The sequence below is a fragment of the Danio aesculapii genome, chromosome 21 (genome assembly GCF_903798145.1).
Source record: "Danio aesculapii chromosome 21, fDanAes4.1, whole genome shotgun sequence".
Taxonomy (NCBI): domain Eukaryota; kingdom Metazoa; phylum Chordata; class Actinopteri; order Cypriniformes; family Danionidae; genus Danio; species Danio aesculapii.
The window spans coordinates 26,333,448-26,405,536 of record NC_079455.1 but is presented as its reverse complement, the minus strand read 5'-3'; the positions used below and the strand labels follow the sequence as shown (position 1 = coordinate 26,405,536).

Here is a 72,089-nt window from a genome sequence, read left to right as displayed (position 1 = left end):
CGTAAACAATAGCCTCTGGTGGATTTGCGAAAACCAAACTGCAAAAAAACTTACCTCCTTGGATGTATTTGGCGCTCTCCAGAAATGTATATAAAGGTACGTAATCAGAATGAGCCTGGGTTGTGAAATCCTATAGTGCGGCGCTGTGAAAAGGGGCAGGATTAAACCAAGCGGCAACCTCCCGCTCTCCCTCGGGAGGCCAATACGGAAGTAACTAAAACTGCAATTCATCAAAATTCCGCTAGTCCTGGCTCCATAATAGAGCAAAGTGCAATTGAGCCCTCTGTTAGAATGGCCAACTTTACAGCAGAAAAAAAGGTGTTTACAGCCTGGTACAAAGAACGATGTTGGTTCATATAGCTATTATTACCCTCCATGACAACTGTGAGGGGGGTGAATTTTTTTATAACTCATCCATTTCCTTTATATCAAGTTATATTAAGTTTGCATAATTAAGGGCGTGGCCACTTGAGTGACAGCTAGGTCTCGCTGGTCGCCGTCACTTCACCTCAGCTGAATCCGGCAGATTAGCCACTGATCTCAGCATATTCATCATATTTTTGTGTTGTTTTATGTGGCTTTACACAGTCAGCTGCCTTTTGGACTTATTTCTTACAATTATCAGATGATATGGGATGCTGTGTGCACTTAATTGTGCTCACAAACCATTCACGTAGCCTCGTTTCCCATGTGAGTAAAGTTATATATGTATACACCATCTCTATAAATGTGTGTGTTTTATTTAAGATCATTTATCATTAATATTTTTCTTTAGACCCGTAAAGCACTCCAGAATGTGACAGATTGATTAGCTGTAGGCTCTAGAACAGTCATCTGAAGCGTTGTCATACAGTGTTATGCTGGATTTTATCAATAGTCTTGCATTTACTAACACACACTATATCTGAAGTGTTTGGAAGTAATTCGCGTTTTCCTCCTGTAGAAAAACGGCATAAGACCAATGTTTAGTGACTCAATGTATTACTACAGTGTTTTTGAAAGTCTAATCACTTTATTGATATAGTGTACAGCCAAGCACATGTGGTCAGAACACAAACGAGTCGCAGGTAATAAAGTATCAAGCGTTTCTCCCAAAGTTAAGTCTGTCTGCTAGGTCTAAGCAAAGTGCCAGCAGGTGTCTGTAGCTCCGCCCACTCTCCGCCTCTTTGCCCTTGTTTGGTATCCCGCCGTGGGTGCGATGACGCGCGAACAAAATGGCGACGGTTGGCCGCGCCTACTTGTGGCTTCTTTTGCGCTCTTCAGAAACCTATGGGTGACGTCACGGATACTCCGTCCATATATTTTACAGTCTATGGATTAAACAAGATGATTAGACATAAAAAAAGTGAGCCATTGGTCCATATTTTAAATTTCTGCACACTGAGATCACGTTTTGATCTTTGATTATGTGACGCAGTCACGTGATGCGATTTCGCAGTGAGAGTTGACCAAGCTTGAACTTTGCAATGCAGCAAACTGCGAAACTTGTTGAACGAGCATACATTTCCAGTCTGTAGCATTCTGTTGCATATGAATGGAAGTCTATAGGCAAAAATTGCAATGTGACCCTGGCTTCACAATGGATGTCAGAGCAAATGAGAATCATGAGGTCAAAGGAACTGCCTGAAGAGCTCAGAGACAGAAATTTGGCAAAGCACAGATCTGACCAATGTATCACTGTATTATAAATATCAAGTTTGTCTCTTTAAATGCAAATAGCTTCTCCCCGCACCCTATCCAGAAGAGGGCCGAGCCTTCACATCTGGTGCACTGTATACTTTGGTAATAATAAACAATGTGTTTTTTAAAGCCTCGTCAGTTTAATTTGCAATATGTGGTTTTTTTGAGCACATAAACACAAAATGGTCAGACAGGAAGATGTACCACACATGGATGTCATTAAGCTAATTTCTCTTTTGCATAAGATGTAAAATACACAGAATGCTATTGTCAAAAGCACATAAAAGACAAGTTCACATAATGCTAGCCATGTTTGTGAATGTAAACAGTTGGAAATTGCATGTGTATCAGTAAATTAGATTTGGGAATCAATAATCCTTGGCAATCCTATACTTAGGGTTATTTGGGAACTGTTTTCATTTATTATCAGGACTTCATTTATTTGATTATAAATACATTAATATTGTGAGATATTATTATGATTTTAATTGACTGTTTTCAGTAGCTTTGTTGCTCTAGTTTTCATGTCACATGATCTGTAATCTTTGCTTTTTCATATTCACAACATTTGTTAGGATTAAGAAAATGGATAAGTCAAGAATATATATTTTTCTTTTTTGCAGTATATTTGCTATAGTTTTTCTTTAATATTATACATAACTACAGCACAAATGCTTAGCCTTGGCTTAGCCTCACGTTGTTTCCATATCACTTCTCACATGTGTTTGGCTGTGAGACGTAGTTTGCAGACCAAGACAACATTGTCGGCGATTCTCCTATTGCAAAGTCACAGCAGCAACGATGGAACGCTGTCCCAGATAGTCATGCAGTCTGAAAACATCCGTGATGCAACTTCTTTGAAAATCGTGCAGTCTGAACTTGGCATAAGGTTGCCTTTGTTTGATCAAACATACAGTAAAAAAACAGTAGTCATTTAGAAAATTGGTAACACTTTAATTAAAATGGACGTTTAAGACATAAAACCTATAAATAAGTTTATAACTTTATAATCATGACGTGACACGTCATGAATGCGAAGGAGATTCTATACATGCTTATGACAACTGTTATTAAGCATCATTTGCTCAGTTATGAGATTCTAAATGCAAACAAGACATTGTTTGTTATGACAACTTGACAAAGAAATACATCACAGCTTGTCTTTATTTTTGTCATGACAACATGACATTAGCAAAAAACAACATAACTTGTCATGAACCGGTCATAAACATGATTGTCATGAGGTCATTATAATTGTATCATGAATAATTTTTGATCACGTTTTCAGTGGATAATATTTGTCATTAAAATATCTGATTAAAAATATCTTTACTCTGTCAAATTTTAAGAGCGTCATTAATATTTAATGACATTTTAATGACAAATTCAGTTTGTATCACTGTAGTTGAGGTTGGTATAAAATTCATGACATATTTACAATGGCTTTATGACTAATGGCTTTATTTATAACTGGTTTTGTTGTCTTGGTAATGTCAAGTTGTCATGACAAAAGCAAAAACAGGTTGTGATGTATCTGTTTATGTCAAGTTGTCATAACAAGCAATGTCATCTTTGTATTTAAAGTGACTTAACTGACCAAATGACACTTGTTATAAGCATACATAAAATCTCCTTCACATTCATATGAAGGTTTTATGACTTCTTTTTTTTTATGAACATCCCCTTCAAATAAAGTGTTTACCTAAATGTTACAAATGTAATAGGACAATGCCTGAATTTTTAGCTATGATTACTCTAGTCTTCAGTGCCATATTTGTTTCTCATATTCACATCGTATTACTTTAGTACTTTTAAATGAGAAAGTAGAGATAGGATGTGATTGTTCTAGGGTTGCCAGATCTTACAGAGACAAGCGCAGGCGTGATTCTCTAAGCTGAGTCACATCTCCCTCACGAGCCCTCATCAGGTTGGAGGACGTGATGTGATGATGTCATCCAGAAACCGTGTGGTGTGTGTGTGGATTGGAAAGGGAGGGGTTGCCCAGCATACGCAGTTTATCTGCAATGCATCAGCAGCTTCCTCATGCATTGCCTTACTCCCCTTCGTCTTTTTCTAATAATCATACTTCACATATTGATAATGCAAAAATACCAGTTAATGTTTCTGTCAAATCTTCTGCAATTAATGCATCAAATCTAAAAGAGCTTTTAATATATTATTTTTGACCCAAAGTTAGCCCTAGGGGTGGAGCCCTCCATCATGTGATCATCCTCTGACCAATCCAAACTTGAGTCCTTCATCAGGTGAGAGGATTTCACTGATGTCTGTGTCAACAAATTGTGTCTCTCAGGGGACAGAAAGGAGTCCGTTTACCCTTCATAGATTAGATTAGCCAACAAAAGATGACTTTCAGCAAAAAAAAAACAAAAAACCAAGAAACATGCATGCACACACACTTTCATGCACCAGCGCGCTCGTGCTCATGGGTCTATCTTATCCTTGTGATTTATGTGCAATGGTCTAAATCATGTTTATGATTGCATCTAGTTTTTATTGCTTCTCTAAACATGACTGCGGTTTATGTGGCTAAACACATGCCTACTGATCAGTCATCGTGTCATAGGACTGTGGAAGGCCTGACTTTATCCAGCAGACTAAAACAAATGACAGCAATAAAGCATTGATAAATGAGAGGGAGAATGTGTTTCTCTGAGACGTCTAGGCTGGTAATCACATTCTGCCACATGCTGCCATTGCTGGGCTTGAGAGTAGTTATTCCTACTGGGACTATGTGTTCTTTTGGGTGTTTTATCACGCAGTTGCAGTACTTAGTTATATGGATCTGAAAGATAGATTTATTTGCTTTGTATTTTTGTTTTTGAAGGTGAAACATGATTTACATGAGACAATTGTAACAAAACATCGGGTTTTGACCATTTATTTAGCAACAGCAGCATTAAGGGAGGGTGGCATGGTGGCTCAGTGGTCACTGGTTCGAGTCCTGGTTGGACCAGTTGGCATTTCTGTATGTAGTTTGCATGTTCTGCCCATGTTTGCATGGGTTTCCTCCGGGTGTTTGGGTTTGAACAGACTAAAGACGTGTTATAAGTGAATTGGATGAACTAAATTGACCGTATGAGTGTGTGTGAATGGGAGAGTTCCAAGTACTGGAAGGGCATCCGCTGTGTAAAACATATGCCGGAATAGTAGGCAGTTCATTCAGCTGTGGCGACTCCTGATAAATAAGGGACTAAGCCGAAGGAAAATGAATGAATACTTTTGAAAGCAGGTTTCTGATAACAGTAACATCTTATCTCTAACATCTCATCTCTAAAATTGTAACGTCATGCACTAGTAATGTTATTACTAATCTTCGATGTCACATGATCCTTCAGAAGTTTTTCTAAAATTCTGATTTAGTGCTAAAACGTTTCTCCTTATTATTGATTATGTCTAGAATATCAAAATTGACTATAGGCTGTAGATCCTGTATCATGTCTGGTGCCTAAATTCTAGAACACCCAACTTCGTACAGTTCAAGAAGCACACAGACTCTCTCAGTTTAAATCTAGACTAAAGACTAATCTCTTTACACTAACATTCACATAAAACACAACACATAACTTTGAAATCCAACTCCTCTAAAGGATTGTTAGGCTCCATTAATCGGGCCAACTAGAGATGGTAACACTTCCAAAAAAAAACCACAGGCATCTACACTCACGTTAGTTTGTTAGTCTCCTTATCTCAAAGTTCACATAATCTTGGATCCGGCACATATCCTGAGCAGATGGTTGTCATTGTCATTAATGAGTCAAGAGTGCAAGACAATTCCTGCAAAGACAAAGTCTTACTGAGACAACAGTTTTAAAAATACAGTGTTTCAATATCCATTTTAATAATAACATTAGTAAAATCAATAAATTAATATACTTAAACTAATCAAAAGATATTTGCATATAATAAAATAAAAAGTTTATATCTCAGTTTTATTATCAATTATCATATTGTCACGTGTGAAATAAGAGTACAGAGATAGATCCAAATGCAAGTGATATATTTAATGGTAACCGTGAAAAATAAGCCAACAAGGCTACAAAAAGGGTGAGGACACTGGAACTCTGGAGCAGGGACAGAGGGACGAAACCAATCTCAGCAGTCACTCTTCTAGTCCTGAGCACAACACAGATACACATAAGCAAACACAACGAACTGACATCGAGACATTGAAACGTAGCCCAAATATAGGCTCAGTAATGAACCTCAGCTGGTGATCAATCAAACAGCTGAGTGCCGTCATGACACGTGACCAAACAAATACACGTGGAAAAACAAACAACACAAACCCATGTGACAAAACAGATACTCCGGAAAGCGCACAAACCTGCAACCGTGACAATACCCCTCCTCTTAAGAGCACCTCCTGGTGCTCCCAGAAGAGCTTACCTGGCGATTGAATTCATCGATAAGAGAGTGATCCAATATGTCCCTAGCCGGAACCCAACTTCTCTCCTCTGGACCGTAACCTTCCCAGTCCACCAAGTACTGAAATCCTCGCCCCCTCCGTCTAGAATCCAGAATGCGCTTAACCGAATAAACGGTCTCCCCATCTACGAGACGCGGCGGGGGAGGGACCGGACTGGGCGGGTTAATGGCCGTATGAAAAACGGGCTTTAATTTGGAAACATGAAACACGGGATGTATTCTCCTGTACGCTGGAGGAAGTTTGAGGCGGACTGCCACCGGACTAATGATTTTGGTGACAGTGAATGGGCCAATAAATTTAGGTGCAAGTTTATTACATACGGAACGCAAGGGAATATTCTTGGTTGAAAGCCACACTTTTTGACCGACGACGTAAACGGGAGGCTTAGACCGGTGGCGATCGGCTTTAGCCTTGGTGCGCGCACCCACTTGGAGGAGGGTCTGTCTGGCCCTGTTCCAAGTGCGTCGGCACCTCTGGACAAAGGCGTGAGCGGAGGGGACCGCGACTTCGGATTCCAGACTGGGAAAAACTGGTGGCTGGTAACCTAAACTACACTGAAACGGAGAAAGGCCCGTGGCAGACACTGGTAATGAGTTGTGTGCGTACTCCACCCATGGGAGCTGCTGACTCCAAGAGGTGGGATTCTGGGAAACCAAACAACGTAACATACGCTCGAGATCTTGGTTGGCCCTTTCAGTCTGTCCGTTACTCTGAGGATGGAAACCAGAAGAAAGACTTACAGACGCCCCCAATAAGCGACAAAATTCTCTCCAAAATTTAGAGACAAACTGAGGCCCCCTGTCAGAAACCACGTCCGTCGGGAGGCCATGAATGCGAAAGACGTGATTTATGACAGCATCCGCTGTCTCTCTGGCTGAGGGTAATTTGGGCAGAGGGATAAAGTGAGTAGCCTTCGAGAACCGGTCCACCACGGTCAAAACAGCCGTATTGCCACCAGATGGCGGGAGACCTGTGACAAAATCTAGCGAAATGTGCGACCAGGGTCTCGAAGGCACTGACAGAGGATGAAGGAGTCCAGCGGGAGGTCGATTAGAAGTCTTAGAAACAGCACAAACGGAACAGGCCAAAACAAACTCACGTATATCCCGTGCCATAGCTGGCCACCAGAATCGCTGTTTAACCAAAAATATAGTACGACTCACCCCAGGATGACAAGCCACTTTGGAGGAATGTCCCCATCGAATGACGTCAGACCGAATCTCCTCCGGCACAAACAAGCGGCTGGGTGGGCATCCGGCCGGGGGCGTTACCCCATCTAGGGCTGTGCGAACCCTGCTCTCGATCTCCCAAGTCACCGCAGAAATACAAATCCTCTGAGGAACGATGGGCTCAAGAGACGTATTGCGCTCGGAAAAATCGAAAAGACGGGATAACGCATCGGGTTTGATGTTCTTAGAACCCGGTCGATAAGAGATGGTAAAGTCGAATCGTCCGAAAAATAATGCCCACCGAGCCTGCCTGGAACTAAGTCGTTTGGCAGACTTGATGTATTCAAGGTTCTTATGGTCGGTCCAAACGATAAAGGGAACCCCCGAACCCTCCAACCAATGACGCCACTCCTCCAAAGCGAGTTTGACAGCCAACAACTCCCTATTACCAATGTCGTAATTACGTTCTGCGGGAGATAATCGGTGTGAAAAAAACGCGCAAGGATGAATTCTGTCATCCGAGGATGCACGCTGGGACAGGATAGCGCCCACCCCCACCTCTGACGCGTCAACCTCCACCACAAACTGCCGGGAGGGATCAGGAGTCACCAGAATGGGGGCTGAAACAAAGCGGCCCTTTAATTTTGTGAATGCAGCCTGTGCTGCACTCGACCACCTGAAGGAAGTCTTGGAGGAGGTTAAGGACGTCAGAGGGGCGGCGAGCTGGCTGAAATTGCGAATAAAACGCCGGTAAAAATTGGCGAAACCCAGAAATCTCTGCAGGGCCTTACGAGACTCCGGAATTGGCCAATTCACCACAGCCTGAATCTTCCCTTGAACCATGCGCACCCCCTCGACTGACACAATGTGTCCTAAAAAAGGAACAGACTGTGCATGAAACACGCATTTCTCCGCCTTGACAAAAAGCCCATTCTCTAGCAGCCTCTGAAGCACTCGCCTGACGTGCTGCACATGTTCCTGGAGAGAACGGGAAAAAATCAGAATGTCATCCAGGTAGACATAAATAAACTGATCTATCATATCTCGCAACACATCATTAACGAGTGCTTGGAAAACTGCGGGGGCGTTGGAAAGCCCAAAAGGGAGAACACAATATTCAAAATGACCCCTGGGGGTATTAAATGCAGTTTTCCATTCATGACCCTGCTTAATGCGAACCAAATGATATGCGTTGCGGAGATCTAATTTCGTGAAAAAAGATGCCCCCTGCAGCCGCTCGAACGCTGAAGACATCAGCGGCAAAGGATAAGTATTCTTCACCGTGATGTTGTTCAACCCTCGATAATCTATGCAAGGACGAAGAGACCCATCTTTCTTTTTCACGAAAAAGAACCCCGCCCCCGCCGGTGAAGAAGAAGGGCGAATGATCTTAGCCGCTAGAGAATCAGAAATGTATTTCTCCATGGCCTCCCTCTCAGGAATAGAAAGAGAGTATAGTTTGCCTTTAGGCGGAGATGTACCTGGCAATAAATCTATAGCACAGTCATAGGGACGATGAGGAGGCAGAGAAGCAGCCCGAGACTTACTGAACACTCTCTTCAGGTCAAGGTACTCACTGGGCACGTTTGACAGGTCCATGCGCTCCTCCTGAAACACAGAACAAGACACAGCAGAACGAGCAGACGAAAGACAAGACTCATGACAGTTCTCACTCCATGAAAATATAGTATTAAGACCCCAGTTAATGTGAGGCTTATGGAGGATCAGCCAAGGATGACCTAAAACCACTGGTGTGTTAGCACAGTCTGTTAAAAAGAAAGATATATTTTCAACATGATTTCCGGACGTGATCATCTTTATGGGTTTAGTGGAGTGAGTGATATTGGGAAGGGAAAGTCCGCTGAGGGCGCGTACTGCAATGGGTTGTGAAAGGGTGTTAACCGGAAGTTTAAAACTGAAAGCGAAACTGGAATCAATGAAATTCCCCTCTGCCCCGGAATCAACAAGGGCATGGGTGTTCTGGCTTCCGGAACCCCATGATAAAGTGACGGGCAACAAGGTAGCCGCCGCAGAGGGTTTATCCAGATTAATTTCACCCATCAGTAACCTCTTACCTACTGATGGGTGTTGTCTTTTACTGGACAGGAAACCACACGATGTCCCGTGCCACCACAGTAAAGGCAGAGTCCCTCCTCTCTCCGTCGGCACTTCTCCTGCACGGACAAGCGGGACCTGCCCACCTGCATCGGTTCCGGGTCAGCGCTTCCCACTTCCGGCGCCGCAGCCAAAACCGGAGGACCAGAGACCGGCTCCAAAAACCTGACCTGCTGCCTGCGATTCTCTCGGCGGAGCAATCGGTTGTCCACCCGAACTGCCAGATCCACTAATTCGTCCAAGGTCTTTGGAAGATCTGCAGTATAGATCTCGTCCTGAAGACGCTCGGATAGTCCATGCAGGAACATGTCCCACTGCGCCTCCTCGTTCCAGCCGCACTCAGCCGCCAAAGTCCGAAACTCAATAGAGTAGTCCGCCACGCTCCGATTTCCCTGACGGAGTTCAGCGAGGATTCGGGCGGCCTCTCTCCCGGAAGCGGCCCGATCAAACACCTTCTTAAGCTCTTTGGAGAACAGCTCGAAGGTAGAACAGCATGGCAGTTTCTGTTCCCAGGCTGTAGTTCCCCATTGAGCCGCCTTACCCGAAAGGAGAGTGATGACAAAGGCAACCTTAGCCTGCTCCGTGGCGAACAACGACGGTTGCAACGTGATGTACAAGGAACACTTGGAGAGAAAGGACCGGCATAGGTGAGGCTCTCCGGAATAGCAGGTTGGAGGAGGAAGGCGAGGTTCAACAAGGCTATTAGTAGTCGTTGGTGCTGGCAACACTACAGGGGGTGGTGCGGTCTCAGCTTGTGCCGCTCCTGTAACCAGCTGTTGGACCTGCGTGGTGAGCAAGGAGACCTGGCCGACCAGAGCCTGAATCGCCTGAGCGGTGGTAGCTAATGCCTCATCCTGCCGGTCAATCCTGGCATTACTGATTGAGACGAACTCAGAGATCTGGGATGCACTCGCTGGATCCATGACAAGGTCAGTTCGTTCTGTCACGTGTGAAATAAGAGTACAGAGATAGATCCAAATGCAAGTGATATATTTAATGGTAACCGTGAAAAATAAGCCAACAAGGCTACAAAAAGGGTGAGGACACTGGAACTCTGGAGCAGGGACAGAGGGACGAAACCAATCTCAGCAGTCACTCTTCTAGTCCTGAGCACAACACAGATACACATAAGCAAACACAACGAACTGACATCGAGACATTGAAACGTAGCCCAAATATAGGCTCAGTAATGAACCTCAGCTGGTGATCAATCAAACAGCTGAGTGCCGTCATGACACGTGACCAAACAAATACACGTGGAAAAACAAACAACACAAACCCATGTGACAAAACAGATACTCCGGAAAGCGCACAAACCTGCAACCGTGACACATATTTATTCAGTTTTTAAGTGAAATTAAATGAATTGAATAGATGTTCAGGTCCCAGTATTGATTCAACAACCTATTAGTACAACTACATCTATGCTATAAAAAGGCAAAAAATAATTGAACATGTTTCTGATGTTCGCAATACTGTAACTGCAATATGAGGCCTTGTTTTTATTTATTTTGCCAAGTAACCCCAAAAATAGTGCAACATCGAGGAAGTTCAAAGATATGAAGTATACTTTCCCTATATGTCAGAGCTGATATATTTGGCAGGGACTAAACTCTCTGTCATAGCTTGTATAACTAATAAGATTAATAATTAATTATACTAAACAGAGGGAAAAACTATTGATTATACAATATAGTCAATTTGTTTAACTCATTAGTAAACCACAAATGAAGGCATAATAAAATAAGAAGAATGGGGTTCATAAATCTTTCACCATCTGCCTTTAAACGGTGGCAGGTCCAATGCATTTAGAGACTATATGGGAGGCTAAATCAGATGATCATCTAAACAATAAAGCATAATACAATCAATCCTGGCCTTACACCACATGCATATAAATGCATATAAAACATTTACAATGTCGGTAGATAAAGAGTGTGCAGTACATACTTAATATATTCATAAAATAAAGCTACTTCTCCTGGGCAGTTTTGGAATTCAGCCCAAAACAATACTCTGATTTGTTCTCTAATTCAATTACAACTAATCCACATGCAGCATAAGATTTTACCTGTATTTTACATTATGATGCTAGAAGATGCACCACGTTTTTATGGATGGAGTAAAATAAGATCCATTTATGCTTTTTTGCATTTTCTTACTCAAGTGCATAGTGATGCATTATAAAGATAGAACATGCATCATGTTTTTAAAGTTAAATATGGTATTTTTATGCTTACTTAAGTACATAACCTTGGTGCTTTAGCATAAAAAAAGATCTGTACATTTACAAAACAATGTCACTGATGAGTTAACCTCCAAGTAAAAGCAGTTTCTGAACTCCCTCAAATGCCTTGGTTGTATTCTAGAGTTTTCTTCAGGGAATAAACACATCACAATATCCTAAATCCAAGAGATGCTGTTTCATAGATCTAACATACTGATATGCAGGCAGTTTCTTCATCAATTGCTTACATTAACTGACATAATAAACCATGTGACCTTTTAAAGACTTTTTAAAGATATCTTTTAGAGGAATTTGCTTAGGCTGGTAAACATCTTTGATTTAAACTATAGAGATTGCATAAGGTATGGGCGTAGCTTTGGCACTCCACCTTTTATAATGTAAAAGTCCTCTCCATTTAAAAATATAAACATACAATCTGCTTTATAGTGGAAATTAAAGTGTAATTTTAATTTAAAGCAATACTGACACTGTTTTTATGTTTGTCACGAATTATGTAACCAGAGGTATGTATTGCTGCATTTCATCTTTAAAATGAACGCTACAGGGCGGTATGACGCCGTTCCTTTTCACGCTTATCAGCTGACTGGTTACCTCATATGGAAGGCTCAATCTGTGCTTTTGAAAACACTGTTGGTCTGACAGAAAGTCAGTCAGTCAGTCAACAGCGGCATCTGGAGGATTAACGCGAGACGGGCAGGTATGAATGGCACTCACGAGAGAAATTTGAGATCTTAAAAAGCATACACAGGGCCTCTGATGGATTTACGAAAACAAAAACTGCAAAAAAAACGTACCTCCTAATGCTGTGTTCACACCAGACATGGCACATGCAGATAAACTGTGCTATTCGCGTGTAAATCGACGCGTAAACATTTTGAGTTTACTCGCTTCATTCGCACGTCAAATTCACTTCACAATCCATAGATTTGTGTCATGGGCAGGGCTTCTGTCTGTCCAGTGAGTCTAACTTCATTGATAAATGGCTAACATGGATTTTATTGAGAAAATAACTGGGTTTATGTGCTTTATGAAGGCGTTTTAAACAACGTTGATTAGTTTGGAGCCGTGTCTGAGTCCAATAGATCCTTTCAGAGGTGCACCCAGCTCTGTGAGTTTACAATCTCCTCCAAAAACTTAATCTGTATGATGGAAGCTTTCAGCGGTGCTTCCGACTGAGCCGAGCCCAGTTTGATCAACCGGTGTCTGGTGTCGGCAGGTGGATTTTCCCCGGGACACCAACAACAGGTGTTGTATCATAAGCACGCCCCTACAAGAGAAAGCTCCTGATTGGTTAACGCGGCGCGAATGTCCGCTGAGGTTCAGATTTTCCAACTTGAGCGATTTGCACGAAACGAACGTTAAGTGAAATGTTGCGTCAATCGCGCAAAACGCTCAACTCGCGCCACTTCAATCCCGCAAATTGCGTCAAACGTGCCGCAGGATGTCTATTCGCATCTTTTCGTTATTTAACATGCAAATCACTTGTGTTTGATGCTTCTTACGCGCCTGGTGTGAACGCAGCATAAGACTCTCCACAAATATATATAGGGGTACGTATTCAGAATGAGCCCGGGTTTACTTTATTTATACAGCCCAATACAATAGTCATTGACCATTGTGCTCTACACAAACTGTATATAAGTCATTACATTCTTCTAACTTCTGCTTTCCAACTTCTGTAAACTTGGTTGTGTTTCTATTATTATTTTTGTATTGTTTCTTATATTTACATATTCATCTCTCAGCCAAGTTGGCATTGTATGGGTGTTCACCGCTGCTTAGGTTTGGAACACTTATTTTTACCCTAAGAAAAGAGCAACAAAAGAGCTTATAAAACCCTTTTGTGGCCACTGTACTGTGCTGTGTTTTATGGCACTGCATTTCTTCTTCTATAGTGCTGCAGTTTTATGATGTCCTGGATTGTATTGAGCTGTGTTGCACTTTCTGTATGTATTATATTGTGCTGTGCTGTACTATACTGTGCTTAGCCCTGCTGTGCTGGCCTGTCTGATAATTGTTAAAGAGCTGGCCTTATATGTATATCCCCATTGCGTCTGTATGCATTGTAAAGACTCGGCCTGCCTGCAGCATCTAACAGTAGGTTACAGAACAGGCAGTTTCCCCCACTTTCCTCTGTCATTTGCTTTTGTCTCTGCTAGAGCCAATTAGATAATGAATGTTTACACAGACGAGCTCAACGTGCCAAGAGTTTCTCAAATGCTCTTGGACTGTTTTCTCAACTGCAGGATCACTGTATCCTTTCTTGTCTACCTCTATTAAAAAACAAAAACTGTATTAAATATAGTTTTGCAGTATTTTCTGAGTGTGTGTGAATGAGATTAGAATCAAAGGTTGAATTTACTATAGATGCCACCGGACTGACTTTAGATATTTACATTCTCTGTCTCCTTCCTGCAGGCGCAGTATCTGATATTTAATCAAAAGCTGTAATGCAATGCTGTCTCACCTTGTGGGGTGAGGGAGATATATGGATGTGATTAGTTTTATGGAGAAAGGGGCAGACAGCCTGTCTCACTGCAGCCCTGAGTCGCACCCAGAAACCCTGATCAGCCCACGACAACACCCAGCTGGAGAACAAACAGAAACAGAGAAATATAATTTGATTTAATGACACCTGAGTCATGCTGAAACAGTGAAACACTTCAACACGATTATCTATCTATCTATCTATCTATCTATCTATCTATCTATCTATCTATCTATCTATCTATCTATCTATCTATCTATCTATCTATCTATCTATCTATCTATCTATCTATCTATCTATCTATCTATCTAGCCTGATCTCACGAGAAAACGTAAGTATTTTACGTTTTGTCAGTTTAGTGGCTAATTCATACGAATTCGTACAAGTTCAGTCGTACGAAATTGTACGATTTTAAAAAGGAGGCGTGGCACCCAACCCCGCCCCTAAACCCAACCGTCATTGAGGGATGAGCAAATCGTACTAAATTGTACGAATTAGATCGTACGAATTTGTACGAATTAGCCACTAAATCAAAAAGTTACGAATTGCCGTGAGATTGTGTTGATCTATCTATCTATCTATCTATCTATCTATCTATCTATCTATCTATCTATCTATCTATCTATCTATCTATCTATCTATCTATCTATCTATCTATCTATCTATCTATCTATCTATCTATCTATCTATCTATCTGTTTGTCTGTCTGTCTGTCTGTCTGTCTGTCTGTCTGTCTGTCTGTCTGTCTGTCTATCTATCTATCTATCTGTCTCTCTGTCCTTCTGTCCGTTTGTCCGTCTGTCCATCCATCTATCCTCAATATGTTTTCACTCAATATATCTACACAAATATTTTTGCTGCTTGTTCAAACAACTTATCTCAAATGAGCTTTTTTTTGGAGACGACTTAATTGTTTTATGTTCAATCCACTTACATTTTTGAGGACAATTAAGATCACTTACAGTTTCAGTTACAATCGCTTTGGTGCATTTCGATTTGGTGCATTTGGTGCAAATCAACTCTATTTACATTTGCACAAGAGTTAATGCATCTCTCAAAACAATTAGTACAAACTGCAAAACATAGTTGATAGTCTGCAAAACCGTGTTACTTGCTCAAAATGAATATCTCATTCCTCAAAATCAAGTATTTATGTCAATGAAAGTGTCAGTGTCATCAAGATGACAAGTCCTGACGCCATTGTTTATGAACAAGATAGTTAAATGGCTTTGTCATGTTTTCATTATGACAGTTTACTCTGTACATTATTTCCAATACAAAAAAGTCAGATTTCGGTGACACGTCCTAAAAATGCTCAAGACAGCACTATATACTATTTGCACAGCCATTTGAAAACTACAGTAAAGTTAGACATCACTGCATTTAATGCCGTATCTGAGTACAAGACACTGAATATGTATGTTTCACATTTTTACTTGATATGCTCTTTACAATTCTAATTTATTCACAGCATTGTGCAAAAGAATAAATACACCTTTATTAACAACAAACATAATCTTCCTTTGAGTAGAACTGTGCAAAACTGTAAACAATATTACAGTACATACTGGAACTAAACCTTCAGCATATATTTATTCTTTTGCACAATGCTATGAATTAGAATTGCAAAGAGCATATGTAGTAAGAATGTGAAACATACATATTTAGTGTCTTGTACTCAGATAACGCACTAAACGCAGTGATGTCTAATTTTACTGTAGTTTTCAAAGTACACTTGAAAGTACTTTTTCATCTCCCAATTGAGACTTTAATCTCACCATTGCAATATTTATAGGCTCAGTTCCACAAAGGGGGCTTAGTCTTTGTTAAGTGAACAGCGGGATTTTAAAGGACAGTACACCTAAAAAAGAATTAATCCACTTGATTTAAAATGGTTTCTTTCTTATATTGAACACAAAAGAGGATGTTTTGAAGAATGATGGAAAGCAGCAGCCATTGATTCTGTGGGATTTTTACTATGCATCTAGAAACAAAACAGCACTTCTGGCATCATTTACTTATCCTTCACTTAACCTGTTTGACTTTCATCTGCCAAACACAAAAGAAGGTATTTTAAAGAAAGCTGGACACATTGACTTCTAAATTATTTGCTTTTCTTACCATGGATGTTAGTGGTGACAGGTTTGCTTTCTTCAAAATATCTCCTTTTGTGTTTAGCAGAATGAAGAAATTCGTAAAGGTTTGAAACCACTCAAGGGGATGTAAACATTTTAATTTGTGGGTGAACTATCCCTTTAGGCCATGTCTGTGAAACTAGGGGATAATGTTGGAATTCATTTGAAATAAAGACTTTTTTATTATAAAGTGAACTGAGGTACTGCAGAAATGCCCAATGAGTGGTCTGCAGCTCTAGTTTTTTTGGCTCTGGATAGGCCGGTCTGGGCTGGAGGAAATGTGCTGCGTCCGCAGGGCAGCTCACTGATATCCGAAGTGAGATGGAGGTGTAATTGATAATGGTGCAGCCTCTTTTCTGCACTGCAGAGCTGCTTTCCTTCCTGTGTGTTGTTAATCTGAGCGCCTGTTTGTTTTGGTGGTGCTGTGTTACATTAAGCCGCAGTTAATGCTGCCCTCTGTCGGCCAAACACGAGAACACGCGACTCAAAAATGCTGACTTGCAGACTCGAGTGATTTTGCTGAGGCAGCGGGAGATACAGGCTTCATCTCCAAAATTGTTTCTCAATACATAACTGCATTTTTTTCTGCCCTAAGAGCATTGGTTATAGAGGTGTCCGTGGACTGTGAGCTGATTTGAAGTGACCTTGGGGAAAAGGCATGTTGTTGTGTAGGAATGCAAAGAAAAAGAGTGGAAAAGGGGGAGAGGAGAAAAGGAGGGGATGGGATGAAGGAGGTATTGACTAACTGATTATTAAGAGTTGTTGTTTGTGTTGTTCTGTTTCATAGGTGTTGAGGTAAATGCTTTTTGTTTATGCAGAGTGAAAAAGCAATGGGAAAACAGTAAAAACACACCTGTTTTCATTATTAGGAATTTTATTTTCCCTGATTTTATTTCTTATTTGTGTGTCTATTTTGTCTTTTACAAGTAAACTTGTAAAAAATACTAACACTAAAACAGTAATGATATTTAGGAGCTTTTACTACTAATAAAAGTTATGATTATAATTGTGAATATGTTGTTATATTATTTAATTATTAGACATTATATTATATTATATTATATTATATTATATTATATTATATTATATTATATTATATTATATTATATTATATTATATTATATTATTCATTCATTCATTTTCTTTTCGGCTTAGTCTGCTATGTTTTACACAGCGGATGCCCTTCCAGCTGCACCCCATCACAGGGAAACATCCATACACACTCATTCACACACATACACTATGGACAATTTAGCCTACCAAATTCACCTGTACCACATGTCTTTGGATTTGTTGGGGGAAACCGGAGCATCCGGAGGAAACCCACGTGAACACTGTGAGAACATCCACACAGAAATGCCAACTGGAACCGAGGCTGGAACCAGCGACCTTCTTGCTGTGAGGCGAATGTGCTACCCACTGCGCCACCATTATGTTATCTTATGTTATGTTATTATATAATCCAGCAGCTAGCTCTCTGCAACTCTCACATGGTCAACTATTGAAGCAAAGCAGGGCTGCGCCTGCTCAGTACTTGGATGGGGGCCCACATGGGAAAGCTAGGTTGCTGTCTTAAGTGGTGTAAGTGAGGCCAGCAGGGGCCGCTCAACCTGCAGTCTGCGTGGATCCTAATGCCCCAATATAGTGAAGGGGACACTATACTGTCAGTGAGCACCATCTTTCGAATGAGATGTTAAACCGAGGTCCTGACTCTCTGTGGTCAAATCCCAGGATGTCCTTAAAAAAGAGTAGAGGTGCCCACTGACCTCTGTCCATCATGGCCTCCAAACCAACCCCATATCATAATTCAATTCATTCATTCATTTATCTTTTAACTTAGTCCATTTATTCATCAGGGGTTGACAGAAGAATGAACCACCAGATGTTATGTTATAATAATTGTTTTGTGTTATTATATAACATATTTATGTATATTATATTTATGTGTTATATAACACTGTCACTCTCTTTCCATCAGCACAAACCACCAATTACTTGTAAACACCAATAACAATGTATTTTAATAATTGTAATTAATATAATATTGGTAGCCAGTTAAAGATTTTAATTTGCAACAATACAGAATTTATTATTATATATTATTTATATAATAATAATAATAATCATAATAATAATAATAATAATAATAATAATAATAAATTAGAACAAAAAGACAACATTCAATTATTAAATTGTGTAGTGTATATAATAATACATTTATTATTTGTGTTGTCGGTTTTGAGCTAAGAATAGGCATTTCTTAAAAAGTAATTATTTTAGATTTTTATTGAGCTGTATTTTGACTTTAATTTGAATTTATATAATTCTATCATCAATAATGTGTTATGAAAAGTGTAAAAAATTAAACAGGTAATTTATCAATCTGCATGAACTTGTGTATTTTCTGCAAACTCTAATGATCCAACATGAAAAATGAATCACAAACAGCACTTGCAAAAACATCTGAATGTCTGTACAAATTAGTTTACTAATGTTACTGTTTAGACTAATGAACAGTGCAGAATATTATAATATTTCTTCTCATTTATTTGCAAGTTTATTATCTGCAAGTTTTCAGTGTCCTCTCAGTCAGTTTGCTTTGCCTCTATTGCATCACCAAAGAGAAGCGTCAGAGTTCTGGAGCATAGCGATGTATAAATAGAGTCTAAGCAGGAGCTCTTTCTCTTTCATCCCACACAGTTTGCCTGCTGTTTAATTCACTCTGCGCTGCTTTGAGATCAGAAGCACGCCGGTATCACAGAGCCCTTTTCTTTTTCTCTGGGGAGATATGAGCTTTTGTGCTGCTCGTCTGAATGCCTTTCACACTTGCTGTAGTCTTGAAGAGCCGGCTGAAGCTCCGAGCGGCTCCTGCAGTATCTAATGAATGCAGGCTTCTGCTCTGGACTTTGCTGATTCTTCTCATTAAATATTCAAAACTTTAAATGCTGCTATTAGTAATTGAGATACACAATGCTTCCTGTTTCCCCTGTGCTGGTAAAATGCCTCTAGATCTGCGGGAACTTTCTCAGTTTCGTGCTGCATAGTGAAGAAGCAATACTGCATTGACACGTAATTGAAATAAAAATCATATATTTTGGTGGAGAGCTTTTTATTTTTAATTGTGATCATTTCTTAGCGTTAATACAGTGCTCAGCATAATTGAGTACACCCCATATATTCAATTTCTCAGTGAATATAGGCAATGTATTTTGGTGCATTTAAACAAAGCAGATTTATTAAACAGATATATTTATTCAAATAATATTTTAGTCACCAAATATATTTAGAAATTGAAAGATATTACTATTTAATTCAAGCAAAATATTCCAAAAATAAATTACAACCCACAAAATTAAAAAAAAAAAAAATTCTTCTCTTGATTTTTCTACTTTTTAAAATTTGTATTTCATATTTTTCTATAACATATAAATTTGGGTGAACTGACTAATCCAATGTATATGCACAAATATAATATTGTATAGCTTCCTATTAAAAACATAAATTTAAAATATAGATTTGTGAGGGGTGTACTTATATAAGCTGAGAACTGTACATTCAGTTAAGGTGATTGTCTTTTTTTTGTTTAACTTTACCCAGATTTTTCTGAGGTAATGTCTTAATTCTAACCATTAAGTTAATGCTTTTGGAAACTCTTAAACTTATTTAAAAATCTTAAACTCAAACATTTCTTTATAAGAATTTTGTAGCAGATTTTTTCCTATCTAAAGTTCTGTTTATAAATGCAATTTTCTAAATTGTTCAGTAAAGTAAAAAAATATATACATATTTAATTATTTCAATATTCAATAAATGTATGAAATGGTGTTCATCTAAGACAGTTTCCTGTTGTAAATTGTAAAAATTGTAAAGTTTAGGATAATATGGGAAAAAGATTTGGGATGCACATTTGAAGATGAAAACTGGGGAAAAATTGCAATAGTATCTTGTTGCAGCCTTTATGATGCAAGCTGAAATCGCATCACTCAGAGATGCAATGTCAGACACAATGCACTCAAATGGAGCGAGTGACACTGTGAGGGGTAGGGTTAGGGGTGGGTTAGGTGAGCCTATTAAAAAGCATTGGATGCAGCACAGATTACACTGCAACTAGTCTGCATCCAGACCCCTCTCAAAAAATTGCTGGGAATATAAAATTAATGTCTAAAGATGTTAGAACATTTTGTTAGAAAAATTTACATCTTCAAAATTTACATAGATTTTACTGGACTCCCATGAGACTGTTCAGAGCAGGTTTCAAAAACAATCCAGAATGCTGGCGATGCCAAGAAGAAGCAGGTGACCTATTTCATGTATTATGGCAAGAGGTGGAGAGAGGTGCATGAATACCTTGTTAAGATATTGCAGACCCCGTATGACTTTTGCCCAAGCTTATACATACTTGGATCACAGTGGATACAGAGCTGTATCATGCTAGGCAGACGGGTGACAGAAAATCTTCCAGTAGATCTCCAATCTTCGAGTGTATCTCAGAGTTAGGACGAGTTGCAGCTTTTGAAAAACTCTGCAGTATACATGAAGGATTGAAATTTATTTTGATAAATGGGGAACATTTCTAAATAGCTGCGACCCACAATGTTAACAAACATATAACGAGACAAAATAATAATTAAGGCTATGATATGAGGCTCCCATTTTTTTCAATTATTTTTTAATTAATTAATTAATTAATTTATTTATTTATTTATTTATTTATTTTCCCTTGTATTTGCTTTGGTTTGGTTTACTTACTCAATTTAGATGATGTTATTTATTTAATGTAGTTATTTCTTTTTGTATTGTTCTGCTTTTATGTTAATGCTCTGTATTTGATATTCATCTGCATTATTTGAAATGAGAAAAAAATTTAAAATCATAAAAAAATTGTAAAGATTTTTTTTTAATCAAATTTGTATTAATTAAAGAATTATCATTTGTTTATAATTTATTATTCTTTAATATTTATTCATTCATTTGTTGAGATTATACTTTTTTATTTATTGTTTAATATTCCATTGATATGTCTAAACAAATTTGCTCTATCTATTGTTTTAAATTAGTATTGGTATTCATTTCTCTTCATTAATTTATTATTCTTTTAAATTTTATTTTCTTATTGTTTTGTAATTTGTTATTTTCCATTTTTCTTTTCATTATTTTTTTTTATTAAACTTTATTGTGTAATTCGTTCATATCCTTTATTTATTAGTATGCTAAGAATTTTGTAATTGCTTCATATTTTTTTAACACATGCACCCTGTCCCATCCAAATGAGTTACTGATTCCACAAAGGTGAAAAAGGTCAGCGAAAATCATCAATAAGCAATTAAATCGGTGACTTAAAGATGTCAGTTGCAGTCTTTTCACAGCAGCTCTGAAGTGTTAATGCAGCCTCTCTCTCTCTCTCTTTAAATCCCTCTCGTCTGATCTGCTCTTTTACATTCAGTTGCTCCACAGGGCCTCATTTGTTGATGGTCTTGCATTCATCGCTCTCCTCATATTCACAGGCAACGCCCTGCTTCTGCAGCACTGCAGTCTCTCCGTGTCTTCCAAACTCTCACCCCTCCTCTGGATCCCTCTGTGTTCATCTGCAGTCAAGAAGAGCAAACCTCACCTCCTCCATCACTGCTCTCGTCCCACTGACGGCCACCAGACTCTTAATCATAACCCACTGATCTCTCACTGGAAGAGTGCCATTCATACCTTGCCTGTCACAAAACAAAAAGCTGTCACAAAATTTGTTCTTAGGTGTTTGGGCTTTTAGCAGTGACATTTACATTACACTTAACAGAACTAAACTGAATTTCAACTATGAAAACTGGACTAAAGCAGTCTCAGTTCACTAGAATTTCATCTACAGTATGTTAAGCTGCTTTGACCCAATCTACATTGTAAATAAGCTATGGGAACAAAGACTAAATTAACTTGGATAACTTAAAGGGCAGTTGAAAAATCGACCAAAATGAAAACACTGTTATTAATTACCAATCCTCATGTTATTACAATCCTCTGAGACCTTCGTTTATCTTCAGAAAACAAATAAAGATATTTAGATGAAATCCAGGAGCTCTCTCATCCTCCATGGACAGCAACAATCTTCAGTGGTTCAATCGTAGTCATATAAAGCTCCAAGAACACTGTTATGCACCAAAAACTGTAGGAATGCTTTGTTCACCAATGTCTTCTGTATCAGATGAGGGTGTGCTTTTACTATAGGCAATTTGATATTTGTGTGTTGCGCTGCTGACATTTAAGGCCCCGATGTACTCTAAACTAAATTATTTGCATTCTTCATTTGAAGGACAGAAGTTTGAAAAGGCTGAGTGATGTGGATTTCGAACACCTCAACACCTCTGCATTGTAGTAGGAGAGGTAAAAAATTATAGGCTATACCGCGGTGCACCACATCTTTACATTGTCTTCTATTTGCTGTGGACAGACACCCAATGGAACTGTAGGTTTTACTAAATCTCTCCACATGCAATCGTATAGGTGCGGATACATCACGTAGTGTGTAATGTAGTGTACATAACCTTCAATGTATTTGCATTGCTAACTTGGTGTTGTTTTGAATGTTGATTTTCTGTCTGACCATCTGTAGATATGAGTGATGAAGCATTTCAAAGAAGGTGGAGTTCAAGTACACACCGACAGATTGTGTAATCTTCACAGACCAATCAAAGCTCAAAGGGGTTTAGGAGCCAAAACAAACAGGAGGACTTAACAGTTTGTTAAGGATGATGTAAACAGATGAGGTCAAACAGGTAAAGTCTTTGTCTTGCAGAAAGAGAGCAGTGAAGCCATGATGGAGTGAACTGGGGACTGATGACAAAGATGAAGATCAGGAGACACACAACCAGGAGGGATTCACATTAGGGAGAGACACAGAGTCACTATGGGTATACAAGGAGCAGACAAGGTAAGTATAACTCTGAAAACTGAAATAGACTGACCGCGTATTGTCCTTCTCGATGCGGCAAGGCCGGACACTGAGTGAGTGTGCATGCAGGTATTTATGGGTGGATGTGATGAGCAGGGATGACGTGCAGGTACACTTGGTGATTAGTACTCAGGGATCTTGCTGATTGCCGGAGAACAGGGTGAAGCTGCGTTCACACTAGAGTTTGTGCATGCAAAATTCTGTCGTATGGTGTCGCGGAAAGGGACAGGATTAAACAAGATGATTAGACATTAAAAAAGCGAGTGTTTTGGTCCAGGTTTTAAATTCCTGTCCAGAGAGGTCATGTTTTGATCTTCGATTGGTCTCACGCAATCATGTGATGCTATTTCGCAGGTCAGAGTTCACCAAGCTTGAACTTTCCAAGTTTCCAACACAGCAAACTGCGAAACTTGTCGCACGACCTTGCCTTTCCGGTCTGACGCATTCGCGTGCTTATGAATGGAAGTCCATGAGGAGAAAAGTCCAGTGTGATCGCAGCTTTAATCAGGTGACTGAGAGTGGGGAGAACCTGGCCTGGCTGTGACAAGCTGTTTCAAACTGCTGAAACAAACTCAAAATGAAATTGTTTTGGTCAGCTTTTGTTCAAAATTTTGTCATTTCAGTTAATTCTTTGATTTAGTTTGAGGTATAGCCGGGTCTTAATGGCATTACATTGTATTGCTAGTAAATGTGCACTGTTTCATGCGATCTTCTCTTTCTTGTCAGGTTGTCAGGGTGCATGTTTTCTATCAATACAATGTAATGCCATTAAGACTGCCAAACAATGTAATTTTTATTGTTTTCCCCCAAATGTTCTTGAAGCCAAAGTTACATTGTCAATGTTTTTGGTTCCTTTATTTTACTTTGAATGTCTCGGGACCATTGCTGTCTATCAGGATTGAGGTAGCTCTCGGTTATCATACAAAATCTTAAAATTTGTGCTCTGAAAATGAATGAATAGGATTGAAATGACACTATGCTGTGTTATTACTCACTCACTGTCATTCGACTTAGAAACAAAACTGTGTTTTTTGTTTGTTTGGTTTTTTTTTGTTTGTTTTTTTACAATCCTCATAAAACCAGATTAAGAAGATGCCAACTGCTCTTATTTGTCTATATTTTTGCACTGCTTATGTTTTAGCATTCCATATTGCTAAGCAATGCCTTTCCTCCACTGAAATAGCTTTTAGTCACAATGGATAAAGAAGGTGATTAATGGATGTCAAAGAGGTATTAGAGGCATTGAATGCCATGAGTGATGGTGAGTCTGGTGGTGGCTGATACCAGGGGTGAGTGATGTTTTGGGTTGCATCAGCAGTATCATAGTTGATGACCAATCATTTTGTGAGGGTGAAGGCTTAATACAGTGATGTACCATGTGTATATCAAAACAGTAGTCATATTTAAAAAGGTACCACCCCAGTGACAGTATGGGATGAAAACAACTCTAAGCTGTCCCATCATAAACACTTGTGACAGATGTAATTAACTTAGATAAAACATTAAACAAGGCTAAATTGCTTCTTGCTGCAAAGCGCAAAGAAAATATATTTTTAATGAAATTGAACTCAAGAAGGTTCAAGAAGAATGATTTGATTTCCCTCATTTACTGAAGCATAAACATGCATGAAACATTCATCTGTTTTCTGATATAAATATGATTTATTTCTGAAATATCAAAATCTTATTTTTATATGATATTTTATTACAAAACACTTTAAATGGATTGTTCACTAAATATTAATCAAGACAAATACTATTATAGGTCCCATGAAATGAAAGTTTTTTTTAGATGTTAGTATCAGTATTAGGGCAGCACTGTGGCGCAGTGGGTAGCACAATCGCCTCACAGCAAGAATGGTGCTGGTTCCAGCCCCGGCTTGGTCAGTTGACATTCCACTGTGGAGTTTGCATGTTCTCCCCGTGTTTGCATGGGTTTCCTCCGGGTGTTTCGGTTTCCCCCACAAGTCCAAAGATGTAAAGTGGTATAGGTGAATTGAATAAACTAAATTGTCAGTAATGTCTGTGTGTGAATGAGTGTGTATGGATTTTTCCTATTGACGGGGTGCAACTGGAAGGGCATCCGCTGCATAAAATATAAGCTGGATAAGTTGGTGGTTCATTCTGCTGTGGCAACCCCAGATTAATAAAGAGACTAAGCTGAAAAGAAAATTAATGAATGAGTATCAATATTAATAGTTTTAAGATATCTATTAGCTAGTGTGCCCCAGAACAGAGACAAATTTCTCATTTATAAAATATAAAACTGATATAAACATGTAAAGCTTGTAGTTTTTCACTTCCACCTAAATGGACCAACGGTTTTATTCACATCACCCTATACTTCAGTTTCTCATCAAATCATAACCAATCAAATGCTCTCTAGTATCTGACATGCCCCGCCCCTCTTCAGGACGCTTCTCATTTGCTTTTTTCATTTGATGCACTTGAGCTCAACCACCCTCACTGGCAGAGCTGCGATAAAACAAAACACCATTGGATTTTTTTTTTAAAGGGGAGGAGCTACTCTATGTCCCACCCCCACATCTTGTTTCTTCCAGAATTCCTCATTATGTCTTGTTGTGTGACCTTATTGTTTTTATGTAAGCTATACCTCTGTTTAGTTTTACTTATTTATTTTAACTTTTACTTTAAGATTGTATTAACTTGACCTGAGAATGCCTATTGGTTTTCCCATATTATAGATTTGTGGCCTGTAAGTTCACATCTACGGAACAAGCTCTGATCAGTTCATGCTTTTAAAATAAGTCAGGCCTGGTTTCAAATTGAATCAGCAAACATGAGCCATCAATGAAATGGAAAACTGCAGAAGATATTTCAGGAGATCTGATTAGAATAGATTGTGCAATATTTAGATGCTTCTACCTAAAATATAAATGTGTTAGATTATAAAAGGCTTCTCTGGAAATATACATGAGCTTTCCTATTTAAAAGAGCAAAAAAAAAAAGGATATGGCTGAGCAAAAACTCATGCAACGTCAACATTCAGTTGCCAATGCATAGCAAAATACTATATTTATAGTGGCAAAAAAAAAAACAGATATATTATGAGCTCAGCATAAAATCTGAAGCCTGCAGCTCTAATGGATCAATATTTTGTTGTGGCTCCGAACAAGGCAGTGCAAGGCTGACAAATCAGCTGTAATGTAATGCTGGATGCAGCAGGGCGGTCGCAGCACTAACATCATCCCGGCTTGTTCTCTGGGGGCGTCGTAATTGAAGCTGCATGAGAGCTTCAGCAGATTCCCAGCAGGAGACACGAGAAGCGGCTCGATACTGCGGAGGACGAGGCTCCAGAGCGGCCCGATCCGTTACCTCTGCAAAAACACAGCCATCTTAATGGGAACAACACGAAACTCTCTAGCGCGAGCTTGAGCCCCGATGACAGAGTGGCCCAGAGAGAGAGAGAGACAAAGAGAGAGATGTGGAAACAGATTAGCTATATGGCAAGCCGTTTAACCTGAAAGGGATCTATTATGCAAAAATCACATTTATAAGGGGTTTAAACACAGTTGAGTGGCTGCAGTGCGTGAATGAAACCAACCTCTAATGATAAAAATGGATGAATTCTATTTTTTATAATGAGACTTCATCAAAACCGTCTGCAGAAAGACTTTTTATTTAATTATTATTATTATTATTTTGACCTTAAAGCAACAGAGTAATACAAAAAGCAACAACCATTATAAAGAGAAAAGTAAAGGCAAAAAAAGAAGATTTTTAAAACCATTGTTACATCAATTCCTCCAGTTTTATACATAGTTTAACAATATTACACATATGTTTCTACGCCAGTGGGCACAGGCAATATGGTGATCTTGCAGACAATGACAGGGTTATACCTTTAAACTGTTATGCTTGGCATTTGACAGATAATTAAAAAAGGGTTTCCAGGTGGCTTCGATGCCAGCAATGTTATCAGAAAGATTGTGTCTAAGTCTTTCTAAATGTAAAGTGCTAAAAAAATTGTGAAAGCCAGGATTTATTTATTTATAGTTATGATGCCAATTCCATAGACAAATTATGTTAATATTTTAGGTATCACAATTCTATACTGACAACTTTTTTAATTTGATGACTGAACCACAACTGGTTACATTTATAGGAGATGGAGGGGTAGAATTTATCTGCAGAAACCCTTTGATTGATATTCTCTCTTTGCACATGTCATGAGTAAGACGCAGTCGTCCACCATTAGAGATTTGAATCTTCCACTATGCTGACACATAGGCATTTGTAGCTCTGCCTACTTTTGAAAAGAGGGCTGGGAGCACAATCTTATTTGAATTTAAAGCGACAGTCACTAAAACGGCACAATTTGGATCAAATTTGGATTATATTTTAATAGTGACAAGTAAATATTCTGTTGTTACCAGTAACTAATTTAAATCTTTAGTAATTTAAAAAGAACTAGTATCTATTTAACAGATAAGAGGATCTAATAAATAGATAGTAGCTAATGAAAAACGTACTCATAATAATAATTACAGTTCCTAATAAATAAATATTATCTAATAAACATGTATATTTTATAAGAAATATGTAATAAAAATAGGATTATATTTAACCAATACGTTCTGGCATCTTTCTTTTAAATTCATAAAGATATGCACTATTCTTTTAAAGGTTTAGCACTAGCTGATAAGTAGTATTTGATGGTAAATAATCTAAAAATCTTATTATCTAAATAGCGCTAATAGAATGAGAAATAGAGGTTTTATATTAAATGTTAAAATGGCCTGCCATAGCCTGCGTCTGACTGATTGATGCAGCAGTGGGATTCATTTCACACACTGAGGAAAAACAGAGCTCACATTATTCCTCTTGACAGGAAATGTGGTTGCAGTTTTTGATTTTGGCTACACATCTCATATGTTTTCTGATCTCTTGCATTAGTGCTCTCTGCTCTGTGCCAAATAAAGGATCTGACTGATGCAATACAGTGGCTGCTGTAGGCTCATTTTCACAGATTACTTTGACAATGTTCAGATTTATAATGAGATAATTGATCAATTGAGCCTCTTTTAATATTCTTTGCTTATTTAGGCCATGAGGGAGTGCTTGGGGGGTCTGGAGGAATGTTTGAAGAAAATAAAACTATTTAAATAATAAGATAGAATGTATATGTATAAAGCACATTACAATTAAATATATATGTAAATACTAACTAGATTATACAATTGTAAATTATACATTTATGAATGCAAATTATGATTAATCTAGAATTTGAACTATTACCAGGCTAAAATAGGAGAATTTGATTAGATTCAAAAAGGTAAATAAACTTAACTAAAATTGAATAAAATAAGAAATCAATTAAAATTTAATTAATTAAAAGGTCAATTAAAAGGTTAATTAAAATCAATTAAAAAAGGTCAAAATAAATTATCAAATATTGATAATGAGTACAAAATTAGATTATGTAAATATTTTGTAATTTGATTAAAATTAAAGAAAAATAAGAAAATAATGACATTTAAAGCAAATATAAACATAAGTAAAACAAATGCATACAAATTCCAAATAATCTAATAATTATAGAATAATAAATGCAAACTAATGAATAAATATGATAATAATTTAATCATGCAATTTAATTAATGTACTTCTCTTTTACATCATTTCACACTGCTGTAAATAAGTAAAATAGAAAGCAATATAAAATTCAATTAGGAAATGCAATTGGTACGACAATACCACTTTAACATAGCATTTTCTCATGGAAAGCATTAATATCAAGTTCATTCATTCTATCTATCTATCTATCTATCTATCTATCTATCTATCTATCTATCTATCTATCTATCTATCTATCTATCTATCTGTCTGTACAAACTAATGAATAAATATGATAATAATAATATAATCATATTATAAAAATATAACTATTATATAAACTTTAGATTAAAAATACAAGAATAATCCGAATTTTGACTTTCATAAACGATTACTAGCACTAGAAAATGTGATGCAAAAATTAAGCATTTGGCATTGAAGTCTGTCCTGTTCTGCCCTCTAGTGGTGAAAGAGGAGCAATGTCATTTTCATAGTTCTGTCACGAAAGATTTGAAGGTGAATAAGTCATAGCTTTTTCAGTATTCTGTTTCAAAATTATATCCATATTTAATCATTTTTATATCAACAATCATATAAATAATTCTAGATATTGAAAACATATTTATTTTAAATTTTCAAGACGCTTATTCAGTAAACCAAAGTCACCAAAATAACATAATAAAAACAGGGTGAGGCAAAACTATCAAATTAAATGATAATAATTTATAATTTTATCAATTTTAAAAAGTCATTTTAAAATTTCACAGTTTTCGCACTTTTTGCTGTAAACATTTTGTAAAGTAGTAATTAAACAATTTAAGTCACAAAGAAAATACTGCAAATTAGGTAATGATAAAGTAAATTTACATTTGTGAATGTAATATTTACCCAATAAAATGCAGTTTTTCTCAGTCACTTTGGTGCATTTCTCACAACACTATTTACATTTGCACAACAGTTAATGCGTTTCTCTAAACAATTAGTCATTTGTGCACATCATAGCAGCAGTTTTTCTTTCCTTCCAACAAATTGCAAATGCTTTTGGACATGCATCATTTGCTTTCATACAACTTTCTGCTGTTTTATAACATTATCATTTGCTTATGTCATGTCAGTCAAAATTAACTAAACTTGTGAATGCTGAATAGTCATTCCATATAAAACTAATAGTCCTCATTTCATTACTTTAGTCATTACATACAAAAATGTTGAACTAGTTGTCAAAATCTGTCAAGCTACTTTTATTTAAAAAAAATTTAATATTTTTTTTCCTGAAAATGTCTTCTGAATTAAACAATTTCATGAATGATTTACAGACCTATGTATGTTGAAGGTTCAGTTCCAGTATGTACTGTAATATTGTTTACAGTTGTGCACAGTTCTACTCAAAGGGAGTTTATTTGTTGTAAATAAGGGTGTATTTATTCTTTTGCACAATGCTGTGAATAAATTAGAATTGCAAAGAGCATATCAAGTAAAAATGTGAAACATACATATTCAGTGTCTTGTACTCAGATACCTTACTAAATGCAGTGATGTCTAACTTTACTGTAGATTTCAAATGGCTGTGCAAATAGTATATAGTGCTGTCTTGAGCATCTTCAGGACGTGTCACCGAAATCTGACGTTTTTGCATTGGAAATAATGTACAGAGTAAACTGTCATAATGAAAACATGACAAAGCCATTTGACTATCTTGTTCATAAACAATGGTGTTGTTTATCCATTTTAAGCAAGTGACATGCTTTTTGCAGGTTATCAACTGTGTTTTGCAGTTTGTACTGTTTTAAGAGATGCATTAACTCTTGTGCAAATGTAAACAGTGTTGTAAGAAATGCACCAAAGCGACTGAGAAATACTGTAAATGTTGTTGGGGGTGAGACTATTCAACAGAGACCAAAATAATACCTTTTGATCAACAAGACATAAAGCAACTGATAATGAAACATCAGAATTGCACATAATTTGCATGGATGTACAAACGCATTTCCAACTTGTTCATAACAAGAAACTGCTTTTTTGGTGTGCACAAGTGACACAATATGTGAAGATTGAACAGGTAGTTTTGAGAATTTTAATTCTGGTCTGAGAAATGGACCAAAGCGATGAGAAAAACTGTAAATCAGCCATTAGTATGACCTTAATCATGAAATTCTTTATGAATAACAGGGAAATTATATTTAACCATAAAATCACCACATGACTAGAAGTTCCTTTGTGATTTTATATTTTCAAGATGTTTTCAAACCAAAGTCTGACGGATAGTCACGTTTAAAAATGTCAAAATCTTGGTGAAATCATGTAACAATGAAACAATAAACGTATTCTGACCAATGATGATCAACAGACAACTATATTATAGATCAGTAAATCTGACAAATGTTCATAAAAGATATTTTAAAAAAATCTGTCTATACTGCACTTCATTAATATATTTTAAACAGCACATTTTACTCACTATTTCAGATATCACTGCTCCACTGAGCGGCGCTACACTTTATGAAATCTCTCATTACTACAGTCGAAGAAGCCGGAGCGGATTTGATCTCCCAGAATGCCTTTCACTTCCTCTTCCCTTCTGCGGCCTGAGAACGTAAGTGCCAAAATGAATCCACTGCAGCGATGCTGAAAAGAATCCATTTAATATCACCATCATCATAAACATATACGTCCAAATATCACATCGACATGTTTACTAAAGTGATATACAATAATGTCAGAGAGTATGACTCGGTATAAGGCATAAATCGTAATGTTATTTTCTGAAAGGATGGGTTTCAGCGCTTTGCCATTTTCTAGAGCCCGTGGATGAAGTCACATGTGATTATTAGTGAATGAATCAAACAACGTTATAAAGTGTATTAAGACAGAATAAAAGTGTAACCAGACCTGACTATATGTACATGAGTTGACGCGTGTAGCACAACGCTAACGCGCTAGTCATATGTATGCTAATATGACGGTGTCTTATTCTCTCGTCTAATACCTTTGTTTTGGCTGTTTGTTTTTCTGTAGATCTCTGAAAATGGTCCGCTACTCTCTCGACCCAGAGAACCCGACTAAATGTGAGTTTGTAGCCGCTACTTCAACCATATTTCTTTATTGGTTTGTGCTGGTTTAATAATAGTTTTTGTTTTACAGCATGCAAGTCGAGGGGCTCCAACCTTCGTGTTCACTTCAAGGTAAGATTTAACCCTTTTGGACACTTGAGTTATTGTGGAGAGTGACATTCAGTGACACTCCTGGAGCTGTTGTTAACTGCCTTGCTAATGTTTGGGTGATTAGTGTACAATTAGACTTGGGGTAGAAAACTGCTTCCTAGTTATTCATAATTGATTTGGGGTTCGTATTTGTTTATAAAAGTTGCTTAATTTTTTCCATATAACGCACAAATTTGATTATTTCTAATTCAAGACTAGGCATTTAGGGTTTACTGCGGTTTTAATACCTCAATGTTCTGTCATACCGTTCCTAAGGTATATGCGAGTTTCTTTTAATGTATTTTTATGCTTTGTAAAGAAATCTGTGTTTTTCTGTCAGTGAAGAGCAGAAGTCAGTGATTTATTTTACTCTATTTAGTCTGACATGTTTACTGTTCCAAAATATTATACATTTCTTAAAATAAATTGTTAAACAAAGAAAAAGTTGTTTTTCTTTTTTTTTTTTTTTTTTTTTTTTAACCTAGACATTGAAAGTGAACTTATTTTAGAGCAGTAATTGCAATACTGTGAAACCGTGGTATTTTTATCCAAGGTTATCAAACCATCAAAAAACAAGTACTGGCCCATGCCTATCTATGACCAAAATAAAATTCTGATACTAATCACAGTGTAAAGCAAAAAACTACAACAAATCATATTCTAAGTTTGTGTTGTGAACTACAAAATGACAAAGTTGTATTTTTTTAAGGCTACGTGATTTCATTTGTGGTCGTGCTGATATTCAGTGATACAGTATATTGTGACCTGTATATATCCTTGACTTGAACTCTATTGTGCATTAATATGGTTTAGTTTCTGGATGTCGTGTATAAATTGAAATGCACATCATGCGAGTCTGTCCCCAAATGTTCAATGAACTCTACTGGTATTTTTTTTTCACCCCAAAATTCATGATTATTTGTTAGCAATTAGGCTTCTCATGGAAGGAGCTACAGTACTTCCATCTCAATTTGTCTACATGCGTTGAACATGGCTTCGCTTAGGAGACATTTGGATAAATAAAAATTACATTGAGTAGTCCTGTCACTAGTTTGTAAAGTGCCAATAAGAACTGTGCATATAAGAGTTACGTTCTAAACACAGCCCGCAATAGGTGAAATTCACAAAGTAGTCCGCTTTATTTTTTGCAATTATTATAGATGCTTTAAGGCTGTAAAACCCCTCACTACACTATTTTCTCAAATAGGCATTAACATTTTCACACTGTTTTCTCTTGTTTAAACACTCGTGCAACTTCTACCTATCTTTACCATGTCCAGGTAAACTTTTTGTGCGTTGGTTAGCATCTTTGCCTTTTGGGTGCTACCGTGGGTGGCTTTGGTGGAGAATGTTTTGTCAACATTAAGGGGTTTGTTTGGGGAGAAAACTTGCAAACATACAGTACAGCACTTCAGAGTCACACTGCTAGCAATCAAAGATTTTTGTATATTTGGCAAGTTAAACGCATTCTGTAATGTACAGGAGACACTGCATGGAAGAGATTGATTGACAATGGTCTATAGCCTATCAGGACACAGAACACAAAGCGCTGTTAAAAAAAAAAGCATGTCAAATTGCGCACAAAAAAAACGGCAAGACCATGAAAGGTGAACTGCTTTATGGCGAGGGACCACTGTATAGACTTTGTATCTACATTTAGATCAAATTACCGGTAATCATATGGCCGACTCATAATCATTTTAAATAGATGATTTTAATACTGACCATAATTTACTGTAAGCGAGCAGCCCTAATGCCAATACATTTGATTGTTTGGTTTTTTTTTTTAGTAACTGTTTATATAATTTTGTTTAACTGCTTTTCTTTTTTCTTCAGAACACCCGTGAAACCGCTCAAGCCATCAAGGGCATGCACATCCGCAAGGCCAACAAGTACCTGAAGGATGTGATCGTCAAGCACCAGTGTGTTCCCTTCCGCCGCTACAATGGTGGTGTTGGCCGCTGTGCTCAGGTCAGGTTTTGTCTAATCCGTTTTAATCTTGTGCTTAGGACAACATGGTTTTAAATGTGAAGTTGAACATGAAAATGCATTGTTCTGAGCAAATTAAACAACAATGTTCAAAAGTTTGGGTTCTTAATAAGATGTGTAAATAGTTTTTTTGTGGGTGGTAAAGCCATCAGCATTCATTAGTCCCATCTTCACTGTGACACTGTGTAAGTCTTATAATTAGAAATTTCAAAAAGAATTTTGTCGATTTAGTCATCATACAGTTTATAAACTCTGGTTCAAAATTGTCACCACCTGTATTTAACCAAGAAAATAAAAGAATACCATTGGATAAATACTACATGGAGGATTGTTTCAGCTGGTAACAAATTATTTAACCCTAACTGATACAGATAGTAGCTTAAGAGATGTTAATCTGTTTCAGAGGTCAAATATTGGCATAAATCAAGCAAAGAAAACAAGGAGATTGATGAAACTATTAGTAATTGTGTTAAGAACTGTCCAACGCATTATTAAACATTGGAGGGAAAGTGGGAAACCATATAAGGAAGAAATGTGGTCAGGAAAACCTCTTCATCAATAATCAGTTTGATCACTTAAACCTCTGAAGTCAAATTGAACGAACAGTAGAACTAGCTGAAAACCTGAACTGAATATTCTAAAGGAGCAGCTTATTCAGTCTATATGGATTGTTTTTTCTGCATCAGTAACTAGTGTTGTATGGGAACAGTGCTCTGTGTAGTGTCGGGTAAAGTTACTCTTGTAAGTAATGTTGCACTTATGTCAATCTTAAAGAAAGCACATAAACAACATTCACATTATGTGGAGTAACATGAAAGGTCTTTTTTTTTTTTTTTTTTACTAGAATGAAATAACTTGTACACAAACTAATGTAAGCAATAACTTCGTCTTTTAGTAATTTTATTTAGTCTCTGATTTGTTTCCACGTGTACATATTCAGCAGTTCTGGATAAATCATTTTAGGAAAGCAGAACAGTAATTTTTCAACTAAATGTTACATTAAACTTGATTGAATTGACAAATGGCATTGAATTAAAGTGAGGAGAACATGGCATGAAATGTGATCTCATTACTTTGAAATGTTTTGTTTTTTCATTAAATTTAACTAAAAATGTTACAATTAAATAGTCTATGCATTGAGATTTATATGGATTTTGATTATTGAGTCAAGTAATTTACTTTTCTAACAAAGGAACTAAATTGAGTTATGTAATTTAGTTGAGATAGTAACTTGCCTAATAATGTAAAGATGCGCTACACAAATATTCTCGCAGTCTAAATTTGTGTACCTTTTGCTTTAATTGCTTTGGAAAATGTGCATGCTTTGTTTTTTCCTCTGTAGAAAGTATCAAAATATAAGTCCTCTATATTATGAATCTGTTTTTCTTTAGTTTTTTAAGCTACATCTTTGCTGATTAGGTTTCTTAACCTAACCTGAACCAAACTGTCAAACAGTACATTGTAACATGTGTAACTTGAATGAAGAGGTTAACCTTGTTCAATTAAATTTTTAGGCTAAGCAGCATGACTGGACACAGGGACGCTGGCCTAAGAAGAGCGCAGAGTTCCTCCTGCACATGCTGAAGAACGCAGAGAGCAACGCTGAGCTCAAGGTAAGACCAAATGAGCATTACACTGGGTAAATCTTACAATTTGGACTGACCTTTTTCCCCTCCTGTAGTCATGATTTATTTAATCTCCCATTGTTGCGTTTTTATAGGGTTTGGATGTGGACTCTCTGGTGATTGAGCACATCCAGGTGAACAAGGCCCCAAAGATGCGCAGACGTACCTACCGCGCTCACGGACGCATCAACCCCTACATGAGCTCCCCCTGCCACATCGAGATGATCCTCACCGAGAAGGAGCAGATCGTTCCCAAACCTGAGGAGGAGGTTTCTCAGAAGAAAAAGGTATGATCTGGAATATTCCTCAGTAGTGAAGTACACATGGCTGTAATGATGACCACCACTTAGGACACCTCTGAATTTATGAAGAGATGAGTTTCTGAGCAGCTGTTGTGTGTTGGATGCATTTGTGTAAATGACTCTTAGATTAGGATCTGCTGTTGGTAAATGCATATTAATCATTCATTTTCTGTCTTCCTGCAGGTTTCTCAGAAGAAACTGAAGAAGCAGAAGCTTATGGCTCGGGAGTAAATGTAAATAAAGTCCAACATTCGTACTACACCATGACTCTGCTGTCTTTATTAATTTAGGCTGCATTTACACTGCATGATTCAAGTGAATCAATACAGAGTTGTTTTTTTGTCCCATGGCACAGATCAGATATGGCCCATGTACATGCAAGCAGGGGAAAAATCATATGGATTCCAATTTACTCTAATCAGATTCAGATATATGTGGAATATTACGCGATATGAATGTGATTTGTGTATGCAGATAGATTGGATTTTCACCTGCCAATGTGAGCTGTGCATCATTAAAAACAAGCTTTTATATTGTATATTGTCATGTAGCACAAGTATTAAAGGATGTTAATGAGAGAGATCGCAATATCCGCCACATACCTAATATATAAATCTGTTTCATACATTGTTCTTTATCACGCCATGGACATTACATTAAAATGCCTACTGCTTTAAAAAGGCCTAGATTAAAAGATGGCCAATTGAGGACTTTTCTGTCATAAATTATGGTAAAACAACTTGTCAAAAAGAATTAAAAAAAAAAATTAAACCATGCAAATAGAAATAATACAGGAATGGAGAAAAGGGCATTCTTTTATCAGCGGTCAGTCAGCGACATCCAACCCTCGCCTTTTCTTTGGGCCTTTTCCGTGTGCTGTGTAAATGCTGTCAATCGGATAGGAGTCACTTTTAAAAGGTGTAAACAGGTCGGCAAAAAAAACGGATACAGTCACAATCGGATTTGACCATCAAGATCTGCAGTGTAAATGCAGCCTTTGTAATTGCTGCTGTTTAAAGTGTGATGGCTAATAAAAACCTTAGCTTTAAAAAAGACTAAATGTTTAGGTACATTACTGTTTGTCTAACAGAAATATCTTCATAAATATAAACTAATATGCAAAGCAACATTAAGAACACCATCACCTCCTGGGATGCATTGACCCTAAATTTGAATGTCCTGAGAAAGGAAACATGCCTTTGCTGTATTTATTGGTGATTCTGTTGTCTTATGAAGATCTTTGTGTCCTCTAAATCCTATGTGTTATCTCTGTAGTTAAAAGCTTTAAAAGCATTTGTTTTTAACCATGTAGTTAATTTGCTTTTTAGTCATTGAGTAGATGAGCTCCTTTCAGATCTTGAAATACATGAGCCAGACAATCTGTAAATCAAACTGTATACAGTTGAAGTCAGAATTACTAGCCCGTCTTTGAATGTTTTTATTTTTATTTCCCAAATGATGTTTAACACAGCAAGGACATTTTGACAGTATGTCTGGTAATAGTTTTTTTCCACTGGTGAACGACTTTGTTAGTTCTGCTAGAATAAAAGCAGTTTTTAATTTATGAACCATTTTAAGGTCAACATTATTAGCCCCTTTAAGCTACATTTTTTTTTCGACTGTGTAGAACAAAGCATCATTATACAATAACTTGCCTAATTACCCTAACCTGCCTAGTTAACATAGTTACAGCTTTAATTGTCACTTTAAGCTGTATAGAAGTGTCTTGAAAAATATCTAGTAAAATATTTACTGTCATCGTGACAGATATAAATCAGTTATTAGAAATGAGTTATTAAAACTATGTTTAGAAATGTGTTAAAGTATCTTCTCTCCATTAAACGGAAATTGGGGGAAAAAATAAACGGGGGCTAATAATTCTGGGTGGCAAGTAATTTTGACTTCAACTGTACATAAGAGAATTTATTTTTACTCCAAGAGCTATGGATAATGTTAAGAGATGACTTAATTTGTGTTCTTTTGCTTTCAGGTATGAGTGTGAGTAAAATGTTTCTTCTATGGAGATCTGAAAACATTTCAAAGTATCAAATAAAAAAAGTGAAACATTGAGCACTTTTTGTAAAATATATATATATATATGAGTAGCTTACAGAAAGCAAATATGCTCTGCTTAACATGACTATAAAGTTTAAAGGGATTTCATATGGTTTGATATTTTCTTAAACCTGTATATTTAGCATTTCCTATTGCTGTTTTGTAGTACAGTGGTTCCTAAAGTGGGTGTCACAGGACAATAACGGGGTCGCTTGGTGATTTCCGAGTCATGAATTTTATTAAAATTACTATATTTTATTCAGTTACATTAAAAAAGCATCAACATGCAAATAAAAGCCACCAGCCTTTTATTTTTTTCATAGGATTGGTATGTTTGTTAAATTAACAACAGCAAATGTGTTAGATGCAGCAGATAGATTTTTATAGCACCAGGTTACACTTTGTGACACCTTTATGGCAATCAAATACATTAACAGATATACAGGCCACAACTGAACATTGAGCATGATCTCTGAGTGGTGGTCTCCAAAATTAAACCAAGACTAGACTTGTGCTGAAAACATTGTGTCCACCAATCTCATTAGATGAGATTAAATTAAATTTAAAAATGACTAAATTATAGCCTATAGTTATTAGACTGTTAAACTTTTTTGTGTTGTCAATATGCTCGTGTTTATGTAGGCCTATTGTTGTGTGTGCAATATTTGTATTTGTATAACCACCTCCGAGGAATGTGGGGGTCGCGAATCTCTGGCATTGTTATTTTGGGGGTCGTGTGCTGAAAAGTTTAAGAACCCCTGATGTAGTGGATTTTTACGAAAGTGCACAGTGCTGGATTCACCACTAGAGGGCAAAGTAGCACAGCTATTTCCATCGATGAGAAGTCCAAATAAAAGGGCTTCGGCTTTTATTTTCTTGAACGGCGTAATTTAGATCTATATGACAGAATGTGGCTTAATTTAGTAGCACGTTATGTAGTATAAATATAGTTTTATTCATGCACACACATTCGCACATCAAATCTATCAGCATCAAAATATAAAGCACATTCAGTGCAAGTAATGCCATATATGTATGCATATATACATATACATATATACATATATATATATATATATATATATATATATATATATATATATATATATATATATATGTATGTATGTATGTATGTATGTATGTGTGTGTGTGTGTGTGTATATATTTATACTTGTTTATATTTATGTATACTTTTTATATTACTAGATACGTATCTAGTATAATTCTTTTAATGTGTAGGCCTAAGTACATGACAAGATTAACATAGGTACAGTGGAAACGCTGAATTACATTTCAGGGAGGGGTGTTGTGCACATCTTGACCAAATAAATCCATTAATGTATGTGATGTAAAGCGGGGCCAGTTGTCATTTCCCAGCATCTCGTATATTTCACTCTGTTACCACTAGATGCTGCAACACTTGCATTTTGCTTTAGGCCACATAAGGTGGTTTTATTGTTGAAGAAAGGAGAAAGAGATACACCATCACACAAAAATAGTCTTAATTTTATTGCCTTGCATAACTTGATTAAATAATATTTTGTTTCTCCAAATTAGCTTCATTACCTTTTGTGCTGTAATTTAGGTTACAGGCTAATGTATATTTCCGTTGCAGCTAGTTATACTGTTATACATCTATCTGATATACATCGATAGAAACAGAGAACCTTTAAGACTTTATTATTATTTTTAACTTGTATTTACTCAAAAGAAGCCAATAATACTAATCTGACAGATAAGTGCTAGAAAAAGATTGTCTGAGAAGATGATGGGAAGCAATTATAACTTGGATATCGGAGGTGAAGTAAAATAGTAGTATTTATTTATTCAAGCTTCATGAATGTGTGATTGTTCCGTGATTTATCTGTGGAGTGTTTAAGCCTGTCCGCAGAGACTTTCCAGCTCATCAGATATCCGAGCGCCTCACATGACCGGCACGCATGCAGATGTCCCTTTATTTAAGAAATAGATCTCAAATTGACTAGATTGATTTTGTCCCCTTTTTGTATTTAATAGTGGGTCGGATGGCAGCTCTTTTAATGTGCAAATGAGAACCAATGAGGACAGACTCCTAAATTCAGTTCAGACACTCAGCTGACACGAGCCGCGTCACTGCCGCCCTCAGCCAATCAGATCCCGCCGAGCCCCTCTACTTTCCCAGGCACGCTCTCAAAGTTTTGACTTTTTGCAGCAAAAGACAGCAGGTTGATGAAAATGTTTTATTATCTACCAGATCTTCATGTGAACTACCCAGAAAGACTCTCTTTTTATTTATAGATTTCAAAAACACTCTCTTTTGAAAGGACGACGCTCTGTTGTATCATGCAAGATCTAAAAGAACGGAATGGATATTGGCCAGAGGAGATGAGTATGAAGCTTCAGTACAACTGATTGGGATTTTTTTAGAGAAATTACTTTTTTTGGCTCCATATCGCAAGGTGTCTTTTGTTTATTTTTCGTTTTTCTCCTTCATTTAGTATTCTGCGTTTGTTTTCCCGGGTCTCCGCCATCCTACTTCTTGCGCGATATTTAGTTGAAGTTGTAGTTTGTGTCTTGGTTATGTTAGCGGTGGGGCAAATGGACGGGTCTCGCCAAAGCGCTTTCCTACTCAATACCCCACCTTTAGCTGCTTTACACAGTATGACCGAGATGAAGACGCCGCTTTACCCAGCCTACCCGTTATCTTCCACTGGACCAGCATCCTCCACTTCACCGACAGCTACCTCTCCGAATCCAGGTGGGATCCCGGTCTCGTCCCCGGGGATCAAAACCTCCAGTGGACTTTCAGCTCTCGCATCAGCCCAGCAGTGCGCGATCGCCACACCTCACGGAATAAACGACATCCTCAGCCGACCCTCGGTGGCTTGTTCTCCCGCAGGAATCTTGTCTGGACTGCCCCGTTTTAGCAGCCTGAGTCCCCCGCCGCCTCCAGGGCTTTATTTCAGCCCCAGTGCCGCGGCTGTAGCGGTGGCTCGCTATCCCAAACCCCTGACAGAGCTTCCCGGCAGAACCCCGATATTCTGGCCTGGAGTTATGCAAAGCCCACACTGGAGAGACGCCAGATTTGCGTGTTCACCACGTAAGCGCACTTTCTGTTGTAGCGTCTGAATGATAACTTATTAACAATAATAACAATCACCATTAAAGGATGCGATTATATTATTAGATAATTTGTTTTGTCTTCCTCCACAGATCAAAACTCAGTTCTGCTCGACAAAGATGGGAAAAGGAAACACACGCGACCGACGTTTTCCGGGCAGCAAATTTTTGCCCTGGAAAAAACATTTGAGCAAACGAAATATTTAGCCGGTCCTGAAAGAGCGCGACTAGCCTACTCTTTAGGAATGACAGAGAGTCAAGTCAAGGTAAGACACCTAATAGTTTATGTAAGACGAGGACAAATCTATCTATCTATCTATCTATCTATCTATCTATCTATCTATCTATCTATCTATCTATCTATCTATCTATCTATCTATCTATCTATCTATCTATCTATCTATCTATCTATCTATCTATCTATCTATCTATCTATCTATCTATCTATCTATCTATCTATCTATCTATCTATCTATCTGTCTGTCTGTCTGTCTGTCTATAAATAATACAAGTCAGAGAATTGGGGGGATGATGGAGGAGGATGCATGGAAGGGTCGGTATAATAAATATGTTTCTTCAACAGTTTGCATTGCTTTAATTTATTACTTGTAAAACTAATTTATAACTTAGAAAACTTAATGCTTTTAATTACTAATTTATTTTCTATATCATTGTTGGCTATTTACATGAACAATCTCGTTTTAATGTTCAATTACAGGCTATTTTATTTAGCCTATTTCACTCATTAAATTAATTTAAAATGAATGAATTAAAATGCAATATGCTTCATTGAAAATGTTTATTACAATTATTGCAACAATATAGCTCTGGAAACCTGTGAACTCTGCTCGTATTTTTTCTGTTAAAATATGTTTAATGTAATTCTCTGTTTTTTTCCCTCGAAAGTTGATTTTAAAAGATTGTTTCTTTCCAGCTCTTCAGATTAAACATGAAAAAAATCATCTTAATTTAAGTTTTTTTTCCCAGTTAAAATATTTTTTCCTGGAAACCTGATTTAAAATGATTTTTTTCCAGCTCAGGTTAGACAGGAATAATCAATTTAATTTCCGGACAAACTGTTATAGTAATAATCCCCATTTGGCATGCAAAGTTTTTAAATTTATTTATTAGTTTATTTTCTGATGAATCACAATTTGTGTGTTCATTAAAATACATTTTGTCTCGCTTTCATTCGTAAAGGTGTGGTTTCAAAACCGAAGAACAAAATGGAGAAAACGGCACGCGGCTGAAATGGCCTCGGCGAAGAAAAAACAAGATTCAGAAACCGAGAGGCTGAAAGGAGCTTCGGAAAATGAAGACGACGACGACGACTACAACAAACCTTTAGACCCAAACTCGGACGATGAAAAAATTACACAGTTACTTAAAAAACACAAACCGAACTCAGCTCTTATCATTCACACGTCGGAAAACGAGAGCTCGTAAAAAGGAAACGGGAAATGATTTATCAGATTCTTCAAGAAGTGTCAAAATTAATATAGGCTACTTTTCCCCCACCAAGTTTGAGCTCTGGTTTGAGAGGAAGGATGCAAATCAGAGGAATATGCACTATTGGTGGAGCTGAACGTGCATCCGTGTCTGCAATAGACACGTTCCAACATAAAGACAACGGTACTTTTTTGTAAATTAACAGCGTGAGTTGTATCGCATAGGAATTATATTACTGTGAATATTTATGTGTAAAATATTTTGAATAGTAAACATGGCAGAATTTGTTCACTTCGCTTCAGTTTAATTTTTGGTTTAGGCTATGTGATTTGCATTTTCTTCATATTAATTTGTGTAGGTGCTTATCACCACGAGTTATTTTATTTTTCTATGGGTGTAAGTTGCCTCAACCCTTTGATCTTTAAAAATAAACAACAATGGAAATATATAACACCTTTCAGAATTTACCACACTAATGGTAACAGACATATGAGCGACAGCTCAAATTGAGGCTCAGTCAAAAGATTGATCTGGCCATAACAAGTGTAAATATAAACAAACACCTAACCATATATTTGTAATATAATGCATAGTGTTCGTTTCCCAATGTTAGGATGTTTCTTTTATTTTCACCCCATGATTAATTTATGATATTTTAAGTTTGTAACAGTGTTTGGATCCTGCAAAATGCGCCATGCAGGTTCGTGTGTATTGCACTTTTATTTAATAAAATGTTAAACGTATGAGATATTTTCCTTTTTGTTATCCGATTATAAATATTTTGTGAATAAATCACAGTAGAGTTTTCAGGCATTCATACAACGTTTGCTGATGATTGAGTAGTTTGTTTTGGGTGGCCGAATTTATGAATTTGCTTCGGGAAGAAGTTGTTACAATTTTGCATACGCATTAGCTATATATTTAAATATTTAGTATTATTGTTCGTTATAACAATGTAACTATGCAGGGATTTATTTTCAGAAACTGAATTAGCATCTCTGTTATTGTCTTAATATTTTACCTAATTGTTTCATTACGAAGAAATCATTACTTTGAGCACTTACATTAAAATGTACTGAATTCAGTCAAAGAGAAATGTCTATGGGACAGGTTATATTGCAATATTGGCGGAATAATGAAAATAGAAAGCGGATTTTGGCGGTCTGTGAAGCTGATCGCGTCACAGCTTCAATATGTCAGCTGATTCGCCCGATTAAATCACCATGTTCTTTGAAAATTGGAAATCATTCAACCGATTTGTTCCCAACAAACCAACAGAAAAAATATATAAGGTGAGATGATGCACATTCAGTGCAGACTTGTACAATCAGAAAATATTTTAAGCTGGTATTTTTGAAGGACATTAGGTCCAGTGCTTTTCCACAGGTTACTCAAATATGAATCACTTATTAGAGGCGATGCAGCATTAACTATTCTAGGCTAAATTAAGCAGTGCAGCAAAACTGAAAGAAAAAAACAAAACATTAATTTAAAAACGATCTAAATTGTATTTTACATATTTATTCGTTTTGGGTAGATTTAGATTTTGATGCTCAGATAATTGCTTGACTACAGAATTAGGCAAGCCAATAAGCATTCATAAAACAAATCATTTCAAATTGTTATTCATCTGAAAAAAATATATAATATATTCAATAATATGAAAGTTACAAAAGGGTATTTCATTGCATTATAAGAACTATTTAGATCCTCAAAGGAACCTTTCAGTTTTTAAAAGAGCTATTTTTCCTTCAAATTTGTAATAATATAAGGGACGTTTTACTTCCTTTTTAAATGATTGTAAAGAACCATTTGTGCACTGAAAATATTTCATTGATGTTAGGTTATTTCTGAAAAATAACTTTTCTTTTTAGAGTTTGAATAAGGAAAGACAGACTTTAGATGTTGAGCATTTGGCCTATTATCGAATTGACAAAGCCGACTAACTTAATGTATCATGCGCTTGACTGTGGAACAGAAATTTAAAAAAGTTTAAAACAGAATTTGTAATTAATAATTGGGAAACTGGAATTAACTGGGACAACAACAACAACAACAACAACAATAATAATAATAATAATAATAATAATAATAATAATAATAATAATAATAATAATAATAATAATAATAATAATAATAAAGCATCTCAAGAAGCAGAAGGGGGCATTTTGGGATAGGATTTTTGAATTTTCGATTTCGTTGTGCAAATTATAAAAATAATATCATTTAATTTCCAAAAATATAATAATTTTGTACTTTACACGCGTAGGGAAAAACGAGAGTCATGTTTTAACTCCCATTAACCACAAGTAAAACTATATATTCATTGCAATTAATTTAAACTGAAGTAAACTGAACTAAACTAAACTTTAACTCTGAAAACTGGACTGACAGTTTCAATTTACGATAATCTTCTATGTTAAGCTGCTTTGACAATCTAAATTGTAAAAGTGCTATATAAATAAACATGAATTCAATTGAATTGAGTTGAATTGAATTGAATTGAATTGAAAAATGCTAAATATAGGCGCGCCCCATATGGTCAATTTGTAAATGCAGAAATTTTAATTGGCTGTTTTAAATATAATAAAAGTGAGTCTTTTTGACTCCATTTTAGCATCTTTTTAATGACATCAACGACTTGTTTTTGATTGCTTTTGTTGCGAACTTTTAGGACTTGAACCTTTTCAATACGAAAACTTCGATACTTTTATTTTATTATTATGCTATTTTCGTTGCATTGCTTATTATTATTTTTGTCTCAAGCACTGAAGATATGTCAAACTCTAATGAATCTGTCCTTATTTGGCTACATGTGTAGGCCAATGACCTGATGTCAATAAGGTATCAAATTACCGTTGAGTGAGAGCTTAATGAACTCTCATCTTCAATAATTAATCTCTGATTGCTTCACATTAAAATACATTCATGAATATGCTCATCAACTCTCTCATACTGTACAAAGCCATTTCAAACGAGGACATCACGAAACGAGCAGACACAAAAGAATAACAATGCTGAACTGTGACTGATTAATTAGTGAGCATTCTGCTTATTATTTACAATAAGAAATGACATAATAAGAAAGTTTTATCTCGTTTATTTTGATTACGCATGATTGACCCACACTGAAAAAAAGTGTTGCATGCAAAACTGTTGCAAACAATTTATTTGTGTTGAATTTAAACAAACAAATTAAATTTAATAATGTTCAACTTAATTTGTTTGTTTAAATTCAGCCCAAATAAATTGTTTTCAACCACGTAACGTAAAAAAATTGAGTAAATTCAATGAATCAACTTTGAATAATTTTTTTTCAGTGCATCATTTAAACCACTCTGTAAACAAATACAGCCTATTTGTGTTGGGACAACATAAAAAAATTAAGTCAACTTAGTTTTTACAAATTGAAGTGGATTGAACATAAAAAATTAAGCTGTCTCAACGTAATGTCAAGAATTGTGTTGTTTCAGCTCATTTTAAATAAGCAGTTTGAACAAACAACAAGCAACACTCCTCATTTGTTTAATTTTAATTTCAATGTAAAGGTTATGCACAAATTAATATGAATTTTAAATTAGAGTCTACTCAATATAAACATTCATATAACATCGTTTGCCATGCATTTAAGCAGGTGGACCAGACACAGACAGGGAAGACCTGGTTCTGCTGCCTTGCTGGTTGATTCCCCCTGATCTGGGTAGAATTATGATCCATCAGCGTGGTCCAGGTGTGCTGAACATGGCGTCTGTTCCTCAGGGGAGAGATCTTAGCATCTGCTGAGTGCCTGCTGATGTAGTGCTGTATCGCACAGATCCAGGAACAGCGCTGGGGCTGCAGCTGGCCACATGATCCCGGGTCAGTGTTGCTCTCCCATCACACACTTGTTGGAAGTCGGGTTAATTAGTTGAGAAATAGCAGTTGCTTCCTACAGGCCTTACCTGAGAAGACGTTTATTATCTGATTTGTGTGGTTTGTTTATTTATTGTGCGTGTGTGTGTGTGTGTGTGTGTGTGTGTGTGTGCGTGTGTGCGTGCGTGTGTGTGTGTGTGCGTGTGTGTGTGTGTGTGTGCGTGTGTGTGTGTGTGCCATTGAGGAAATGAATGGAATGTCTAAATTCTTAAATGCTAACTCAGCTGCAACCAGGATGTAGCTGTATAGGCTAATATTGATTTCGAAGTTTAATATTAATATTGATGTTTAAAGATTGTTTAAATAAAGGAGAAATAGGCCAAAATATATCAGAAATGCCATCTATTAATATTTATATTTATTTTATATATTTCATTAGGCTACATAAGTACATTACTGCACAACTGAACTAAAATCAAATGTGACAGACAGAAAGAAAGAAAGAAAGAAAGATAGATAGATAGATAGATAGATAGATAGATAGATAGATAGATAGATAGATAGATAGATAGATAGATAGATAGATAGATAGATAGATATGGAAAATTAATGATAGAATCTTAGTTGTTTGAAATGTAAATTTATACATATTTCATCACATTTTAATAATTATCATTTAAAGACCGTGGTGGCGCAGTGGGTTAGCACTGTTGCCTCATAGCAAGAAGGTCGCTGGTTCGAGCCATGGCTCGGAGTTTGTATGTTCTCCCTGTGTTCCAGTGATGGGTTGCAAAGGGCATCTGCTGCATAAAATATATGCTGGATAAATTGGCGGTTCATTCCGCTGTGGCAACCCCAGAATAATAAAGGGACTAAGCCAAAAAGAAAATGAATGAATGACACTGGCCATAGTGTATGAGTGTGAATGAGAATGTATAGGTGTTTCCCAGTGTTGGGTTGCAGCTGGAAGGGCATCAGCTGTGTAAAACATATGCTGTATAGATAAGTTGGTGGATCATTCTGCTGTGGCGACCCCTGTTTATTAAAGGGACTAAGCCGAAAAGAAAATGAATGAATGAAATGAATTGTGGACCAAGGAGGAATAACACTTCATTTCCCAGGATGCAGCGGCATGTCTTCAAAACACAATTCATTAAATTCCACTTCCTGTCATGAACTTCCTCTAAGGTGTGACCTTTTAATTTCAGTGTTCATTTAATTAATGCAAGCGTTCTTGTTTTTCAGTTTAATTTATAATGTTGCAGAGCTCTTCTTTTGGTTTCTATAAAACAAATGAATTCAAATCTACTTGAAATACCTCTTCAAACACCTCCTGCTGCATAAAAAGGCGCAAGATTAAGAAAATAATCCACCAGCCCGTATACTCCAGTTCCCAGGCTCCGTGACAGTGTGCTTTTCTCCTCACACATCTTCATCTGTGGCCCTGGGTAAGATGTCTTTTGGCATGTAGCGATGTGACTAATTTGCTGATAACTGTGGGTTTTGGATAAAGAGCCCCATTGATGTGCTCATGTCCTACAAGAGATTACATACAAGACTGTGTCACAAGAGGCTGCAGGCGTAGAGAATGAATGCAGGCTTACATGCGCCTCAGGCCTTATCTTTTTCTCAGCCATTTGGAGAGGCCTGATAAAGAGCACCTTGGGATCCCCTATTATAAAAATCCCGGTGGTGTCACAGTGCATTGAGCTTGCAGCCATGTTTTCGATGCGTGTGCGGGCTGTTCTTGTATAACTTTTGTATGATGGTGTTAAATGACTGTTCGGTTGATCGACTGTCGATTCATATTGATCGATAATCGCTTTTTAATATTCGATCGGTGATCTCTCAAAGTGCTGAGTGTAGGCGGAAAAAACGCGATTCTGTCAAATAAGATGCGGTAAAATCACAATAATAATGCTCATTTAACGGTGATTAACCAGCTCTTGACCAACCTCTGAGTTAAAAGCAGCAGATATTCCGCCTGCAAACATACGATCTTAATCTCACATGGTTTCCTGATTTTTTTTCGTTGCCCTCAGTGTTGCTATTTACCAAAGTTAAGATTTTGTAGATATTTCAGTGGAAATTAACTTCCCCAAAAGCACCATAAATCAAGCACACTTAGCAACACAAAAGAAACCTGAATTAAAGTGACAGTTCCTTATACACTGCTGAAATAAAAACAGCTGAAACCAGCCTAAGATGGTTACCTAGTTTTAATTGGTCGACCAGCCTGGTTTAAAGGGGATTTTGGCCATTTCCAGGCAGGTTTTTGGCCATTTCCAGCCTGGTTTTACCTGATCAGGTTGGGGAGATGGTGTTAGCTGGTCATTTTCCAGCCTGACCAGCTAAGACCAGACTGGAAATGTCTGAAACCAGCCTGGAAATGGCCAAAACCCCTCTAAAACCAGGCTGGTCAATCAGCTTAGGCTGGTTTAAGCTATTTTTTTCAGCAGGGTATTAATCACAAATAAAAGATAATTTGAAGAATGTTGAAAGCTGCTAGCCATTGACTTCCATAGGGAAAAATACCATGGATGTCGATTTCAAAAGGCTTTAAAATAGAATAACTTTGTGTTCATCAGAAAAAGGAAACTGAAAGTTCTGAACCACTTCAATTAAGAGTAAAGGATCATTTTGGGTAAATCTGTAACAACATTCAACAAATAATGTAGTTATGTAATATTACGGGATTTAATTGAAATTTAGATTCTGATTAATCAGTGGGAAAGTATAACATATAAAATGAAAATATTAGTAATAACAATTATTTACTCACAGATACTATAGACATTGTTTATAATATTTGCATTCTGATCAATTTAATTCATCCCTGCTGAAAAAATGTGTTTACTTAATGTATTGGTGATTAGTGATTGCCTCAAAAATGATCAAAGCACTCCTTAAGGGATAGTTCACACTCAAAATTTTAATTCTGTCATTTATTCAAGCTCCAAATGTAGATTTGTTTCTTCTGAGCACAAAAAAAGATATTTCATAGAATGTGGAAATCGGCAGTCATTGACTTCCTTCCATAGTGTTTTTTTTCCTACTATGGAAGTAAATGGCTCCTGATTGCAAAATATCTTCTTTTATGTTCAACAGAAAGGAGAAAAACTGGTAAAAGTTTGGAACCACCTGAAGGTGAGTAAATGGTGAGAATTTTCATTTTTGGATGACCTGTCCCTTTAAGCATCCTAAGCAAAGTTGTAAATCAGAAATGCAGTGCTTGGTTAATCATTGCTCTTCTCAAGTATGTAATGCTGGAGCTGCAGGTGATTGTGTAGAGTAGGTTTGAGGTCTCTTGAGTATATATTTGTATTGTTCTCCAGGAGCTTTGGTTTCGTAGGGCATTCTGGGTGGTTTGAACACACTCCAGTGTTTATAATCTCATGTAATCTTGTCTAATGATGTTCTCATAATCTGTCAAAGCCTCTGGTTGCAGTGGTTTACAAACAAAATCGGAACTCACAATCAGATTGTGGTAAACAATCCAAGATAAGCAGTTTTAAACTAATCTGATGGTAGGACTTGTACACTGTGAACAAACAAAAACAACGGGTGGGTTTTCTTAAACGTTAAACTGAGATTCATGTTCAAAAGCTTTTCTTTTAAACGCTTTATAATCTGTTAAACTAATATTGTGAAATATCATTAAAGATAAATAAATCAGTTGTGAATTTCTGTAAAATATTTGCTATATTAATATTCAGAAATGAGACTGATTTGTTGCTCAATTTAGTGTTTTGATAGAAAATGAAAGTTGTAAATTATGTAATGTTTTTTCCTTTCCATTTGATCTAACTTTTTGTCAGATTTAATAATAAAATGTTTAATATTTAATAATATATGTGATGATTAAATTTGATTATAAAAAATTTGCTTCTTTTAAGAATATTTATTGTGTGTTTAGTTATTTTTGTTTTAAAATAATTAACGTAATAATTGCCGTCATTGTGGCGCAGTGGGTAGCACAATCGGCTCACAGCAAGAAGGTCGCTGGTTCGAGCCTCGGCTGGGTCAGTTGGCATTTCTGTATGGAGTTTGCATGTTCTCCCCATGTTCACGTGGATTTCCTCCGGGTACTCCAGTTTCCCCCACTATAAGCTAAATTGGCCATAGTGAATGTGTGTGAAGGAAGGAGTACATGGTATTTCCCTGTGTTGGGTTGCGGCTGAAAGGGCATCTGCTGCGTATAACATATTCTGGATATGTTGGCGGTTCATTCCGCTGTGACAACCCCTGAATAATAAAAGGACTGAAGAGAAAATGATAAAAGAGCTGAAAAGAAAATGAATGAATGAATGAATAAATTAATGAACTTAATCCTTGGTAACTCAATGAAATGCAAAGTTTACTTTAAAATTATAAAAATTATTTAAATATAATTTTATGTTTTATTCATTTGTATAATTGAAAAAAATGGAATCATTAATCTATTATTTTAATTAATTTAATATTCAGTTAACAAAATGGCTTTCCTCCGGGTGCTCCGGTTTCACCCACACTCCAAAGACAGGTGAATTGGGTGAACTAAATTGGTCGTAGTGTATGTGTGTGAATTTGAGTGTATGGGTGTTTCCCAGTGCTGGGTTACGGCTGGACATCCGCTGTGTAAAACATACACTGGATAAGTTGGCGGTTCATTCTGCTGTCCTGATGAAGAAAGGGACCAAGCTGAAGGAAAATGAATGAATGAATTATTAAATATAAATAAGTCAGTTGGTTAAATTGATTAAAGATTTGCCATATTAATATGCAGAAATCATGCTGATTTGTTGCTTAATTTAGTGTTTTGGATAGAAAATTGACAAAAAATAACAGTTAATATATTTTTGTTGTTCATTCAAACTTTTTTGTCAGATTAAAAAAAATATATGTGACGTTTAAATCAGATTGTTTAAATTAGATTATTTTAAGAATTTTATTATATGTTTAGTTGTTTTTTAAATTTACTTTAATCCTTGGTAACTGGTAAATGGAAAGTTTACTTTAAAATAAAAAAATATAATTTATTATCTATTATTTATCTCTATAATTTCACGAAGTAATCATTAATTTACTATTATAATTATTTTAATATTCAGTCAACAAATTGGGGTGACACGGTGGCTCAGTGGTTAGCACTGTCACCTCACAGCAAGAAGGTCGCTGGTTCAAGTTCTTTGTGGAGTTTGCATGTTCTCTCTGTGTTCGGGTGTGGTGGCCAAAGATATGCGGTATAGGTGAATTGGAAAACTAAACTGGCCATAGAGTATGTGTGTGTATGGGTGTTTCCCAGTACTGGGTTGCTGCTGGAAGGGCATCCATTGTGTAAAACATATGCTGGATAAGTTGGTGGGTTACTCCGCTCTGGCGAACCCTGATGAATAAAGGGACTAAGCCGAAGAAAAATGAATGAGTTAACAAAATGAACAATTCAAGTAACACTGTTTTAAAATACTTTTTTGACCAGTTAAAAAATATATTGTTTATTTTAGTTTTGATTGACCACCCGGACTCAAGTCCATTTTTTCTTGTCGTTGCTAAAAGTGGTCTGTATAAGCTTTAAATTACAGCTGGTTTTCTGTACTAACAATTAATTTTCATGTACATGTGTTTATCTTAGTTGATAATAATGAACAAATGCACTACATTAAATGCCATGCGTGTTAATAGTATTTATTGTACTTGAGCTAACATAAACAAACGCCAAACAGCTTTAATTTAATTAAAAAAAGATGAGTAAATTCTTTAACAAATGATCATTGTTTGTTAATATCAGTTAATCAATTAAGCATCATTAACTAATGGAACCTTATAGTGAGTTATATATGAATCCATAAAATATGCTTATTCCAAAGCCATAAAGCAGCGCATTGGCATTTTGTTTAATGATGCTGATGGTAATGGTGGGGTCGGGAAGGGGAATAATGACAAAATGAGCACCTTCAATAGACGCTCGGGCCATGAATAAACTGCCCTCATCGGCCCAGTCCAGAGTCCTGCATTTTATTAGCACTGGCCATGCTAAAATAACCTGCTAACACGTCGCACAGCGCGGCAATAATAACCTCCTCAATCATATTTTAAAAGTCACGTCAAGCCAGGCCTGTATAATTCATCTCTATGCAAATACATCAATGTCAGCCCATTAGTGTATTGCTAAAGAGGCTTTTTATTAAAATGCATTCTTGCCTCGTCCTTTTTTTTTTGTCATCTTTTCTTTTTTTTTAACTCACTCCCAATAAAACATGAGCCCTATTGGCCAAGAATTATAGCAACTATTAGAGTAACATATGGACAGCATGCACTCTGAAAATAAAAACCAACAGATAAAGTAGCAGGGTCATGGCAGGGTACAAACACTTAGGAAAATGGCAGCGGAGTAATAGATTTCCCTGTGCCACTGAAATCAAAGCCTTATTATACATGCATTTAGAGCTGTATTGTGTAGCTGGATGCGCAGGAGGGAAGTTATGACCAGTGCCATGAATTAAAAAGACAATAAAAAGGTGATAAAGTGCATGCTGGATGTATTATATGTTTTAATGAAATTAAAGTAGTGGAGGAGCTGTGTGACGTCTCGATCATTCTGTGATAGTGACATTGAGGAGAGAGAGAGATAGGGGGATTATGGGTAGAGCAGGAATCAGCTGATAGAGGAGTTCCTGTCATTGGAGGACACCGAGATGAAGCCAAGTGTCATTCAGAACCAAAGATTTGATCAGAAGTGAGAAAAACAAGGATTATGTGACTTGATTATATTTTTAATTAAGCAATTCAAATGTTTTGAGTTCAACATTTTCATAACCCAATGTTGGGATGGTTTTAAAATTGCATTTAAATGGCATTTTTTTAATCCAATGATTGGGTTTGTCAATTCTTACCCAATTTTGGGTTACAACATCCCAGAATATTTTAGTATATGCCAATATTACAGCTATATGAAAAAAATAAGAAACCAAGCACTTGAAAAATGTATGATTTATAGTTGTGTTTGAGTATACTGTTGTTGTTTTTTTCTTTAATTCTAGAAACTGCTGGGGATATTCCAAATTTAAAATAATGTTGTTATTAAGAGTCTTTTTAAAAGGTAAGATTGTAATTGTTTTTGCATTAAAAACAAAAAGGGTCCATGTTTTATAGACAAAACCATGACCAATTTACCGAAAAAAGCTCTTGATGACAATATTTTGATCTGAAATGTGTTAGACATGATAACAGACCTTTAGTGAATCATTTTACTTAAACCCCTATTCATCAATTAATTTCAATAATTGCCGTTGGCTTAAATAACCACGATATGACAGTTACTGTAATTGTTTGATTTATTAGTATGGGTTTATGTAAAATGTTAATATTTGAAGAGTTTAGATGCAAAAAAAACTGTAAATACGTCTGAATTTTTCTTCTTAAATTAGCCAACTCACCTTACTGTAAAACACATTTTACTGGACTGTCCTGCTTTTAATGATTGCAGAAGACTTTTTTAATGAAATGAACACTCCTAAGGACATTTAATAAAGTGACACCAGAAATTGTTTATAGAATTCTTATCATGTGTTAACACTTAAATCTTATTTAATTTTTGTATTCATTTGTTTGTTGTTTTTAATTGTATGTTTATTATTAAAATGTTCTTACCATGAAAATAGTCTTGGTTTCTGACATGGCATTAAATAAAAAATACATTACATTACATTACTTCTTAAATGAGCATTATTATCAGGCTCCTGTGTGCAGGTTTAGTAGTTTCACTTTTACGGCACAGGATAAGTCCTTCTCATGGTCTTAAAATGAAATAACTCCACATAAACAAAATAAAATATATGTTAATTTTCTATGGAAATTTCATATTGCATTTAGAGGTTTTTAAATCTGAACATTCATATCCAACATTAGGATAGTTTTTCAATTACATTTAAATGACATTTTTAACCCAATGATTGGGTTTAGTCCATTTTTGACCAAATGTTGGGTTACATTCATCCCAGAATATTTTAGAGTGTGTACCAATATTATATACAATGTAAAATATCATGCACTTTAAAAATCTTGTTTTTTGGGGGGTTTATGATTTATAGTTGTCTTTGAAACTACTGATAATCAAGATTTGAAATAGTAATTAGGAGTCTTTTTTTCTTTGCATTAAAACAAAAAGTGCCATGTTTTTTAAACAACACCAATGTAAATATATAGAGAAAGTAGCTTAAAGTTAATGACCAATTGTCATTGGAAATGTTTGATTGGAAATGTGTTAGACATGATAACAGACCTTAAGGATTAATTTAACTTAAACCCATATTCATCAATTCATTTCAATAATTGCCATTGGCTTAAATAACCACTATATGACAGTTACTGGAATTGTTTGATTTATTAATATGGGTTTATGTAAAATGTTAATATTTGAAGAGTTTAGATGCCAAAACCTCTAAATGCATCTGAAATTTTCTTCTAAAATGAGCTTTATTATCAGCCTCTTGTGTGCAGGTTTAGTAATTTAACTTCTATGGCAATGGATAAGTCGTGTACATGGTCTTTAAAGTGAAATAACTCAACATAAACAAAGGAGGCTGAGAAAAATGTCCATTTTCATTGGAAATTTCAGATGGCACTTAGAGGTGTTTGTATCTGAACTCTTGATTTACCCTTTAAACGTCTGATACATGTAGGCTATTACACATTATGTGCATTACATAATTTCATTTTACAATATATTCAAGTGAATGGATAGCCATGCATTTTACATTATAGTCTATTCTCATTTATACCCTATTTATTTTTCTAGAAGCCTCGGGCGAAACCAGTAGAAAACAAGAGGGGTTTATCTCCTAGAAAATGTTTTATGAACCGCAGAAACAGTAAAGTGAGTCCTGCACATTCTCCACGCGTTTACCGTGTTGTGTTTGGCCGAATGCGGTGTTTTCGGGGCCTGATTACCCGCTTATAAGTCTAATGCTCTAGCAGGGCCAGTGGATCCTGTCATGCCTGCGTGAACAGTGGATTTTTCTCCTTTATGGTGTCATTAATTTACCGCGGATCATTAGCCCTCATACAAACCCATGTTTTGACAAATGTAAGCAGTGAATTATGTACATAATGTACCGCGGCCGTCCGTGAATGAATCACATGATAAACAGGATCTGCCCTGGCATATTACCCAAATGTGTTTCAGGGGGTGTCTTTCTGTGCCCAGACTCGTCACTCCATTACCGGGACAGCTCACTCAATAGCGGCTGTGTGTCAGACACATGCGGCCATTCACAAGCTTTTTATTGTGACCGCCGGTGCGTTCCGGCTAACAGCATTAAATATCGGGTCTGATGAAAAATGATGAAAAAGTGAACATGGAAATGATATTACGCCGCGTCTCTGGGTGGGTTTCTTGTGCCCTGCGCGTGGCGCTTCCTGAAATATGGAATTTTAAGCGAAGGCGCGGCGTGAATTTCATTGATGAGCTCGGCCGTATATTTCTATCATTTGTCTAGACATGTCTTTAATAATTTTGCTAGTGGTTCAGACTGATGTAGATTAGGGTGTGATGCTGAGAAGTGTTCATGTGCTCTGGGGGAAACGAACCTAACCAAAAAACCTGTCGTCAGCATTTAACATAATGTCATTTTAAAAAACACGTGTGTGTTGCTTGCTTAAGAATAACAACAACATAAGGCATCATTTAGGCGAGGGAGGGATTGAAATTGACCCTAGACCGCAAAACCATTGTCAATTTTTTTTTTTTGAAATTGACTGTTGACTTTTCTGAAAGCTGGATTTGGGTTTAATTTCATGCTATTTTTTTTTGTAATTTTTTTTACTTTGCTTTGTTAATGTCTTGTTGTTTTCATAACTGGGGTTAAACTGTTTTTTTATTTTGCATGCTTATTTGTTTATTTTGCTTGCTTTGTTGGTCTAACAGCTCAGTTTTTGTATTTTACTATTTTAATTTGTTTGTGCATTTTGGCTTCTTTTTGTTATTAAACAGATTGTTTGTGAGTTTTTGTTTGAGGTATGTTTTTGCTTCAATTTTCTGCTATTTGAATTGTTGTCCTTTCATTAAATTATTGAGTTTGAGTTTAACTATTTTCAGTTGTTTTTGTTTTAGGTAATTTGTTTTGTTATTGTTTTTGTTTGTTTGTTTTAATTCAACTATATCATTACTTTGTTCATATATTAGCTTGTTTTAATTGTTTATTGTTGCTACTGTCATTTAAAACTCTCATATTTCTGACCCTGGACCATGCAGTCTTGTCGCATGGATATATTTTTTAACAATAGCCAAAATACATAAGGGTCAGAATTATAATTTATTTCTTTCATGCCATTGCTTTCCATTCATGTTTGGGTTTGTTGAAATGGGACTCTCTTTGGCTAAGATAAAAGATAGATAGATAGATATTGGAAAATTGTCTTTAAAATGGTCTATATGCTTAGCAATATAAACTTGGCTACTAAACAAAAATTCAAAAATTAGGTTTCAATAGATATATAGATGAAAATGTACAAAATCTCAAATATTCTAATGATTTTTGGCATTAAAGAAAAAAATGATAATTTTGACCCTTATAATGCATTTTGAGGCAACGCAGTGGTGCAGTAGGTAGTGCTCGGCCACTGGTTCGAGCATCGGCTGGGTCAGTTGGCGTTTCTGTGTGGAGTTTGCATGTTCTCCCTGCATTCATGTGGGTTTCCTCCGGATGCTCCGGTTTCCCCCACAGTCCAATAACATGTGGTACAGGTGAATTGGGAAGGCTAAATTGTCCATAGTGTATGAGTGTGAATGTGTGTGTGGATGTTTCCCAGAGATGGGCTGCAGCTGGAAGGGCATCTGCTGCGTAAAAACTTGCTGGATAAGTTGGTGGTTCATTCTGCTGTGGCGACCCCAGATTAATAAAGGGACTAAGCCGAAAAGAAAATGAATGAATGAATGAATAATGTATTTTGGCTATTGACAAAATATATATCCATGCCAAAAGACTGTGTGGTCCAGGGTCAGAATTATGTGAGTTTTAAATGACAGTAGCAACAACAAACAATTAAAACAAGCTAATATATGAACAAAGCGAAGTAAGAAATTGTTGTATAATTAAAACAAACAAACTAACAAGGCAAATGACCTAAAAACAAAAGAAATAACTGAAAATAGGTAAACTCAATAATGTAATGAAAGAAAGGTCAACAATCCAAGCAGAAAAATAAAGAAAAAACATATCTCAATAAACAAAAGTTAATCTCACAAACACATCTGTTTAATTAAACATCCACAAAAAAAAAAAAAAAAAAAAAAAAAAAATATATATATATATATACAGAAAATGAGCTATTATATCAACAAAGCAAGCAAAATAAAATAAATAAGCATGCAAAAATAAAAACAGTTTAACCCTAGTTATAAAAACAACGAGACATTAACAAAGCAAAGTTCTGGAAAAATTACAAAGAAATAACCCAATCTACAGGGCAAAGGGAAGATAAAATGAAACCCAAAACACAAACAAACTGATGAAAATAGTTAAACTAAAAAAAAGTAACAAAGCACATCAAAGAAAAAGGAAAAGCCAAATAACAAAACAAAAACAAATGAACAGATGAACCTAAAACTCAATCATTTAATCAAAGAAACATCAAGAAAGCAAATTCAAAATAAACCAAATACAGATCCCCAAACAAACAAATGTTAAACTGTTTATCATCAGCTGGGGAGACTATTATCCAGCCTTTTTCTTTCTCCTTTTGCCTATTGAATTTGGATGATTCATGTACATGTTTCACAGTTTTATTGCTCGGGTTAGAGCTTAAGTGAGAGACCAGAGCATGAACTCCACGCAGCCTCTTGCTGACCGGCGCTAATATCTAAAATGCTTCTTATGACCTACTTATTAAGTCAATCTTTGAGAATCTATTGATCTGAATGCCAAATCCGAGGCTGCAGGCTCATGCAAACGGACGGAGGACGACGGGCAGAGAAGAACTTAAGTGCATTGTTTTGACCTCTCGCCTCCGATTCACCACATGACCAGAGACCCAGACGGTCCTTTCTGTCAAAAGTCGGAGGTCAAATGTTCCACAAGAGGTCATTCGCCATCAGTTTAATTTAATATTTGGACAATGGAGTAAATACATAAAAGAATGAAATGCTTTTAAAGAGGAAGACTTTAAGACGGTGGGGGATGGACTCTAATTGAATGGACTCCTGATTTCACTGCCAAAGATGTTTTGGTGCGTCTTTAATCAATGCTTAAGGCTCATAAAATCCCTAGGTCATAGTCAGGCATATTTCCATAATCAATAACGACGAGACCTCAAGTTCAGCAGGCTATGATCCTGTTCATGCCTCTTTATTTTTCATAGAGATATTTATCACTATTGCTGTCACAGAGAATTGGAAGCCATGTATAAATGCACATCTCGAAAACTAAAAAGAGTGTAGTTTTTTCTGTGTGTAAGTGTGTGTGTTTAAATCCTGGTTTAGAGACATGCTAATATATTGGTTTTGTGCTTTAAAGGATTGAGTCAGTGTTGTGCACATCGGGTTTGTCTGCCGAGATTGTGAATCTAAAAATGTTGAAATGGTATATGTGAAACACTGCTTGTTGTCCTCACAGGATAAAAGTATGTAACTGTGACCCCCCCCACCTTCAATATATAAAGTCCATATTGCAAACTATAAATTTAATTTTATGGGGAAAATATGTGAAAAGCCAAAATTCAGATTTTTACGGTGGCCAAGAGAGCTTAGTGTGCTGCAATTAAAGAAAACATGTGCAATTACAGAAATGTCAGAAAATTGAGAAAAGATCCACAGGCTCACTACGCATACGTAACTTTTAAAAATGCACAGCATTTTCACACAACGCAAACAAATTAATAAAGCGCACTGCATTTTCACACAACGCAAACAAATTAAGAAAATGTGCTGCATTTACTCACAACGCAATCAATTATTGAAATGCGCTGCATTTTCTCGCAATGAACACAATTTAATAAAACACACTGCATTTTCTCACAACACAAACAATTAATAAAATGAGCTGCATTTTCTTACAACTTACAACGCAAATATTTGAATAAAACGCACTTTATTTTCTCGCAATGCAAGCAATTTAATAAAACGAACTGCATTTTTTCGCAACGCAAACAATTGAATAAAACACACTGCTTTTTTCTCACAGTGCAAACAAATTAAGAAAATGTGCTGCGTTTTCTCACAACGCAAACAATTATTGAAATGCGCTGCATTTTCTTACAATGCACACAATTTAATAATACACACTGCATTTTCTCACAACACAAACTTAATGAAATGTGCTGCATTTTCTTACAACTTACAACGCAAACAATTGAATAAAACGCACTGCATTTTCTTGCAATGCAAGCAATTTAATAAAACGCACTGCATTTTTTCGCAACGCAAACGATTGAATAAAACGCACTGCATTTTTTCGCAACGCAAACTATTGAATAAAACGCACTGCTTTTTTCTCACAGTGCAAACAAATTAAGAAAATCTGCTGCATTTTCTCACAACACAAACGATTTAATAAAACGGGTTGCATTGTCACAACACAAACACATAAAAAAAAAAAAAAAAACTGGCTGCATTTTCACACAACGCAAACATTTGATGAAAACGCTGCATTTTCTCACAACACTTTCAAATAGCATGGAGCACAATGGAAATGTCTCAAGGAGACTCTAAAGCATAATGGGCTATTTAGGTAATGGTTATTTAGGCTAATAAATACTAAAGACAAGGGAATTGGGATATTAAAATAAATAAACAAAAAAACTCACCTTTCAAAGATCACCTACAACTTCACAGACGGTAACATCCATCATGTTTTTGGGTCCACTTGAAACATTTCGGCTGTGTTCCATTCTTACTGTGTTGTGAAAAAATGCAGCACGTTTTCGTAAGTTGTTTGCGTTGTGGGAAAATGTAGTACTTTTTTAATGTGTATGCATTGTGAGAATGCAGCATGTGTGCTGTCAAACAAATGAAGATCTTTTCTTAATTTGCTAGGGTTTTTTATAATTGCGTGTTTTCTTAAATTGCAGCAAGTTAGGCTCTCTCGATCACTGTAGAATTTATATGTTGCAGTGGGAGCTTCATTTTCCCCCCCACAGCTTAAAGACATGCGCTACAGATCAATTGAATAAGCTAAATTGTCCGTAGTGAATGAGTGTGTATGGGTGTTTCCCAGTGTTGGTTTGCCGTTGGAAGGGCATCCGCTGTGTAAAACATATGCTGGATAAGTTAGTACTTCATGTATAACATATACTTCAGAAATCTTTCTAATTTAGCAATTCAAAGACAACAATAATATCATTTTTAATATGTTTATACATTTTTATTCCATAGTGTGGGAAACAATCCTCCACACCATCATGATGCTCACGCGTGTTAAAGCAATAAAACTAAACAAGCCTTTGTTACCGTTTAATCACTTGAGGTTAATGGTTCTGATTTTATTTATTTTTTTAACTTCCCATTAGGTTTGAGGTGTTTCACATCTCATTTTTTTTATTTTACTTCATTTCATTTGATTTTACAGGCATCTCTTTAGCACACATTGATGCCCCGCACTGTTAAACTCTAAAGAGCTTCAATAAAACACCTCTGTCAGTGGCCTGCCAATAAAAAATGAAAACCCATTTAACTCTAAGGAGGTACAACTCTGGTCTGGGGCCAGTCAATAAAACAAACACAAACCGTGGCTTCCTGGTGAAACAGACATTGCTGGTTTGCAATGGAGATTGCAAGGTCAAAAGGACGGAGGTAGAAAAGCAAAAAGAGGGACATTTCAGTGGAAACCATGAAGAGGTTTGTGCACATGCACTGTTTTTCACATTTCACACAGTTGCATATGTCTTTTAAATGACTTGACCTCAAATGAACAACAATAACCCAAAGAAAATATACCAGACCCTAAGATTAAGCAATTCTGTGATCACATAATTTAATGCTAAATCAAAAATCAAGCAAATTGTTTTTTTTTATTGTCACAGCTTAATCCATCATTACATTTCTTGTTTCTTTAATATAGAGGGAATGCAATGAGGAAAGCAGCTTTTTCTGTTTTACTTAGCAGCTCAGACTGGACTGAAGTAGTAACATGGTGCAGCTGTTATTTATAGCCACAAATTAAAATGTATTATATTTCACAATAGTATTATAATAGCATTGTACTTGCAAAAATTATTATATTTATACATGTATTTAAATATGTTTATTTATGCATTTATTTATTTATTTATTTATTTATTTATACATTTAAACATTTATTTATTTATTTATTTATTTATTTATTTTTTATATGTACATTTAAACATTTATTTATTTATTTTTTATATGTACATTTAAACATTTATTTATTTATTTATTTGTGCATGTATTTATACATGTATTTAAACATATTTATTTATACGTTTATTTTGTATGTATTTATTTATTTATACATGTATTTAAACATTTATTTATACATGTATTTATTCATGTTTATTTACTTATTAATTAATTTATTTATACATGTACTTATTTTTTATACATGCATTTATACATTATTTATTTGTACATGTATTTAAATTTATTTTTAATGCATGTATTTATACAAGTGTTTAAACATATTTGTTTATTTATACATGTGTTTATTTATACATTAATTTATTTGCACATGTATTTAAATATATATTCATTTATGCATGTATTTATGCAGGTATTTGAACATTTATTTATACATGTATTTATTTATGTTTTATTTATTTATACATGTACTTTTATACATCATTTATACATTATTTGTACGTGCATTACAAATAAATATTAAAATGTATTTAAACGTATTTATTTATTTATACATGTTTGTTTGTTTGTTTGTTTGTTTATTTATTTATAGATTTGTGTATTTATGCATGTATACAGGTATTTAAACATGTATTTATTTACTTTTATTTAATTATTTTTATTTTTATTTATTTTATTTAAGTACTTATTTAATTGCTTATATTTATTCTTGTTTGTTTGTTTGTTTGCTAAAGTACAAGAGATTTATCAACAAAGTTTTGTTTAATCTGATCATTCTAAGCTGTTTGTGTATCATTATATAATATGCTTTACAGGGTTAAGAGATAAACGCTGTTTCTTTCAGTGTTTCCCTTATATAAACTAAAGAGACAAATGTGTCTGACAGTTTTTACAGAACTGTTGTCTACATTGTCACAGCAAAACACAAAAAATATTGCCACAAATTTTGAGAGAAGCAATTTTAGGCCTTTAGAAAAACGTCCTGAAAAATCTTAGATATATACTGTATATCCGTCAACTGGTTATATAATGCACCAATGGCAAAATATTGTCCAGATGACATCTATATTAAAGAGCTCTCCTCGTGGAAGAGGGCAAAATGTCAAGTCCCTCTGGCTCTGGGCAGAATGGTCACACTGGCTGCTGTAATGAGGCCAGGATCTCCTTCGTCCGCGAGTGTGAGGAGAATCAGGATGAGGAATCACAATCACTGTTTGCTCTTGAAATGATTCCATCTGAAATGAGGCCCATTACGTTCTGCTCAAACACCATCGGCTCCTCCACTGTGGACAGGGGTCAAAAGTTTACACTCCAAAGCCTGTGTCAAAGCTCCTGAGCCAACAAAAGACACAGATTATATATGAACATTCCTGTTGCTGTAACACCATCATTTAGAGCTCACAAGTAGACATCCACATTAACTGAACTTGAGTGCTTTATTTCGGGGGGCTGGGGCTTAGTAATATAACTTTATGGTTCAATCTTTTTCTCTCTCTCTTCATTTGTTCTGTTGTTTCATCTGTAGTAGTATGATCATTTCTAATATTTAACATGCATTTCAAATTGATACACACTTCTGGCAAATAAGAACTAAAACTGGTTTGAATTTAAATGTTAAATGTTTGACTTTACGGCTCGCTGCAATACTTTTTCTGTTTCATCAATTGCACGATCATTAGCGGTATCATAATTCAACATTGTCAGTAACAAACCTGTACATTACTGTATTGTTTGACTTGACAGAAATCTATGAGTTTGGAAAAAAGGTATGAATGCTGTGCATGAATAAACTTGTGTAAAAAAAAACACACACCTACTTGCTGATAGTACAGTTTCCTTCAACTTACAATCACCAAAACTTAAAACACTAGCTTGGTCTCAACTGGAAACGTGACTTTCATGTACGAATTAGGCACTTTTCAGATGAGTTCATACAATTTCATTTGTATGACAATATACTATTATATATAGTTTTACAGTGTACTAAAATGCAAGGGCGTAGATTTACTTGATATTGGTGGGGACTCAATTGAAACCCCCTTCCCTCCTAACCCTTTCTGTACATATGTTAATGAGAGTTGACAGAGCATTATTTAATATTGGAGACAATTAAATTATTGGGACATGTCAATAATCGTTGGATGTTGGCGGGGACATGTCCTCTCCATCCATGCTAATTCTATGCCTTTGCTAAAATGTACAAATGAGAATGTACAGATTAATATGAATTAGCCGCTAAATGAAAAAGTTCTATTGTATTGTATTGTATTGTATAGCTAATGGGTGGCATGGTGGTGCAGTGGGTAGCGATGTCACCTCACAGCAAGAAGGTCGCTGGTTCAAGCCCAAGCCCACAGCTGGGTCAGATGGCATTTCTGTGTGGAGTTTGCATGTTCTCCCCTTGTTGATGTGGGTTACCTCTGTGCTCCTGTTTCCCTCACAGTCTAAAGACATGCGGCACAGGTGAATTGGGTAAGCTAAATTGTCCGTAGTGTATGGGTGTTTCCCAGTGATGGGTTGCAGCTGGAAGAGCATCCGCAGCGTAAAACATATGCTGGATAACTTGACAGTTCATTCCACTGTGGTGACCCCAGATTAATAAAGAGATTAAGCCGAAAGAAAAATAAAAGAATGAAAGAGTGAATGTATAACTGATATTTCTGTGACGCATTGTTTCTACAAAATCATGTCAGTGTAGTTTTGTTCTCACTCCTGCAAACACAACTGCTGCCAGGTTGATATTTACCTTATTATATTATTGTTATTATTATTAAACAGATAGTTTATAAAAAAATTTCCATCTTCATCATTTACTCATACATAACTGCTTCTAGTCATGCAATTCTTTCCTCTGTTGAACACAAAACAAGAAATTCTAAAGAATGTTGTAAAAAAGCAGCCATTGACATCCATAGTAAGGATAAAAAAATACTATGGATGTCAATGACAATGGTTTTTATAGTCATACAGAAGAATCATTTTGAAGAATCTTTGGGTCAGTGATTCTTGAAAGAACCGTTTGTTTCTTAGTCTGAGGAACATTTTAATAATCAAAATAATCTTTTCCCACTTTAAAGGTCCTGTGAAATAAAAATAAAAAAACACTTTTTCAGATGTTAGCATCGTAAAAATGCACATTTTAAAGCACTTCATGGGCCTTTTAAAGAACCTTTTGTAGAATGAAAAGGTTCCATGTAGTTTAAAGGTTCTTCATGGAACCGTCAATGGGAATAAAAAAACTTTTTTTCTATAGTTGTTATTGTGAAAGTGACACGTTTACTAGCAAATTGCACCACTTTGTCCTCAGCCCACATGAAAAAATACTATTGTTATTTAATAGTAAATGTTTTCGAACCACTCGTAAAGTACTTGAATTAATAAGTAGTGGTAATTCTATAGTTGCTATGGAAACACAGCTAGTAATATTACTAGTAACGTACAATACTGTAGTTTTCTTCATTATATTACACACTCAATAAATAACTCTGTGAATGACATGGTTTCAATTTACTATGATCATCTATGTGAAGCTGCTTTGACACAATCTACATTGTAAAAGCGCTATTCAAATAAAATTGAATGAACTCAATTTAATTGAAGTTTCATAAACTAATTTCGAGAGGAGCACGTGATATGATAGAACTGGCTGCTCATCTGTAATCCGTAATAATCCAATCAGAGTGATCCTAGTTTGCTATAAATGGATCATTTTCTTCCTATGCTCGATCTTCATTTGGAAGAATACCCCCTTCCACCCCATCTCCTCCTTTTCCACCCTTTTCTAAAGGGGGAGCTCTCGAGACCTACCTGATCTCGGATCTCCTGATATGCTTATTGACCGGGGCGGGAGCCCTGTGCTCAAATATCTCCTAGCTCAGGGTTCTCTCCCGGGACAGCATGCCAAACCTGCTTTAAACGCCAAGCATATCTAAGTGTGAACTCTTGAATTGAGGGCAGGATTTCCATCCAATAAATTTGTTTAGCACCAACTAAAAACTATTTACAAAAATGCAATTGAGTTGGTTCAACATGATTTTATCAAATAGAAGTTTAAATGCATTTATATTTTTATTTAACTTAAACTCAAAGGCCCGATAATATCATGCATGTCTATTATGTGTTGTATAGTTTGAAGTCTCTTGAAGTTATCCTAAATGCCTTTTTTAAGCATATTTCATGAATTACATATACAGTTGATTGAGACTGATCTCAGAACTAATTTTAGGACAGTTATTGCTCACTGAGCAAAGCAACAGACTGCCTTTGTGCTAATTAAACTGCCAACACCCAAAGCATGGGTGCTTCTGCAAGGTGGTAATCTCAAAACTCAATGCATTACATGAAACTCTTCTAAATATTCAAACTAAAGTTAAGAATAAATTCTAACAAGTCCGTCTATTACCTTTTAAACACCCAAGATTACTTTTATTGTCAACATTTCCCTCTCTTAATGCATGCAAAGCGTTCTAGTAACTACAAATCCCCTAAACAGGTAATTGGATTAACACAATTCCTTCATGTTGTTCCAACACAAAATGCTTAAGTTAATTGAATGGTTTACAAATTTAAGTGGACTGAACATAAAACCAATTAATTAGCCAAAGAAATGGCAAGAATTGTGTTGTTTCAGCTCATTTTAAACAGGTAATTTAAACAAGCAACAGTAATAATTTTTTGTGTGTACACTGGAAAAAATTATCCAAAGATGATTCTTTGGATTTACTCAATTTTTTTTTACGTTGAGCGGTTGTAAACGATTTATTTGGGCTGAATTTGAACAATTAAATGAAGTTGAACATTATTAAATTTAATTTGTTTGTTTAAATTGAACACAAATAAATTGTTTGCAACAGTTTTGCATGCAACACTTTTTTCAGTGCTGCAATACACTGTTTACATAGCAAAATCTAAAGTATCAGTTTACTATAGTTAATAAAACTGTGCTTTAGAGCTTATTATGAGTACTATAAAATATACAATGTAATATGCTTTACTATAGTATGGTTAAAAAAGTAATATAGTATTTACTATAAACTGTTAAATAATTTTTTCATGTGGGAGTGTAAACGAAGCATCCTTATGTGCAAGCCGTTTACAAGGTGTAGAGAGCAGCTGCCACATGGGATCTGTCAGATTCTTCACAGTCACAGTGTAAAGAGCATTAGATTCCTGCGCTGTCGCTTTCTGACCCCGCAGTCTTCATTTCCCCCTCAGAAACAGTGCAGGATTGAGAGGGGAAAAGCAGAGCCGTCTCTCCTGCTCCTCCACAGACAGGGGTGACATAACTAAAGAGGCATTAACACCCAATTGCCACATTGCTAAACAAACGACGGGGCCTTGGCGAGCATGGGAAAACAGCATTATAACCCACCAGCAAACTGACAAGAAGAAAACCAGACAATTTGAGCCTTGTTTCGCTCGCCGTATCTGGTGGAACTGACAACTTTCTATCATGTATACCAACTTTCCCAGGCCGGATTACGTACATAAAAGAGTGTGAGTTTGACCATAAATCAAGCTCTCCTGGGTCTCGCCTTTTCCCTCACCTCTCGCTTGTAGGAAACACTAGTTGTGTCTGTTCTCTCAGTTCTTGAAGGCCTGTGGGACAACCGGGAGAGTAAATATTAACCTTCTCTCGACCAAAGTGTAAACAGGTTTAAAAAAAATCAGGCAGTTCGTAAATCAGTATTTCAGTTGCGTGGTGAGTTATTAGTTTATTTACAATTGCAAATGTGGAGCACAGCTGACAAACCACATGAAAGTGCAACTGAAAAAAGTGCAACAGAAACCGTAGTGTAAAAAAATGTGATTTATTTATTTATTTTTTATTTTTTTTGCATTTCCCCTTACTGATTTGTTATTGTTTTTGTATGTTTGTCACACTTTGATGTTTCAGATTTCATCAAACAAACTTATAGAAACAAATATAAAACGATTAAACATATCATATAGTTTTGAAATTAAAATCTTTATCAGTAAGGGAAAATAAAATCCAAAACTACATAGCCGCTCCAACTGTTTTTTTAATTATTATTATTATTATTATTTTTTTTTTTACTAAACAGTAAACAACATTTGAACTGTATCAAAATTGAACTAAAATGTCTTAAGATTAAAGGAGACTTCTGTGACTTCCAGAGGCTCTGGAACTCTCTCCCTCTAGCACTAAGAACTCTGGGATCAGCTGAACTTTTTAACAAACATTTCAAGACATGTGGTTTTTGGTCAAGCTGTTAGTTAAGTTTTAATTATGTATGGTGAGCTGGTTTTACTTTGGTGTTTCTGTTCTTGGATATTTTAACTTGTTTTAATAGGTTTTCTTTTATTGATGTGTTTTATTTTACCTGTTTTTTGCTTTTATTTTATTGTAAAGAACTTTGACACAATGTCTGTGAAAGTTGGTATATAAATAAACCTCTACTTGCTTAGCTTTACTTGCTTAAATGTAGATTGTTCAACTGTGGTGTTAGATATAGTTTCTGTGAAACTTTTAAAACACAAGCACTCAATACTAAAGACCATAGAAAGCCTGTATTAAATCATTGCTTGAATAGCATAACAATTACAGCTGCCTCAAGAGAATAGTTGGTATATGTTATATTCCTTGTTTAATAAGGGCAGGAGACATGGTAAATTGTTTTAGAGAAAAAATGTTCTGTATTTATTGCAATTTGTTGTGATTGATAATCAGTGGTAATTTTTTTCCTACATCTGAAGTCTTCTGAAGCTGAAGCATTGGTATTGTGGTACATGGCACCTTTTTGAAAAGGATTTTATTTCTCTAAATGACATGACATTTGTATCTAGGGGAAAGTAGGATTTCGTTCCTAGGGGGCTTATTAATAATAATATTATTATTAATCATAATCTTTTTCCTTAAACACCAGTGTTTATATAGAATCTACAAACAGTTAACCCAGTACATTTAATCAATTGTTTGTTACTCAGAAATTAGAATACTGGTTAAAAGGTCCATACAAATACAATCATTAGGTATTTTTCATTTTATTTGCATGTGTGTTTAAAGCAAAATTGCTATTTTAATTTAATAATTTAATATTAATAATATTAATTTATTAAAATATATTTTTCTAAATTTCTACTTTGAAAAGTTTAATAATTATTGGTTTTAAGGTCCCAGAAATGGCAGTCAGGAGGGATATAACCCCCTAAAAATGCTCTAGAACTACCCGTTTTGATCTTAAATTTACAGACTGAAACTAAATTAAGATTTATTGTATTGAATTTAATCCAATACATGACTACAATTCTAACCTGGGTTTCAAAATGTTTTTGATTCATACTTTATTATATTTATTTATTTATTTATTTTAATTAGTCACAGTTTATATATTTTTAAAAGTAGCAAAGCTCAAGGAGGATCAGCGTCTTGTGAGTTTTCCTGAGATCTCCTGCTGAAAAGACGTCGGCCGTCACTCAGATAATTCCCTCTGCTTCATTGTTGATGAAGCTTTGCTCTGGTGTCCTGCTGCTCCAGTGTGTGTGCTGTGGAAAGCGCCTCAATGGGGCCTCTTTGTAATCCTCTAAAATGGAAAATTCACAATTTGTAGCAATTTGTCTCACAGCAGCCCAGGCTGTTAAAAGAGCCCTCATTCACTCCCCACCCAAGTAGACAAGACCGGACTACAGGGAAATATATAATAATGACAAAATATTATATTATATTATATTATATTATATTATATTATATTATATTATATTATATTATATCATATTATATCATATTATATCATATTATATTATATTATATTATATTATATTGATATATATAATAAAATATAATGTAATGAATAAGTCTTCTTAAATACTTCAATATATCTTGAAATGAATATGAAAAGTGAATTTTTACATAAGGCTAGTATAGGTGCACACCAAAATAAAAATATAAAAAGTATGAAAAATTTCACAAGCCTGCAGATCAATCTTGTCAAGTACATTCTGCATGTGCATTTACTTTATTTTCTTGGAAATCAGCTTTTATTTGTTTTACTACTTTTATGGCAGTCGAGTTTATGGCTCTCAACTTAATTCCAGAAGCTGCTATGAGAGAGCGAGGAGAGCAATGCTGATGTACTGGAGAGATTTGGAGATCAGTAACGAGGATAACATTAGCTAAAACACAGTGGGGAAAAAAATTAAATGTTGAACAAAACAGACTTGGTCAGCAGGGTGAATTATGCCAGTACAAAATATAGATTATTCTGTAAAATCTTTTAAAGCATGGAAAAAAATCTGATCAAAACCTGTATAACTGTTCCATTATTTTAACAACAGACAATTAATTAAAACAGCAGATTATCTGGAAACACATTACAATAAAGTTTATTAATATTAGTTAATGTTAGCGAATGCATTTGCTAACACGAACAAATAATGAACAATGCATTTGTTACAGTATTTGTTTATATTAGTTAACATTAGGTAATGTAAATAGAGTTGTTCAGTTAGTTCATGTTTACTCAGTGCATTACACAAAAAAAACCCTGGTTGCTTTAAATTTTTAAGCTGAATCAAATTAATCTTATGAGTCCATTATACTTATGTTAAACAGTCTTAAAACAGCTCACATCACTTATAAAATTAAGTTCGCACACGATTAACTTAGATTAATAAGTTACAATGAATTAAAAACATTAGCTGTCATGAATAAATGATCATATAATTTTTTTTACAGTGTAATGTCAACAACAATCATGAATTTGGATTTTTAATAATGCATTAGTAAAGGTTGAACTATGATTAATAAATGCTGTACATTATTAGCTCATGTTAGGATACATTAATTAATGAAACCTTATTGTAAAGTGACAGATTATCTTATATATTACAATTTTAGCGGTATGACACTGTATAAACTTTCAGCGGGTTCACCAGAATTGTTGAGCCAGTGTTGTTATTGGATTTTATGTGACAGAATCTTTTCAGCAACCAATAAGAGACTGAACACACTTAAGAACATGCAGAAATGTAAAACCACCATGAAGAACACAATCAATCTTCTCTTCCACCCACACACATGCTGGAAAGCTCAATATATTTGACCCTGAAAGTGATAAGGTGTTTTAATAATGCAATTTTTTTTCTTGAATATCAGTGGACAGTGGTTACTCGCCCACAACAATGCAATAGGCTAGTTGTCTTGTTGTATATATGTTTCTTGAAGAGGTCACACACTGGCACATTATAATAGCTCAGTAAAGTCTGGTGACCTCAAAGTCTCACCAATTTACAGCCAATGAGTTAAAGTGTGTCCAATCTAATCCTTATAGGTGTTTATGGAGTGGAAAGTGCAGGCCTGCTCTCAAAGTGAATTGAAGTCTTTGTATGCTGTGCACCTGAATAAAAGGATGTGGAGTTTCAGACTGATGACAGCTTGGATGGGAGGGTATGTTGTGAATATTCTAATTAATAATATAAAATGTGAATTTATTCTATATTATATATATAGCATTAAATTATGATTTGAATTTAACTTTGCACAAATAATGCTTTTTAGTTTGTGTTAGGCTAATTGCACAAAATTCTATGTTTATTCATTTCTGGTAGCTAAATGACACCAACTGCACAACAAAATGAAATGTATGATCACTTTGGAAAACTCTCACTTTACCATCCTAAAAAGCAACAAATCCAGCTGTATAAATGGGGGAAAACTGCATATGAAGTGTAAACAGTGCCGGCCAACATGGGTTAAACTGCTGTTAGGCAAATAAATATCTTGACGTAATTGCATGAGGAGGTCCTTTTTTTGTCGACCTAAATTCACACTTCACCTCATTAGCAACTCGGCTGAATGATGTGAGCAGCCCATTTCAGTAATGAAGCATTAAAAAAGGACTTTCAATGATTTTTGGTCAAGCTAAAGGTACTGCTAAAGTATGTTATAGTGCTCACCGATGAAACCATCATGAAAAATCAATACGGACAATGGCTAAGAAAGGTGTCAGCATTTATTAATATGGATCTTTCTGACACAGGCGTCAGAGATTTCTGATGCAGGATACGTTCCTTCATTATAATCCCCTTTTCGTTAAACATAAATCTTAGAAAGTGCGTCACGGTTGGTCTCAAGTTTAATTTTGCAGAATGTTTTCAGCGTTTTAACTTTCATCCGTGCACTTTCATTGCATATTATTGTCCATATTTCTATCTGAAACCTCTGTTAAGGTGCCTAATGTAATTGGATCCATTTTAAAACTAATAGAATTGTCTTTTTGAGTTCACACACAGCCACTGGCAGACATTCACACAAAATAATTTGTTTCACCACCAGTAATTTTGTTTTGATTATTTTCTACTTGGCTGTGATAATGTTTGGCATTTTGATTTTTATTAAACGCGTATGTAATTGTTCCAGCCGTCGCATTTTGCGTCCGCCCTACCATCAAATCTCACTTTTCTTGCCTGTAAAC

At 35.7% G+C, this 72,089-nt stretch overlaps 2 protein-coding genes and 1 non-coding gene across 3 annotated transcripts; all 3 read left to right on the top strand.

The window, feature by feature from the left end:
- Positions 1 to 31,339: 31,339 nt before the first annotated feature.
- rpl17 (ribosomal protein L17) lies at positions 31,340 to 36,173 on the top strand. The gene is made up of 7 exons (XM_056446781.1): positions 31,340 to 31,389; positions 31,812 to 31,861; positions 31,938 to 31,978; positions 33,833 to 33,967; positions 35,500 to 35,598; positions 35,706 to 35,897; positions 36,096 to 36,173. The coding sequence occupies exons 2-7, from the start codon at positions 31,822 to 31,824 to the stop codon at positions 36,141 to 36,143; spliced, it is 555 nt and encodes a 184-aa protein (XP_056302756.1). The 5' UTR covers positions 31,340 to 31,389; positions 31,812 to 31,821; the 3' UTR covers positions 36,144 to 36,173.
- Positions 35,938 to 36,000, top strand: LOC130215307 (small nucleolar RNA SNORD58). The gene has a single exon (XR_008835692.1). It is a non-coding gene; the product is annotated as a small nucleolar RNA SNORD58 (small nucleolar RNA).
- Positions 36,174 to 39,977: 3,804 nt separating the features above from the next.
- On the top strand, positions 39,978 to 43,243 carry nkx6.1 (NK6 homeobox 1). Its single transcript, XM_056446409.1, has 3 exons — positions 39,978 to 41,046; positions 41,160 to 41,332; positions 42,267 to 43,243. Exons 1-3 carry the CDS (start codon positions 40,527 to 40,529, stop codon positions 42,510 to 42,512), a joined length of 939 nt encoding a protein of 312 aa, XP_056302384.1. The 5' UTR covers positions 39,978 to 40,526; the 3' UTR covers positions 42,513 to 43,243.
- The last annotated feature ends 28,846 nt before the right edge of the window (positions 43,244 to 72,089 follow it).

Excerpts from the sequence above, each read along its gene's own strand:
- nkx6.1 (XM_056446409.1), top strand. The coding sequence starts at position 40,527 with ATGTTAGCGGTGGGGCAAATGGACGGGTCTCGCCAAAGCGCTTTCCTA. Across the intron at positions 41,047-41,159 it reads CAGATTTGCGTGTTCACCAC|ATCAAAACTCAGTTCTGCTC; the intron begins GTAAGCGCACTT and ends CTTCCTCCACAG. Across the intron at positions 41,333-42,266 it reads TGACAGAGAGTCAAGTCAAG|GTGTGGTTTCAAAACCGAAG; the intron begins GTAAGACACCTA and ends TCATTCGTAAAG.
- rpl17 (XM_056446781.1), top strand. The coding sequence starts at position 31,822 with ATGGTCCGCTACTCTCTCGACCCAGAGAACCCGACTAAAT. Across the intron at positions 31,979-33,832 it reads ACCTTCGTGTTCACTTCAAG|AACACCCGTGAAACCGCTCA; the intron begins GTAAGATTTAAC and ends TTTTTTCTTCAG. Across the intron at positions 35,599-35,705 it reads AGAGCAACGCTGAGCTCAAG|GGTTTGGATGTGGACTCTCT; the intron begins GTAAGACCAAAT and ends GCGTTTTTATAG.